Source organism: Taudactylus pleione, unplaced genomic scaffold (assembly GCF_031769625.1).
Source record: "Taudactylus pleione unplaced genomic scaffold, aTauple2 ptg000032l, whole genome shotgun sequence".
NCBI lineage: Eukaryota > Metazoa > Chordata > Amphibia > Anura > Myobatrachidae > Taudactylus > Taudactylus pleione.
The window spans coordinates 3,320,533-3,392,621 of NW_028284434.1; positions in this window are offsets into that span (position 1 = coordinate 3,320,533).

Below are 72,089 nucleotides of genomic sequence, written 5' to 3' on the forward strand. Positions count from 1 at the left end.
TGAGGAGACAAACTGAAGTCATGGGATTTCAGCAATCCTAGCATTATATCTATTTACTGTTTAACTGTTTGATATTTTGCCCTAAATAACTAGTTAAGGGGAACTAATACCTTTTAAATTTGCACTTATGTTTTTTTACTTAACTTGACATTTTTGTATACAATGTCAGTGATATTTGTTTGGTAGCAATCTGTATATTATTCAAACCAATTGTTGGTTGTATGATTACTGTTATACAGAGTGCATGTATTTACAAGAAATAGTGTGTACAGTAACTTTTTAAACTCATATTTATTAAATAATTTTTGCCTATTTTGATAGAGTAATATTTTAATAATTATACATTAAAAGTTAATTTTTAATACAATCATATTACATTCTTCAGAGTGCTCACCCAACAGAGTTCTTTTCTTTCTATCCTTATCTTGACACATCAAGGATGGTCATGGAGTGCACAACACAGTCACACAGGCATGTTTTCTTTGTTAATGCATTGTGTGTTAGAGACTACACTGTGTTAATAAGAATAGTATGTATGATATTTTTTTGTTGTTAAAGTAGTGTATAGAACAGGTGCATTTACTTTTCATAAATACAAAAGGAATGAAAAAAGTACTCCTGGTCATCGGGACACACTTCAAATAATTTCATAAAATGTAACCTTTATTTAATACATTAAAAAGTGGAAATAAGCAAAATAGATGCACATGAAATAAGCAAAATACATCATATATAATAAATAATATATCATATATTGATCAAAAAAGAAGAAGACAAAGTATGCATCAAATACAAAGGTGTAAATGGAAAACAAAGTGATGAAAACAGCAATAAATAGAAGTGCTAATTTTTTTTTATATGTGATAATATAATGTGAAAAACACACAGGTTAAAACAGGTATGCAGTCGTGAAGCCGGCAGACCTAATCTCAACAGCCGGCTTCCTGACTGCTTTATCCCGGCGAGGGTTAAATGACAGGCATCTAAATCTAGACGCCTGTCATTTTACAGATGCTGGGAGACCAGCACCCGGCATCCTGATCGAAGTGATGCTGGGCACCGAGCGTGGACAGTCGCGGGGGGGAGGGTTAGGTATAGGGCTCCCAGGGGGGACTTAGGGTTAGGCACCCCCCCAGTAGGTTAGGGTTAGGCTAGGGGGAGGGAGGGTTAGGGTTAGGCACCCCCAGGGGGGACTTAGGGTTAGGCACCCCCGGGGGACTTAGGTTTAGGTGGCGGGGAAGGGGGGGTTAGGTTTAGGCAGTTAGAGGGAGGATTAGGGTTAGGCACTTGGGGGGGAGGTTAGGGTTAGGCACCCCTAAGGGAGGGTTAGGGGGTTAGAAATATGTTAATGAATACTTACCTTCAACGATCGGGATTTCCTCCTCTGCCGGGATGCTGCTGTCGGGATTCCAACTGCTGGGCAGGGGTCCAGCGGTAAATCATACCAATTCCATTAAAACAGGAGCTTATTCCATTGCAGAGCATATACTTTCTGGACTTCAGGTTATTCTCCCTTTTTTTTTCAGCAGTGTGTTTTTGCTGCATTTCATATAAATGAATAATGTAATTACCACCATGAATGATCAGGGATCTATCTTATTTATTTTCTAAAATAAAGAATAGCTTGCAAAATTATGAATATACATGTAGTAATGTCATTAAATGTACTACTGATTAAATAAATAGTTTTAATGAAACATATTAAATCTATTCTTTCAAAGGTCTTCATTTTTGGTGCCTACCCATGTGGCAGTACATCTGATTACGATTTTCAGGTTTACAATGATATTGCTTCTCGTAGCTATGGACATGTTTTTCAAAATGTATACTCAAGCACTAAAGTAAGTAACATTTGTTTATAATATATTAGTTAGCTGGCAGACAAATGTACCCCATCATTTCCTCTCCCCACCATCAGCATAAGTGCACAGATACAACATTAAAAATTATTATTAAAAGAAATGATACATTGAGAGTGTTTCTGTGTTGAATCCCACTCAACTGGTTTTCTACAGTTTTATTGAACAAAGATTATATGGCAAAAATATAGGTTAAAAATCTTTAACGGCACTACTTGTATCCTAGATTTTTGTATATTGTTCACTCAGATCTGGGGTAGACCTATTAATTGTCTTTTAGGCTGCTTTCTTTTTTTTGCGCTGATTCATTCCATATATATATATATATATATATATATATATATATATAACCTTTGCTAAAAGATTATATGGCAACCACAGGTTCCAGGTGGCTGGGTCAAGAGTAAGTATATTCATATAATGTTTTTACAATCCTAATAAAACATTAGGAAGGGAAGATAAAGGGGTTCTCCCATTCTCCTTTGCCTCACAGTAATTGATGTAAAATTTGTTGCCTTTCTAATGCTGGGCATACACTATACAATTATTTGTCAGATATCTGTCCAATCTGGCTGGTTGCAATGAAAACCTGGTAAATGTATGGGAGCAAATGACAGTTGAGCATATGATCTTAAAACCTGGAAAATGGGGAAAAACGATTGTTCAAACTGGTTAAATTCGTGTGTTTTAACCAATTTGTCTGAACAACATTTTTGTCTGTTTTCCAGTGTGTGTGAGTAAATTGTCGATTTTCATTTGCTCCCATACATTACCAGATTTTCATTCAAACCAGCCAGATTGGACAGATATCTGACAGATAATTGTATAGTGTATGCCCAGCATAACTAATGGCAAGGAAAACCTCAGAACCATGGTGAGAAGAACATAACTCATATGGCATCCAATTGTCTATGAAAAATTTAAAATATTGTCCCACAATAATCCAAAATAAAAATTCCAAAGTGCTGGCATTAAACATATCAAAAACAACATTTTTTGGGTGAATTTAAAACCCTTGATTTTTATATATAGATGTATTTGGAGAGGCTGCAATCACTCACTCATCCATATGGCAGAATGCACGGCACACAAAAGTGTATTTCTATGTGCAAAGAAAGCCATCACATCCTATTGTATTTTATAGATGTAATGTTTATAAAAAGTTTTAAAAAACATTGTGTAAAACATAAATCCACTGATAAGTGGTAATTACAGGAATGACAGTTGTAGTTGTAAGCATATATGATCAAATAATTATTAATCACAATTACTGTATAAGCTTGGTCATAGTGGTAGGCATAAAAGCGTGTCACAACACAAATAAACCCCAGCGCTTATCCGTACCTAGTGTTAGTAAGAAGAAATGTAACAGCAGCCAGAGAACAACAAGTGAGATATGCCAGTCCTCACAATTAGAAAGGTATAGAGCAAAGCACACTTAGAACATTATACAAGCACTACACATTTTGTAAAAATATAAATGTTTATTCATTAAAAATAATATATACTTAAGAAATTAATTACTCCCAGGAGGATACAATACAAAAATTTTAAACAATTATGTGTACCTAGTGACACTCTCACAGGAAATCAATAAAAGCAGTATCACATTAAAATGTTGCACTACAATCTATAAACATTGTGTAAACTTCAGTCAACAAAAGACACATTGTTAATAAAAATCCATACAGTATTGTAAGTTCTCCAGCATTTAAATAACAGAAACAATAAGCAATAATTTGCTAATAAATAATCAACCGTATTCAACTTGCTTATGTAGATAATTCAGAATCCAATAGTAGTGTTAGAGAACTTGAAATAACAGCTATATCTAACCATGTTGGCCACAAAAAGACAGTATAAGTGCACCCGCTCTGTTATAGAGATGTTTAGTGGCTGCTCCTTTAAAGCCTTACTCACGCAAGAGAGTCCTCCGGTTCCAGCCATATCCAATGTTATATAGGCAGATAGTAGCCATAGGAATGTATCAGCATCAGATGGGGGCCCTTTCCACTGCATAAAAATTAGGCAGCAGCCAGCTGGTAGAGCCCTGGTGTGTATGACAGTCACACTGCAGAGTCATATCAGTGTCAGGGTAGGAGTATACTACAACATAATGAAGCAGGCAAAAGGGGAGAGGGTAGGATCACCAGGTCGAGTGACCCAGCAATCCAACACAGGTAAATAGCAGGGTTTAACACGGGTGTAGCCCGTGAAACCCTGCTGTGAGAACAGCGCACTCTTGGTCACGATGACCTGGAGTGCACTGCAAGCCGGCCGATTGGTCCGGCTTCAGTGGCACTTGGAGATGACGTCATCTACAAGCGTCCACTTTCACGCCGGGAAAGCCAGGTCTATGCAGACCCGACTCTGGTGTGAGCAGCGCCGACTCGGGAATATCGTGAGTCGGCGCCAGCTAAATTCCAGGTCTGATCCGCATAGGAACTCTGTTCCAACTCTGGGTCAGACCCAGAATTTTGGTGGAAAAGGGGTATTAGTCAGTACAGAGAGGTAGAGAGGAAAAGTGTAATCCAGCAGTCAATAGCAATGGTTGAATAGGGAGGCATAAAGTCAGCAACAAATTGCAATGATGGCCTTTTCAAGAAGCAGGTGTAAAAAGTCATCATAGGTATGGTAAAACGCATTCAAGATAATCCCAAACTAGGAAGGAAGAAACATGATGACCGCTTTAAAAAAATCTGAGAGAAAATGGATCTACATCCTAAAAACTCTAAAAGCACATGGTCTGAATATAGAAAGTGAATTAAATGCATTTCTAACATATCAGTTGTATATTATACAAGCAACATAACAAGGCACTTAAAAGAATAAATAAAAAACAAGGCATGAAAGAAACACCTTTTAATATTTTTATTCCATCATATACTAATGGGCAATCTGACATGAGCTACCTGCAGATATATTTTTTATATTTTTTATTTTGTATTTCTTTAAGCGCTGACCTTATTTTATTTCTTTTTTGTGTATTAGATAGAATGTTCATTTAGGAAATAAACCAATTTAGATATGAGTACATTTTTTGTGAGTCTTATTACATATATTTCTATATCAATGATCACTAATATGCTAACACTAATGTAAATACATTGTTTTTTAAACTAATTTTACATATTTCTTTTATTTTAGGTAGCAAATCCCTTAACTTTTTCCTCCAGATTCCAATTAACAGCACAACACAATTGTTCTCCATTGATCAAGAAATTTACTATTATAGTACTTTTAATTTCTTTGTATCGATTAATTTTAATTCACTAATAGTATCTACATCTTGTTCAAGCTGTTCATTCACCATTTACACACCTACTGGTAAGATTTCATTGTCTAGTTAAGTTTCAATGCTATAGTTTTAATACTAAAGTTATGTGCTGTACAGTGACTAAGGGGGAGATGTACAGTAAGTAGAGATGGTAAGTGCCAAATGTGGTATAACTAGCGCTATTTGATTCTCACAACACACCTCAGTATGTATGAAAGCAGTTAACGTAGAGAAGAATTACTTTTCTCTAGATTATCTGTAAAACCTCTGATGATTTTGCCATCACCAAATTGTATAAAGACAGAAAATCATCCAGACGTTATTAAAAATTATAACCGCACTTTTGTGGTTTATCGTTTTTTCACATTACCTGCTGGCATCCCCGGGATCTCAGGCTGCGCACAAAATCTTGCAATGTTTGCAAGATCTCACATGTGCACAGTGGGGCCGGTCAGGTGAGACATAGCACTTTAGCTCTAGGTAGATGTACTGTGGGTCTTGCATGGATCACCAGAGGGGGTAGTTAATACATCTCTGCTTCCTGTTTTGCCTCGATAGCGGCATGATAAGTGGAGTTATAGTAAATTTCCCCCTAAGTGACAATAGTTGGATAATGCTGCATGTTTCATCTACCACATAAGGTCAGCACCAAGATTTCTTACAAATTCCTATAAAGGACCAGTCTCTACTGCAAATAAATCAAGCAAATAATTCCACAGAGCATCTATACATAGGAATGTACTGCACTCATATTTAATATTACTTGTTGATACAAATGAATTCATAAAACCACAAGTTGATTCTACACTTGGCATTGAGTGAATAGACCAGTTTGCCTTGCCTGCCCTATGAACAATCTCAGTATTTATGCAAGACCAAGCATCAGAATAGAAAAAAAACAAATAGGGGCAAATGTAATAGGGTGAGAGTTTAGAAAATGTGAGAGTTTAGCAGTAATCTCTCACACTATTACATTGTGCATGTTGTATTTTCAAAATGGGAAAACATCTGGATGGGAGTTTAAATCTCAAGAGTTTTTTGAGTCTGAAAAACATGTGAATTTGCATGTTCTCGGACTCTATTACAGTTTGTGAGTTTAGGAAATGTGAGAGTAAAGTCTCACACTTTTTTTGTTCCATGAACATTGGTGCTCTAGGCACATGCTGTGACACTTTGTACTTGTGTGACCAGCATGTGCCTAGAGCACCAGGGCTGGTATAGGTTTCACGTGTTCTGCTAGTGCTTAGCACTCTAATTTCATGAAGGTTTAATGCCTTGAATGGATTAGTTCCCACCTGATCCCAATAACTGCTGCCTGTTGTTCACCTGTGGGTTGCAAGAGTATCAGGTCTTTTCTTGATGCCAGTCATTTGGCTCAGCAGATACTGTACAGGCTCCATCTCTGGTAATCATCTGTGTATCTGTGTATTCCCTCTGCTGCCTCAGACTCTGTTCCTGTATTCTTCACCTGGTGATTCTTGATCTTGGCCATTTAAGGACTCTTCCTGGCTGCCTCTGGTGATTGCTGATCTGGTCCATTGCCTGGCCCTACTCATTTGCCTCTCATATTTGCTCTCTTGGCTGTGACCTTGACCTCTCTTGTGCCAGTATGGCTGTATACTGCCTCAGCATTCCTTAGATATACCTTCTATTCTGTTATTTGACTTTGTAGTGCTGATTACTCTGCCTAGAGTCTCCATAAACTACTGGACATTACAGCATTTCTGTGTGTTTAGTTTTATAGTCTTAGGGGTCTATTTACTAAGCCTTGGAGGGAGATAAGGTGAACGGAGATAAAGTTCCAACCAATCAGCTCCTAACTGCCATGTCACAGGTGTTTGAAAAATTGCAGTTAGGAGCTGATTTATCTCCATTCATTTTATCTCCACCCAAGGCTTAGTAAATAGACGCATAGTTTCACATTCCTTGTTACATTTGTTTTTTGGCTAATGCAATAGTATACTATGATTTTGCAAGTACTGTATACTATTGTTAGTCAGCATTGTTGTTCTTGTTATTTTTGTTATAACTCCGTAGATGCCTCACACCTGCAGTGCCTCTTACTGCATTATGGTTTTGTCAATTGCTTAGAATAGTTTTGCTTTAGTCTTAGAATAGTTTATATTTGGTTAGGCAAGTTAGCTCAGGTAGATATGGTAAGTCCAAGATAAGTTTAGCTTTGGTTAAGTAGTTTAGCCAAGGTAGAAAGTCTTAGATCAGTTTAGCTCTCCGTTAGGCAGTTTAGCCTAGGTAAATACGTTTTAGATCAGTTTAGCTTTGGTTAGGCAGATTAGAGCAGGTAGATACATTTAAGTTAGATCAGTTTAGCTTTGGATAGGAAGATTAGAGCAGGTAGATAAGTCTTAAATTAGATGAGTTTAGCTTTGGTTAGGCAGATTAGAGCAGATAGATAAGTCTTACTGTAGATCAGTTTAGCTTTGGTTAGGCTGATTAGAGCAGATAGATACATCTTAGATCAGTTTAGCTTTGTTTAAGCAGATTAGAGCAGATAGATAAGTCTTACTGTAGATCAGTTTAGCTTTAGTTAGGCAGATAAAAGCTGGTAGATACATCTTAGATCAGTTTAGCTTTGGTTAGGCAGACTAGAGCAGATATATAACTCTTACTGTAGATCAGTTTAGCTTTAGTTAGGCAGATAAGAGCTGGTAGATGTCTTATAATAATTTAACTTCTGGTTGACAGTTTAGATAGGGTTATTTGTATGCACTGCTGTGTCATTCTGCATTGTGTATTGTAGCGCATTCAACGATTTGAAATATTTATGTTACTCCTTACCAATAACCTAATAAAGGAGCTGTGACGTGGTCAATAAAGCAGCCAAGTACATTCTGCCTCTTGTCGGGCTCTTGTGGATACATTCCCTGGCTTATTATCCACATCCTATAGTAGGAGGTTGTTCGCTATTATAAATAAACATATTGTTTTAGTGTAAAACATCTCTGGTTGTGACACACACCTTCAATAAATACAGCCATGACTTGGACAACAACCATTTATGTACCTCTATGTATGTTTTATCACTGCACCCATGGGACCCATTGTACAGCTCTTACCATTATGTATATGTATTGTTACAGCACTTACATTGGGGGTCATTCAGACCCGGTCACAAGCACTGATGTGCTCGCAACCGGGTCAATGGGTAGCCCTGCGTGTCCGCAGCGGAAACACTGTGCATGCGCAAGCCCCAAAGCAAGAGAGAAACTCTCTCGCTCCGGAGCTCGCTACAATAGGGGCGGCTGTCGATGTTGATCGACAGCTTGCCCTATTTTGTAGGTGAAAAGGGGGGTGGTTTCCAAAATGGAAGCGTTCCTTAAGGAATGCCTACCGTTTTGTGGGCAGCCGCATGACATCATCAGTGATGTCAGTGGGGAGCTTCCTGCTCCATCAGAGCAGAAAGCTCCCTGGGGTTTGCAGTTGCCGAGACCCAACCTTAGGGTCTAAACGCAAGCCCCGATGGTCGCGATGGTGATCACCATTGCGACCATCAACTTGGTCGGTCGTTAAGCTGTGGGTGGTAACCCACAGCTTAACTAATGATCAGGAGGCCGCACTTTAAAAATGAAGCAGCCGCCCTCATTCAGAGAGAGCGATCGCTTCTTGTGACCGCCTCTGAATGAGGTACATAGTTTTAAAATAAAACCTGATGTTTCCTGAGCTATATAACTAATGTATATCGCTCTATGTTAGGTAGACCTAGTCTAATTGATAATCAATTTAACTTACATAATTTATTTTGTACAATTGATCATATTATGATTATTATTAAATATTTTTTATGAAAGTGACCAATCCATTCACTTTTACATATTTTTATGCTAACAATTAATATTTTCCTGAGTTCAAACCTCCAAACATTGAAAACTTCAACTAAAGACATATAAATTCAAATATACAGTAGTTTTGAATCTTGACATAATGTAGAAGCAATGCTAATTTATAACTACTATCAGCTGAAGGAATCATAGCACAAACAGCCAAAAGCAGCCAATCAGATGCTACTAGACCATGCTTATGGTGTCATCATCATCATCATCATCATCATCATGTATCCTTATACCAGGCTTCTAATACCCACAACAAATACATTGAATAAGTAATGTATCTGTAGATACACCAGGTTGCATCTACAGGGGGCATATTATGCTAACATAAACTGTTCTCAATTTACACTTGCACTCTCATATACAAACTGTTCAAACCTTCTGTGTTTATAGGTGTCCAAGCAGATGGCAATACTATTTTGTCAGAATACTGGGGTTCATTATTGTAAGTGGAAAATCCTAGCATTGGACTTTGGACAATCAGTGTATATGCAGGAGGTTCTTATTCTTTACGTGTTTTGGGATTCACAGGTACTTTACAAAAACAGATTAATTAAGTTAAGTATCAATTGTGAAAGTCACAGAATAACTATGATTTTTTTATTATTGAAATCCAGGAACCTGCTAATTTCTTTTTGAGATAAATAATAGATTTAGATAATATTTTTTTTCAGTTTGACATAAAATTAGAAATAAACTGCACAGTATGCATAGTTTTTTAAGTATTATTATTATTATTAATATTATTAATACTATTTCCCTTAATAAATGATGATTTTCCCAAATTGGTTCTGTACAGGGTTCTGTCTGAAATAGTCAAATGGAAGGGAAAGGGAAAATGGAAAATTGACGCACTGACCTGTAGTAATATAGGTATAACTGATCACACATATGACCACTGTTCCCTATTCATATAAAGAATATAATATATCGGGTAGTGGAGGTGCTCACTTGAGTAAAAACTGGGTTTGAAAAAAGAAGAAGAAAATAAACTCTATTTTGTGAGCACTCTTACGGAATATGAATTAATTAAAACATAACTTTTAATAATGCACACTAATATATCTATGACAAAAAACAAAAGATAGACATACAACATTTAACATGAAAGCACCCAAAAATTAGGTTAGTAGGGAGGTCTGTAGGTATATGCTAATTAAGAAAAGCATCCTGTCTCATAAACGACCTCTTTAATTGATATTTAATGCATTGGGTGGTAAATAAGAAACATAGTCATACACTTCAAATATATTATTCATCAAACAAGCGGCGAACATCTAAAGCAACATAATAAACATATAATACTTCAATGGTATTAATGAAATCACACCAGTATGTATAGCATATTACCTAAAAAAATGAAGTAACAGGACGGTCAGGGTCAAGATTAATCCACCTGTAATTCTACTTCCCCTCACTTAGCAGAGGCTATCAATGAGGGGTGAGAGATCATCTGGTGGCAATGTAATCCCTGGAAACAACAGCGTAACCGCAACATTACTCACTATTTCGCTTCTGCTGTCAAGGGTCTTACATAATGCATATGACCCTTAATGAGAGAGTTACTCTAAATGAGATTGTCATCAGTTAATAGAGTAGATAGTCAGAAGAGTGAGTAACCTATCATAGTTGAATACTATTGAAACATAACCTCAATTGTTTAAACAAAATGACATAAAAATTCCCGTCCAGTACTCACTAGTATCATATGGTCTTGTGTATTTTTAAGGATAATGAGTTGGTATATAGAGTCCTTTAATAATAAGGCCTTACACAAACAAAATATATTGGAAGTATAGGTAAAAAAATTATGATAAGCCTTGTTGTTAATTTTACACCCGGACTGATAATCTATACATAAGGATAGTTGATACCGAAAAAGATGCTGACATTCAGATATACAAAAGTTAACTGTTTTTAGTACACTTGGACTCATAACAATAGTACAGAAAGTTTTTTTATCATATGTGGATGTCAATTATGTAATATTCACACATGCAATGCTACAACGGAGTAGCATTTACTGCCTTCTGATTAAAGAATTGGTTATTTACAGTGTTTGACCCTTATTAGGACAATCAAGTAAAAAAAATAAAAATAAATAATAATGCCACATGAAATACAAAAAATGAAATGAAAATGCCTTAAATAGGGCAGTTTCCCATTGATTGGGTGCCCTGACACTGCTCCATTTATGATTCCACCACCTTCTACAGGTGGGATGTGTGTCACACTGTATACGCGAACATATGTACACTGGAATAATTATATTCTCTACAATTTACTGCTATAAGTGATGCAATATTGGCTTAGTGCATTGGCTTATCTATTTAGTTGGTTATAATGTGTCAGGGCACCCAAGTATTATTTTAATTATATTTCACAAGTCAAGGTTTTAATATATACCAATAAAGGTTATATTTTATTTTTTATTTGTATTTGTGCGCCTACAAAGGACATTCTGCTTTCTCATCTCTTTTGAGATATTGACTTGCTTTTCTTAATTAGCATATACCTACAGACCTCCCTACTAACCTAATTTTTTGGGTGCTTTCATGTTAAATGTTGTATGTCTATCTTTCATTCTTTGTCATAGATATATTAGTGTGTATTATTAAAAGTTATGTTTTAATTAATTCATATTCCATAAGAGTGCTCACAAAATAGAGTTTTTTTTCTTCTTCTTTTTTCTGTCTGAAATACTCTTTTGGAATGCCCATAGCTGTCAGAAGGGCAGCCCGCTACTAACCTTACATATTGATTCCACCTTTAATTCTACACTTTGAAAAGTATTCTCCTCCTTTTCCCATTACTAGAACTATGGGTTATATTTACTAAAGTGCTGGTTTTTAGAAGTGGACATGTTGCCCATAGCAACCAGATTCTGTTTTTTATCGAAGGTGCTAGATAAATGATAAGTAGAATCTGATTGGTTGCTATGGGCAACACTTCCACTTCTAAAACTCACACTTTAGTAAATATACCCCTATGAGAAGCTTACATGTAAATCCCACTTTTTTTCTAGTCTCTATAACTAAAATTATTGAACTACAGTATAGTGCAAAATAAATAAAATTTTCAATTCCTCCCAGATTAATTCAATTTATCATATATGAGAATAATAGGAACAGCACTTTGCAGATCACATCTGTACCTATAAACTAATGCCATGTCGAACCATTGGTGAATGTTTTGCAGAAAACTTCTTTATACAGTATAGTTTTCATTTTTTATAGATATACAATATAAGATATTATTCCTTATTACTTGACTAACTGGAACATGCAATAACAACAAAGCAATTTATATCTAGAGAAAGACAATGGGGACTATTTATCATAGGTGGCAGTGAGGCTATGTAAACTATTATTTCTTATAATCACATATTGTGGTAAAAAGACATTATGTTTAGTGCCTATTTATCATAAAACTTCATGCTGTCAAAAAGGTTTGCAATAAAGTGATGGCCAGAGGGGAGGACTATGGAGTCTGTTGGAGAGGGATCTTTGCATCCCTCTCTGGAAATGTCCTCTTCATAGGACAACAATGCTAATACCATCTTTTGATGACCTTAGCTTATTTGGCTAATTTATGTTAAGCTTAGCTTTTCAGGCCTTGATAAATTGACCAGACCGCAGTTTGTCTAACCAGGGGCAGATCCGGTGGGGAGTCTCTGCTCTCCCTGCTGGATATGTCACTGCACTGCTAGAAATCAGCCAGTGGTAGTGGGTAGGAGAAAAGTATTACTGGGGGGGCAATCATCCTGATACCCCCCTCCCCCATGAATCTACCACTATGCCTAACACAGGAGATATTTCAGAATTTTCAGCATTATCCATTTCTTGGATTGCATTACTTAAACCAAGTATAAACAGTCATTCCTTTATGGTTTTAGCTTTAAAAAATAGTCTCCAATGACATTTTTAAAAAAGTAATTTTTTGTACATTTTGGAGAGTGAGAAATGATAGATGTTTTTAAAACCAGCAACATAAAAATAACTAATTTTCCGTGAATACATTCTTTACAGGGAGTCAGAGCAGAGCTGGTAATGACCAGTGTATTGCCCTAGGCAAGTTTCAGTTAGTTCCCATTAAATTATATTGTGCATGGAATGGCGTGATGACTGGTTCCCTCTTGAGGCAATGGCACCGTATTTATTTGTCTATATGACTTAAGCTCAGTGCTGGCTCTGAGGCAGAGCTCTTCCAGTGGTGGATGGGAAGGATGAGGGTCACCATTATTGCTCTTGAAATTACTTTTTTTCTGTTCTCTCTTCTTTTTTCTTTAGACAACAACAACATTACATCAAGTAAGTTTTTGACATTACATCTTTTACAGTTGAACAAATAAAAACAAAAAATATGTAATTTAAGATAAATTAATACAGATTAGTATTATTTTACATCTTCTGTGGGGCTCCATTCAATGGATGCATGTACACATTTCATACTCTATTAAAACTCTGGTAGTAATTGGGTTGCTAATCATTTGACTGCAGAAATAATTTTATTTCATTATAAAATTATATTTGACTCCTTAAAAATACTACTTACATTTGTTTTGGATTACTGGTAACTGACACTTTGCTTGAGATGTATCTGTATTCCTAAATTACCTCTGTTATTCAGTCTTGTTTTATGGTTGTATTGCTTCTCTGTATCTTAAGATTGTAATCTTAATTAATATTGTGGCATATAGCACCACTATTGTTTCGTCTGGAAAATAAATAAAACAGAATAAAAAAATAAATAAATATATATATATATATATATATATATATATATACTGTATATTTAACAAATAAATACTAAAAATATTTTTTTTTTATCCTTATAAGTTTAATACATGTGCATTAACAAGCTCCCCAGCCCACTTTTCAACAGCTATCAGAACTATGGGGTACAATGACAGTGACCTCTGTAGTTCTAGAGTATTCACCTCCAATGATGCTGCACTATATCCTCTCTCTACTGTACTTTGACAGCAATGGTAAGAGGAGATGGAAAAGCATTGTGTTAGTCTCTAATACAGGTTCGAATTGTCCAGAGCTTTGGCTCTATCCAATCAGCACCTGTAATAGAAATATTTCAAACACAGAGCAGGTGCTTTGTTAAGCCTCCCGAGTTGTAGATATGGAAGCAGACCAAGAGCCATCTTAATTACAATGGGACCCCACATGTCTGCTAAATTGCAGGAGAGGGTCTGGTGACTATAAATTCTTTATTTGTGACCAAATAAATAATTTAAATTGTGGTGTGATTGTTTCCCAAAACAATATAACTTGCCTTTACATAGCATTACATCCATATAACATACAGTAGATGACACTGAAGGGCAGTATGACGTGACATGTACTAATAAAGAACTACTGTATATAAAGGGCTGAGAACACCCTCTAGATGGATAAAAATGGCCATTGACACATTGTAAGGTACAGACAGTAAATTTCAGCTACAGTACTGTAGCTATGGGATATTTAATCAAGGAACCTATTATCTGGAAATGTACTAAAAATATAAAACAACACATAAATAATTTGCTGCTCTGATTATAACAAACACACAGAAACTGATCTTCACATGTTTCCTCTTAAAATCACTGTGAAGAGCACTACTATACAATGCAATGTGGAAGCTAAAGTCAGTGGTTGTGTTGTGAAAAACAGTCAACAACCCACATATTCATAATTTTATATTAGGAAAATGGACCTGTCATATGCAGGGTCACTTCAGCTCAACCCCACTCCACCACATCATCCCATACCCCCCAACCCTGTTGCTGTACTTTCCAGTCCTCCTGTCCTTTCCTGGTGGTCTGTCCTATCTCCATAGCTGTAGTGGGAGCCATTGGGGAAGGGGACTCTCCACAGGATCTTACCATGCATGACTGAGATGGGTCAAATAACCCTTGATTATTAGAACTGCTTTCTGATTCATTCAATGATATAGACTAAAAAATAATCACATTAATCTGACTTTATATTTCTAATTATCATTATACTTCATTTGTCATTTGTAACAGATATTTGCTCAAAGTGTGACATCAATGCTTCTTGTAGAAAAAACCTGCTTTCCCATACATGTGTCTGCAATGAGGGCTTCAGTGGTGAAGGACATGTGTGTTATGACATTAATGAATGTAACTACTACTATTACTACTGGATGAGTCCTTTCAGCCCTGGTTATTGCATCAATACTTACGGCTCATATGACTGTGTCTGCCCATCTGGCTATATATCAGTAAATAAAACATGTGTCGATGTAGATGAGTGTTCAAGACCAGAATTAAATGGCTGCCATGCGTTAGCCATTTGTTCCAATTACTATGCATCTTATTCATGCTTTTGCCCAGCTGGATATTTTGGAGATGGATATTATTGTGAGATAGATGAATGCACAAGAGATGTATGTGGGTTTGCCAGAGAATGCACTAAATCCAAAGGGTCCCATACCTGCCGTGATCCGTGTGACAGCTATACTACACTAAACGAGCCTTCCAGGAGCACATCTTATTATAACTACTACTTTTACTACTATTATTATTGGTACTATGGACGATCAGACTATTACCTTAATGGATGGTACTGTTTTGAAGGCAGTGAAGGAATCCGTATGCCAGAGTTCTGTCCCTCTCCAAATAGTTGCAACACCAGGAGCCCCATATGGTTAAACGGAACACATCCTGATCAATCTGATGGCATTGTAAATCAAACAGCTTGTATTATGAACACTGATCTTTGCTGCTATTGGACATCAAATGTACAGATTAAAGCCTGTCCAGGAAATTATTATATATATAAACTCAGTGGAATTCCAAGCTATTATGCCAGATATTGTACAGGTAAGTAAAGTCAGCTATGTTTACAATGGATATGTGCTATTAGTACTTATTTAAAGTGACAGAGATAAAAATAATTTAATTTACCGGTAGGTGTTGATTGTTGGACATCAATGCTAGAAACTGTAACTCTACTATCTCAGTGACTGCAGCCATAGATTACCATCCACAATAAATTAAGGGTAGTCTTTAAGTATTATTCTGGCCCCCATTATTGACCCTACCAAAGCTCCAGCCCCCATGTCAGAGAAAGCTACAAAGTTATATCACAAATCAATTACATCTATTCTTTCCTTCCTTAAAATTGATGTATTAATAAACAAAAGGTATACCAAAACATAATTTAAAAACATTGTAATAAAAATATTTTTTTTGTTGTTATTAGGACTACTCCTCATGTGCTATAAGGAGTATTGAAAAACATGAGTTTTCATATGCAAAAAACTATTTACCTCTTTGGGGGTCTATTTATCAAGCGTCTGAATATTGTTAGTGTGATTTCTGTCTCATACTTGCACAGCATTGATGAAAGTGTATTTATTGGGCAGTTCACACATGCCCAATATGGAGACCAAGTACAGCTATTTATTGCTCATATGTGGGCTCTCCTGCTAACACGAGCACTGTAAACTCTATGATTGGAGAAAAGCCTTACACTGGAAAATTATGTTTCCCTCAAGGGCTCATTAGAACTTTGCAGGGGGATCTGGTTTGCTAACAGTACATTGAAAGACATCTCAAGGTGGGTGTCTGGTAATACAGGTTGAGTCTCCCATATCCAAAATGCTTGGGACCAGGGGTATTTTGGATATCGGAATATTCCGTATTTTGGATATTTGCATATCATAATGAAATATCTTGGGAATGGGACCCAAATCTAAACAAAGAATTCATTTATGTGTTATATACATCTTCTACACACAGCCTGCAGGTAATTTTATACAATAATTTTAATAATTTTGTGGCTCAAACAAAGTTTGTGTACATACATTAATTTAATTTATGTTTCATATACACTTTATACACACTGCCTGAAGGTTTTTTTATACTATATTTTTAATAATTTGGTGCCTTAAACAAAGTTTGTGTACATTGAACCATCAATAAGCAAAGATTTCACTATCTCAGTCATGCTAAAAATATTCTGTATTTCGGAATATTTGGATATGGGAGACTCAACCTGTAATTTGCTGTGATACTTATTTCTGTATCACAGTGATACATACTGTAATAAATTGTACCACTGAAAGAGAGCTATACTAGCAATAGACAACGTTTCTATTAAGACACCTACTTGGTTCTGTAAAACCCTGGTCCAAAGCAGTCGTAGACTAAAGTAAGCAGTCAGGAGGATTTAGCTAGAGCAGTGGTTCTCAAACTCGGTCCTCAGGACCCCACACAGTTCACTTTTTCCAGGTCTCCTGGCAGGTGCACAGGTGTATTCATTACTCACTGACACGTTTTAAAAGATCAACAGGTGCAGCTAATAATTTCACTTGCAATTATATGAGGAGACCTGCAAAACATGCACTGTTTGGAGTCCTGTGGACCGAGTTTGAGAACCTGTGAGCTAGAGTGACCAGCAATAAGGTACTGTAGCAGCTACACATTACACAGAATACTAAGCAGCTCCAGGTGAAGAAGAAGGCATCTGGTGGTGGCAGAGATTCTTCTCCAACAACTGTGGGTACCGCAATGAAGCAATTGACACTTAGGAGTAAATTTACTAAAGTGAGAGTTTTTAGAAGTGAGTTTTAGAAGAGATATTGCCCAAAGCAACCAATCAGATTCTAGCTATTATCTTCTAGAAGGTGCTAGTTAAATGTTAAGTAGAATCTGATTGGTTGCTATGGGCAATATCTCTACTAATACTCACTTCAAAAACTCTCACTTTAGTAAATTAACCCCTTAGAGAGGAATTACATTTGCAGCGATAAAGCGATAACTTTTTGTGTGTTAATGGAGAAATATGTCTGTACACCCAAAAAAGACAAAGTGACTTAGGATAACAGTATAGAAGTGTATTAGTGGCCGCAATAAACATTTTGGGAGTTTTTATATTGTGTCAAATGGCTGTTATATGCATTTTCTAAATCAGTCAAATAATGATAGAAAGCAAGAGTGTTTTAGCAAAATAAATGTTTACTTAAATTGGTGGTGCATACAAATGCCTATACCTATATATTTGTGTCATTGAAAGACACTTTTAAAAAGCCTTAAAATTACACTTCTAACACCCACCTGCATCTTAAATACACCTATTCCATTCTTTGAAGGACCCCTATATACCTGTCCCACAACAATGAACCCATTTTCCTGCATCTTACACTTTATCACTCCAAAAATGATTTAATTACTTGCCAAATTAAGCTAATTAACAAATATTTTTTACCTAATTAGTCATTAAGGAGGGTGTCCAAGTGGTTTTTACCTTAAAATACAGATTTTCCCTAACTTATCACCTGCTCAGGAGGTGGTGATAACTAATTAGTGATAAATGCTATGGAGAATTTGCACCAGCGAAAACGGCAGCTAATAGGATTGTGTGATAAGTATTTCATCGCACAATAAGATTGTTTTGCGAAAAGCAGGATATCGCGGCTAATTGAATTCCCCTTTAGTGGGAAATTCAATTAAATGTGAAATTGGTAATGTGCCCTTGGTATGGCTTGCAATGGTAGCACGTCACATTCACATTGCAAACGCTTTACTTTCAGTTTTGGACCTGGCAGAGTTACTCAGCATATGTTGCCATTGGGCCATGCATCTGCAAGTGGCCATTACTTGACAAAGATCTAAAGGCTCCTTTCGTTAAAAAAAAATATATTCTAGTCTATAGACTGCAATGGCTAATGCCATCAAAATATGGCATTAGCTATCGTGAGGAAGATCTGAAAATCTAAGCTTTGCAGAGCTTGATAGATTTTGCCCTATTGCAGTCCCCCAAGATATCTATGGGGACTTCTGTGGAAATGAAAAATAGACCATAGCAGATTTCTCAGCTATCTACTGCTGTACCCTGTTAATACATACAGGGGAAACTTAGAGGCTGACTTAGACACAGACGCAGTTGGTTGCTATTGACCATGTGTTTAAAGCTACAGTGTCCATGTGCTGTGATGCTGCTGTGGCTATGATGACAGTTTCAGGGTGGGATGGGTGCGTGCTTAAGAAAATGGTGGCATGTTACCTCCATTTCTGGTGCATGCTGAAGCCAGCGACTGACTCATCAGACTTCTCTGGACTTGGCAAGTGGGCATTCTGAGCAACCTTAGAGTTGTGCAAATAATTGATGGTCTTACTGATTTGATCCAAAGCTACGTCTTTGGACACAGGTAGCGGATCTGAGAAGCCAGCAGTGGGCACCATTTTACAAAAGATGCCTCCTGCTGCATTAACATAACTTTCTCAGATCCACTACACCCGATGTCAAACAATAGCACTGATCACTTCTGGGTCAATCTCTGAATCAGGACCTTAAGGCCTGATTCAAAGATGGACGCAGTGCTTATGTTTATGAAGTCGAACAAATATCAGTGGCACTACACATGCATCAAGTTAATTTACCGTTAGCTGTTTCAGCAACTATTTTCCCATAGTGTGATTGACAGATAGGGAGCATTTGGGGGAGGAAATGGGGGAGTGTTGGCAAAAACATAGGCATGTTGATACCATTTTAGGAGCATGACGGATATAGCAACTGTGAATCCAAACACAGTAAAAATTAGCCATGGGGTAAACCCTGTGGCTAATTGAAATCCTGCCTTAGATTACATTTGTATGGTATATGGTATCAATGATTTTATGAGACCATGCTGCGCCTGTAGTGGCACAAATTTAAAAGGTCATTTGTTATTTTTACACTTTTGTTTCATTTACTTCTTACTTTAATGTTCTGTTTGATGTATGCCAGCTGACCAAACTAAATAGTCAAAAATAAATTAAGTTTTCTATATTATTCAGATTTGTGTCTATATAATTATTTTTAAATTAATTTTAACAATAATGTTTTCAAATTAATTAAGCTTAATAAAACATGTTCCTCTTCAGATACAGCCACAGTGGCAGATTCTTGCTCATGTGCTGATAACGAAGAATGTAAACTAGTTGGTGGGTGATACAGTTGCTACTGCAAACATAGTGCTGATGAATATGGTAAGCATAGAAAAAAACTATCTGTAAAGAACTTAAAACATAGCAATATGTCTTTCAATGTATTCCCAGAAGTGGTGTTGTAGTACAATTGGTAAAAGAAAAAGTGGAAACTCAAGGTGCTGTCACGAATCACTTAGGATGGGGATAGTAATGAGATATATGCATACTTGCTGACCTTTTGGCTGTCTCCTTCGAGATACTGCGGGGGTGAGCTTGGTGGAGGTGGGAAGGTGTGAGTACGATGGTGGGCAGGGCTTGGCTGATGTTGGCGGGTCTGAGGGCATGATGACCCAATACCATCAGCATAGCCCCGCCCCACTATGCAATGCAGAAATTACTGGAATGATTGAGTGGGGGCAGAGGAACAATGATGCAATTCAACTTGAAGTGCAGGACTGTGCTGCCCATTTCACTGGGGAAGTGGGAGGCTGTGGCCAGGTGTCCCCAAACTCGGGAGACTTGTCCACCCCTCCAGGTGGCTGGGATTGCCACTTGATTTACAGGAGCCTCCAGGCCATTCCGTATGGTTATAGGGTAGTCACCCAAATCACATCAGAGAGCAATCAATATGTAGCAAAAGGTAACAGTGCAATATTGTGCAAAGACAAAAAAAACAATGAAAAGACAATGAAAAAGAACCATGTGAGCTAAGCACTCATTGGTGCATATTTAATAAATGTCTAAGACATATTCTTTAAAAGCAATAATAAAACATTCATATACATAGTAAATATATAGGGAATTAATTTTAAAGTAATATGTGCCAGATATGTATTGATGACTTATTCTAGAGTCCACAAAAAGAGTTTGAAAATTGGTGTTTATAGTGTAAATTTGTGTAAATTTAGCTATATAATGTAATGGAACTTTTGTGGCACCTTATAAATAAAAACATTATAAAACTTAAGATAATATACTGTATAATGATGGCATTATAAGGTTTTCTATAGAATGGAGATCAGAGTTTTCTCAGTGACTACAGAGGACTACTCTTCCCTACAGTATGTGTCACTCACTGGCCAGTCGCACATGCTTCCTCAGGATCTGGTGGGTGGAGTGGTGGCTCTGGGTTATGAGGTGTCACTTTCTGGCTGTGGGGTGAAGCCTCCAGGTCTGAAATGTGCTTTGTTAGCATTTAGCTGTGCTGCTTGCAGGAGGGTCTGATTCTGCTTTAGAGGTCTGAGAGCCACCATGTTTCCGGAGCTTACATTCAGCAGTTTTGGAGGTTTGCTGGTCAAGTGACAGCTGCAACCTATAATATTCTCTTCTAGCTAAGGCAGCCTATTTAAATCTGCTTTTTCTACAGCACATTGTCAGACCCTTGTCTGCCACTTTGGGGTATATTTACTAAAGTGCAAGTTTTTTTAAAAGTGGAATTGTTGCCCATAGCAACCAATCAGATTCTACTTATCATTTATCTATCACCTTTTAAAAGATAAAAGCTAGAATCTGATTGGTTGGTATGGGCAACAACTCCACTTCTAAAAACCCACACTTTAGTAAACATACCCCTTTGTGTCAAGAGGTTCTGATTACCATGCTCCTATTCTGTTGCATTGGTTTTTCCTTCCTTGTTCCTGTGATTCCTCCAGAGTTCTCAGCTTTCCCTGGTCACTCTATTTTATATTCATAACAAACAGGCGCAAAAAAAGGAAAGAGCGCTGACCATCGACAATATCACAGTTTAATAATAACAATTCACTATACTAAAAATACCAATGTTAATTGCTAATTGCACAGACCTAATCACAATAGTACAAACATAAATACATAAAACTAAAAGAAAAGATTGGAAAAAAAAAATAAATAATACCGATAAAAAATATATACGTGTATAAGATCACATGTATAATCGCTGCTCAAATAATGACCCAATGGAATAATAACCACTAAAAGGTAGTGGTGTTACGCAGCACATATATAATGAATACACATCAATAGAAAAACAGCCTCAGGTGCCTGGAGACCTATAAAAATACCCTTCTGGTGAAGAGTTAAAAGAATGTTCCACAGACAACAATCATGAATTTCTTGGCATAATGTCATAAAAAATGTTGATAAGAGATAGGTATTCCTTAGTTCTCTCTTGTTCTCAATGAATTTAGTCACCAGGTAGAGTACTTATATAGCGGATTAGCAGCAAACAATTATCAATGTTGCAAACTAACAACAATCATAAGCCAGCTGGCTATGTGTAGTATAAACTTGGGTTGGAATGATATGCCGCATTTAATGAGTGATATTAATTCAGCTGATAGTCTGAAAGGAATTCCATACTCTTTAAATCATTCAGAGTAATTCAACATAACCAGCAGGCAAATACTTCCCAAGGTAGTGATTTATATTACCCTCCGTATAGGGCTCACTTCCACTTGTAGCATGGAAGAGACTTTAGACTGTACTTTGTCAAATCAGTGCAGCTTACCGCTACCGCATAGGGAAACTCCAGAGGTATAGTGCTTGCTTTGGGTACTCAAACTGGAGTAATGCGTAAGCCTTCGACTGCTGTGCTGCGGTGTACACCATATTGGGGAGCACACTGATCGGCTGCCACACTTGCCGGATCTCAGTGGCTGTAGTCCGGTCTGTGGAGCAGTTAAATCAGGTCACGTCCTTGGCTGCAATATTGAAGAGGGTGGAGCTTGACGCGTTTCTCAGCCACGGAAAAAGGGTCTGTTTCCTCAGAAGTACTCCCCCTCAAAAGCTCCTGCCTTTTTATACACTCCTTATATCAATCAAGGAGATTATTCCAACCTGTTATTCACCAAATTCTTTCATTAACCCATTCGTGTGAAAAGTTTCTCAATTGAAATGGTCTTATGGTTACAAAGATATTTTTCATCAGCTCATATTTTCAAATATTCTTATTTCCAAAAAGTGGGTATCAGAATCAAGGCAAGTTTATAATTTACATACAGAAATCTAAAAATAATAATTATATTAATAATAATCATGTAGATTGCATAAAACTTAAAAAACAATGCTGTATGCTACATAATGTTACTCCTTAATCATAAAATAAAATCCAAATAAAATGGTGCTGAATGACTATTGGAGACCTCTAGCTTGATAAAACATACGTATTTTGTAACAGACTGCTTACAAAGTACCTATAATCAATAAATCTATACATTTTTGTTTATTATAGATCATTAAAAATTCTCAGATCCGAGTGAAAACATATATAAAGAATTATTAATAAATATATCAAGCTTTTTATTCTCACACTCCCTTGAGCGACATAACTAGGAGAACGGTGAAGGAGAGTATAGATTTCAAAACTAAAGGAGAGAGAGAGCATAAACTTATTAGTATCAAATACTGTTAACTTTAATCGGTACCATACATAAATCCATACTATCAATATGCCCATATATCGCATGCATAAGGGGTGTAAAACTGCATATCTTGATTGATATAAGGAGTGTATAAAAAGGCAGGAGCTTTTGAGGGGGAGTACTTCTGAGGAAACAGACCCTTTTTCCGTGGCTGAGAAATGCGTCAAGCTCCACCCTCTTCAATATTGCAGCCAAGGACGTGACCTGATTTAACTGCTCCACAGACCGGACTACAGCCGTTGAGATCCGGCAAGTGTGGCAGCCGATCACCGTACACCGCGGCGCTGCAGTCGAAGGCTTACGTTTTACTCCAGTTTGAGTCCCCGAAGCAAGCACATAGTTTCCCTATGCGGTAGCGGTAAGCTGCTCTGATTTGACAAAGTACAGTCTAAAGTCTCTTCCACACTACAAGTGGAAGTGAGCCCAATACGGAGGGTAATATAAATCACTACCTTGTGAAGTATTTGCCTGCTGGTTATGTTGAATTACTCTGATTAATTTAAAGAGAATGGAATTCCTTTCAGACTATCAGCTGAATTAATGTCACTCATTAAATGCGGCATATCATTCCAACCCAAGTTTATACTACACATAGGCAGCTGGCTTATGGTCGTTGTTAGTTTGCAACATTGATAATTGTTTGCTGCTAATCCGCTATATAAGTACTCTACCTGGTGACTAAGGCCCTCATTCAGAGCCACTCGCAAACAGCAGTACGCTCGTTGCGTTCCGATGTTGACTAACCACGCATGCGTCGGTGTTACACTGCGCATGTGCGTACGGCAGTTTGCGAGCTTTTTATCTGTCGTTCCTAAAATAGCGTACAGGAAGTGACATGTCAAATGTGATTGACAGAACAGGGCGTTTTTGGGTGTTGACGGGGGTGGAGATGGAAAAACGCAGGCGTGGCGAGGCGTTTTTGGGGCGTACATACATTAGCAGATGCGAACGTCAAATGTGTTCGGACCGTCACATACGTCACTGGAACATCCTCTTTCCCTTCAAAATGCTCGCACAGTTTAGGGTCTGGATTACTCGACCACATTGGCGATGGCCTTCTCCTCCGTCCCGGGACTCCACGATGTTGCAGCGATTAATCGCGGGTGGTCACAAAAGCAATTAGTGTTGTATTGAAAACCGGCTTGGTATGTGTTTGGAAAGCAGTTTATTGGGATAGCACAAAACCGTACGCAGGTGGAAATCATACCTGCTAATGTCAGGATTACACAATCAATTGGCGTACATTTTGGGGGGGTTTTTTTGGCCTCAATTTGTTGTTTATGGCCTATTGTGACAATAATGTCATCATGTTTTAATTAGCTCCCCTTTTTTTTTTAATGTGCAATTTGCATCGTTATGTGTTTTTATAAACGTTCCTTCAAGAGGCCTTTTTTTATACAAATGAAATGGTTTTTGGTGTCCTTTTTTGCCTTTAGGGCAAGGATTAAATGTAACCCATTTGTCCAATAATGTCACAATACAATGTCAGATTTTTTTCATAAATTTATTGTTTAAACACAAACCAATTGGCATAATATTTTTTTTTTGTTTTTCTGCCAAAGATACTTTTTATCAAAAAAAAAAAAACAATAACTGATAACATAAACGTACAAAAATAACTTAAAAACATTTCACAAGAAAGGAGAGGGAAGTTTTGACCAGAAAGGAATATGAGCCAAGCACAGAAGGAGTGTGGGAAAAGTCGCCATAGCTGTCACCGTTTTTTCGCCCGTTTGGATGGGGGAGGGTGGGCGCCAGACCGGGTCCGGGATGCCATCGGGCTGGCCTGTCCAGAGGCAGATGTTGTGGCCTCTGGACTAGGCACAGGGCTAGGCACATTTGGAGGATTGGCTGATGTTGTGCCAGAGGTGGAGGATGCAGATGCTCCGGCAGGAAGGGAGGTCGGCTCCACCATGTGCTGGCGAACGAGCTGCTCCAGGGCATCGGCGATGCTGATGTTGGCCCTGGTATTATCCGCCAGGGCCTGACCAATGGTCACGTTGGCCGCAGCATTTTGCTCCAGGGCCTCAGCCACCCGTAGCAGACTGGCGTCCATCCACTGCAGAATCTCCGTATGGAAATCCGATTTGAAATTGAGTTCTGTGAGGAGGCCCACTGCCTGCGAGGGGGCACGCCCTGGACTGGCTTCTGCAGGGTCCTCAGCCGGATGTACTGGTTCCTCCCCTGCAGAGCCAGCAGAAATTCTGCGGCCAAGGCTTCCCTCTGGAGCAGACTCATCCGCCTGTGTCTCTGTTGGAAAAATGAGAAAAGACTCACATTAGAATCTACATATTGGCACAAAAGCATTTCAGAGTTGGTGACATCACAATACTTACCTGGGCCAACATGAGGAGCCGCAAAGTCTGGCATGTCCGTATCCATGTTGGACACGCCAAACACCTCCACAGGCTGCACACACCCCTGTGCCAGCTCTTCTAAATCCATCAACTCCAATGACACAGGGGTGGGACCCCCACCTGTCCCCCTTGCATGCCTAGCCCTGTCCGCGAGTTTTTGCTTTAGGCGATATTTGAAGTCGCCCCATCTGTGGGGAAAAATGGAAGCCATTATCCTTTGGTTTAAAATGGGGTTTGTTTTGAGGGGGGGCAAGGGTTTACTTACCGCCGTTTGACATCCCGGGCTAGACGGACATAATCACCCACCGTATTGACAGCAACGGCTACCTCTTCCCACATTCTCCACTTCTGGCTTAGACTCATATTCCTGTCTGCCTGTGGCAGGATGTCCACACACTTCTGGATCAAAACCTCCATCTCCTTTCTTGTGAAATGTGGCTGCCTTTTTTTTTTGGCCGCTTTGGCCGGAATACTGGGCCCAGCAGCCTCTTCCATGTCATCCTCCTCACCTATTTGTGTAAATTTACAGAATTCACAAAATCACAACTTGCCTCATCTTATGTTTCAAATTAATCGTTGTTAGAAAATGCATGAAAGACTTACAGCCTGACTCTTGGGCATTTTTTCCCTGGTCTGTCGCCATGTCTGCGGTCCAAACAAGAAATACACCAGAATTTGAATGTGTTTTCGTGACGTATTTATACATGCGTCCTTATTTTGCGGCCGCATCATTGATTGTGCGGCCCTATGATCCCTCCTTAATTTGTGCGGGAAACGAAACACTATTTATGGCTTGGTGTGTCTCAAGTCGAGGTGGCGTTTTTGGATTGTTGGAGGTTATCTTGGCTGGAGTTTATTGATTGTGTAGAAAGGAGTTGGAGGTTGGAGAATCGTTTGTTGGTTAGATTTGCATTTTTTTTTCTGTTATCTTTGTTGGTTTATATTTTTGGGTCCTCGTTTGTTGATTTGGTAAGTTTTGTGAAGTCTAACTTTTGTTCAATTGTTGTTTCATTGTGTTTCGTATATTTTGTAATTTTTGGATACCTAATTTATTCTATTTTAGATTTTGTTTATTTTTGACCCCAAAGACCTTTTGATTTTGCATCTTAGATATTTGCTCTTGGTAAGTCCATTTTTTATCTTGTATTAGCGAACTAATTAGCGCATTTTTAGTAGTTACTCTTGTGACTTGTATTAGCGAACTAATTAGCGCATTTTTAGTAGTTACTCTTGTGACTTGTATTAGCAAACTAATTAGCGCATTTTAAACAGCTTAATAATCATTCTAACTTTTAGATGGTTTAGCTTTCGCTTTTTGAGCCAACATTTCGACCCGTTTTGATGTACTGTGTTAAATGTCGCTTTGCGGTTTTGCTAAATGGGTGTTTTTCATATTTGAACTTTGGTCTAGCACAAAATGTATCCACAAAAATGCACAGAGTGAAATGTGTCAAGTAATTTTGTTGTTTATTTTCAGTTTGGACGTATCATGACAATACCCCGGCATGTAAGCAGCAATGGATGGTATCATCAAGCTAAGTTGTTTTAATATAGTTTGGGGGTGGGTCAAAAGCCTTACTTTTAAATTTTGGAATTTCAGGTTGATCTGGGGAGGATTGTTCTGGCCATGCTCCCGGAAGCCGACCAACCTCAATCTCATCCCAGGCGTAGGCATCGTAGGCATACAAGGCCCCAGATATTTCGAACACGTGTCACCCTTTTTGGAATGCCCGATGATGAGGTTTTAAGACGCTACCGTCTACCTCCCAAAATCATCATAGACACTCTCTCATTAATAGAAAGTGATCTTGAGCGGCAAATTGACAGTCCAACAGCAATACCACCACTGACGCAATTTATGGCGGTGTTACATTTCTGTGCCTCAGGATCGTTTCAAACAACGGTGGGAATAGTGGCGGGCATCTCCCAATCCTCCTTTTCCCGGATCCTGAGGGCAGTGATGGAGGCACTTTTCAAGCACCTCCATCATTTTATTCAAATGCCTTTGGATATGGGTGCCCTTAGTGTGGCCAAGGCCAATTTTTACCAAATAGCTGGCTTCCCACTCATCATAGGGGTTGTGGATGGTACTCACATACCACTTCAGCCTCCAGCACGGCTGGAGGCAATATTTAGAAACAGGAAACACTATCACTCCCTGAATGTAATGGTGGTATGTGATGCCTCCCTCCAGATCCTGTCCCTGAATGCTAAGTTACGAGGAGGTGCACATGACTCCTTCGTCATCCGGCAATCAGGGATATGGCAGAATTTAACCAACCTTCAAGCTGGTGATGCGTGGCTTCTGGGTAAGTGGAGACCTTTAGTACATAACAATGTTAAGCTTGATACACAGTGTTCCTGATGTTGTCTCTTATTTTTCACAGGAGACAGTGGATACCCTTGCATGTCCTGGCTGCTCACTCCTTATTTGGCTCCCACACCAGGCCCACAAAGTGAGTATAATTCCGCACTTACAGCCACCAGGCAAGTGGTGGAGCGCTGTATCGGCCTTTTAAAAGGCCGATTCAGATGCCTCCACCGCTCTGGTGGCGAGCTCATGTATTTGCCGGATATGGTGTCGAAAATTGTGGTCCTGTGTGGGATATATCACAACATCGCCATAAGGAGTGGTGTCCCAATGCAGCCAGAGGATGCCTTACCTGAGGATGGCCCCCCCGAGGTTGGTCGGAGGTCAGTATGTGGGGGGGCCATACGCAATGATATGGTGGCCAGATTTTTTAGGTAAGTTTGACCCAAACTACAGTGTTTATACCTAATGTGTTTGTGTTTGTTTGCGAACATCTAATTTATTTTTATTTTTTCACCATCTTCTGTTTGTTCACATAATCTTTGCCACTCCAACGCTCACTACTTCCTGCTACCCTTACCAAACCTGGATCTGGTGATTTTGTCCATATATTCTGGAACCCATATCGCAACGCCATGTTTGTGGAATCATGTTGGCATGGTCCTTCGTCAACCAGTTCTTGATTGTTTTTTTTTATTAAATATTTTATTTGTATGTGTTGTATTTGAGATTATCACTGTTTTTTTGTTTTGGGACTGACCACTTTGATTTCTCATTTATGTTGTGAATAAATGTTTGGAGAGTGAAATGGTCTTCCTTTTTTTGGACGTTAACAGCAAGTGGAACCAGGTTAACACACCTTACAATTGATTAAGGGGTAATCCAGTACTGACACCAGTTGATGTAAACTGAAATATGTTTGCAGGTTCCCAACCCACACCAAAAGGAAGCCTGTCCAAACCTTTGGATTTTGAAGATTGGCCTAAGCAGCTTGCACACCAACTAGGAACCAGTAAAATGGCGAAATATCTAATTGACACTACACCCAAAAAGGGAAATTACATTGTTACTGTTATTTGTTTCTTGTGGCTGTTTAACATACAAATACAAAATACAATCTAACTTTTAAAAAATGGAAATCCTTGCAGGAACAGTCTACTTATGTCAGGGAAAACTATTTGTGTTTTAGAAAAAAAGAATGAGCCAGAACGTATATTAGAACTACAAAATGTATTTACAAAATGAAAAAAAACAAAAAAAACTACTGGCGAAGGATGCCAGACAGCCGGTCAAGGGCCACAAGAAGGCCAATTACATGTTGCCGCATCTGGCCAACACAATCCTCCACCTCTTGACGACGCCTCTGTTCCTCTGTGGGTGAGAAAAGTGTGTGGATTAATAAAACAATAGGGAATCCACATTAAAAAATCAAAAACACAACGAAATCACTCCTAAACCGAAAAAAACAAAAAAAAAAAAAAAGGGGGTGCTGGCAAAAATACAAGGCCTATGTACAAATTCACACAGGTGTGATATGTGTATGTTGAAATCAGCAGGAAGAGGTAAAGGCAAACTGCTAAATCACCAAAAGTAAACCAAACAAGCACGAATAATGGCACGACACATGATTACATACAAACAGTTTGTGGTTAAAAAAAATGAGAAATAAAAACATACCGGGAGCCAAAACGGGAGCTCCGGAAGTCCCTCCATGTTCCTCCTCGGAGGAGCCTTCATTCCCCAAAGAACGGGGAGGGGTAATGATGGACTCCGGGGAGGGGGTAATTGGAAGAGGGGTGGGTGGAGGAGAGGGGGAAGTGGGACGGAGGGGAAGGAGGCCCGACAGTTCCGGGAGAGCATCTGGGAAGGCTGGGGAGGAGTGGGGTATAGGGGAAATTTTTGGGGTGGAGTGTTGGCTGGGGGTTGGGGATAGTGGCCGGGAACGCCGTCTGGCCGGACGGTGACGGCGTAGTCTTGGCTGTCCTCCTAAAATATGTCAAACAAATTGAGGTTAGTTTTTGGGCAAATCCGGGGCCCAAATTAAAAAAAAAAAACCAGCAACAAAAAACATGCAAAAAGGAGTAGAATGAAAAAAACAGAAATAGAGGGAAAACAAGCACACGCTGATATGAGGACAAATAATTAATAGGACAGACAGGAAAACATGCACACGCAGATATGAGGACAAATAATTAATAGGACAGACAGGAAAACATGCACACGCAGATATGAGGACAAATAATTAATAGGACAGACAGGAAAACATGCACACGCAGATATGAGGACAAATAATTAATAGGACAGACAGGAAAACATGCACACGCAGATATGAGGACAAATAATTAATAGGACAGACAGGAAAACATGCACACGCAGATATGAGGACAAATAATTAATAGGACAGACAGGAAAACATGCACACGCAGTTTGCCCCACAAACACAAACATGAAAACCACAATACATAACACTTACTTTCAACGATCTGCATGCGAAAGCATGCCAGCAAGCGGGGCGTTCGCCGTTGCAGGTCTGACCACCTGCGCTCAAGCTGCCCAATGTTGCGGCGTGAACCCATCGACCGCAGGCGGGACCGTGCCTCCGCATACGTGGAGCGCTTCTGCCGGTTGGTGATGGGTGGAGGCTGGCTGGTGATCCGCCTATCCATCACCTCCGTAAGCACCAGCAGCTCGCGCCTGGTGAATGCGGAGGCTCTCATGATGGCAATGGAGTTTTTCATGCAAAACATTTTTGATAAAGTGTGGCCAAAATTTCTGATTGGCTAATGTATTTTGGAAATTAACAGGAGCAATTTTATTGGTTAGTGTATGAGTCATGTGTTCAACAGGGCCACAAATCTCTGGAGAGTTATGATAGGCTTGATGCAGTGACATGCGTTTGCAAATTTAAATAAAGAAATGAACCCCGGAAAATATGCGGGGATCCACAGCAATAGAACAATTGTTTAATTGTGGTTCACATGTTTTTTGAACAATAAAAGCGAATGTTCCATCCGTACGTATTCTGCGGGTAAACACAAACACGGACAAGAGTAAAGTTTCTTGCATTGTGTTGAAAAAAAAAAAACAATTAAGCTAATTGATACATTGATTGGCATGATACGATTGAGGGAGGTAGGCAGAATAAAGGAGCAGGTAATCGACATCTGACAAGGCCACTTCCGGTTTCTCTTGTGCGTGCGTTCCCTTCAAGCCATTTCGGGGATGTACGCTCGCTATTTCGCATGCTCGTTAGTTAGAGGAGTGGTCGCCGGAGTTTAGGGAGGAATTTTAGATGCGAACGAAAATACGAGCGAGCCATTGAATTTAAATATTTTTGTACGTACGCCTAACGTACGTGCGCCCGCTTGCGAGTTGGTCTGAATGAGGGCCTAAATTCATTGAGAACAAGAGAGAACTAAGGAATACCTATCTCTTATCAAAATTTTTTATGACATTATGCCAAGAAATTCATAATAGTTGTCTGTGGAGCACACTCTTTTAACTCTTCACCAGAAGGGTATTTTTATAGGTCTCCAGGCGCCCAAGGCTGTTTTTCTATTGATGTGTATTCATTATATATAAGCTGTGTAACACCACTACCTTTTAGTGGTTATTATTCCATTGGGTCATTATATGTGCAGCGATTATACAAGTGATCTTATACACGTATCTATTTTTTATAGGTATTATTTTTTGTTTATATTCCAATCTTTTCTTTTAGTTTCATGTATTTATGTTTGTACTATTGTCATTAGGTCCGTGCAATTAGCAATTAACATTGGTATATTTAGTATAGTGATTTGTTATTATTAAACTGTGATATTGTCGATGGTCAGCGCTCTTTCCTTTTGTTGCACCTTTTTGTTATAAATATAATTGATGAGGCCAAGCTCCTTATCTGATAGCAGCTGCTACTAATTACAGTAATCACATGTTATGATCTAAGTGGGAATCATTTTATATTAATTGTTTGCGTAGAACCGTATCATTTATCAGTCACACTAACGCCTTTGTGAGGATTTTTTTCTCAGTGTGTGTTTTTTCTATTTTATATTCAGCTGTCTGCACCATTGTATACACATTCTTCAGTGGTTCCCTCTGTTGCTTCCTGTGAGCAATGAAATTCATCCTGACACTGAGCCTGATTCAGAGGTGGTCTCAATGTCGATGTCAAATGGGGGTAATGGGGAGTGGCTGTTGGGATAATTTTCTGGCAGCACCCTAATGAGCCTCTGCAAATTTGTTCGCAGATGGAGAGTCCCTTGCGTCTCAGTTGAGATGGACATTCTGAGACAGCATAGGACAGCTCAATAGCTTGGTGTCATCCAATGTTTCTTCCTCTTTTGTACATAAGCAGCAGATACTGTGTGAGACATCTGAGGTGGACATCTCTGTGCAAAAGACATTAAATGCTAGGCAGATACTAGTTCCCGGAGACTTGTGCCAGCACTGTCGACACCTCCTCTGTGACAGGAGCCGAGTGCTGCAGGAGAATATGACACTGCAGCACTCAGCTCCAGTCACTGTGGAATAGCTGGCATTTCGGAGTTATCGGCCCGCACCCCCATTGTGACGCCACTGAGCTTGATTACAATGGTCCTGATCAGGGGCTGTCTGGCAACTTTTAGCCTGGGGGCAAATGCATGCAGGTGGCCCTGGCAGAGGAGTAGCATGTAGCCAGGGTGCCCGGAGCATGTGCGTGCTATGGCGCCCCCCCTCAAGTGTTCCAGAGAGGAGGCAGGTCCATATGGAATTAATGTAAAATAAAAATAAAGATATGGGGCAGCCCCCTGTAGTGGTGCCCATATGCAGTGCCCCCTGTGCCCCAGGAGAGGAGCCCCTTATGCAGGCTTCCAGAAGTGCCCCCAGTAGTGATCCTCCTATGCATTGCCCCTTATACAGTGCCCCCAGTAGTGGTCCCCCATGTGCAGTCCCCCTTGTGCCCCCAGTAGTAAGCACCTTATGCAGTGCCCCCAGTAGTGGTCTCCCCCTTGTAGTGCTCCCAGTAGTTGTTTCCCCCTTGTAGTTCCCCCAGTAGTGCTCTCCCCCTTGTAGTGCCCCCAGTAGTGCTCTCCCCCTTGTAGTGCCCCCAGTAGTAGCCCCCCCTTGTAGTGCCCCCTCATAGAAATCCCCCCTTGTAGTTCCCCCAGTAGTGTTCCCCCTTGTAGTGCCCCAGTAGTGCTTCCCCCTGTAGTGCCCCCAGTAGTGGTCTCCCCCTTGTAGTGCCCCCAGTAGTGCTCTCCCCCTTGTAGTGCCCCCAGTAGTAGCCCCCCCTTGTAGTGCCCCCTCATAGAAATCCCCCCTTGTTGTTCCCTCAGTAGTAATCCCCCTTGTAGTGCCCCCAGTAGTGCTTTCCCCTTTGTAGTGCCCCCAGTAGTAAGCTCATCATATATTGCACCCAGTATTGGTCCCCCCTGTGCAGTGCCCCTTGTGCCCCCAGTAGTAAGCCCCTTATATAGTGCCCCCAGTAGTGGTACCCACTATGCAGTGCCCCCAGTAGTAGTCCCCCCTTTGTAGTGCTCCCATTAGTGGTCTCCCCCTTGTAGTGCCCCCAGTAGTTATCGCCCCTTGTTGTGCCCTCAGTAGTGTTCCCCCTTGTAGTGCCCCCAGTAGTGCTCCCCCTTGTAGTGCCCCCAGAAATGCTCTCCCCTTGTAGTGTCCAGAGTAGTAGTCCCCCCCTTGTAGTGCCCCCAGTAGTGCTTTCCCATTTGTAGTGCCACCAGTAGTAAGCTCATTATATAGTGCACCCAGTAGTGGTCCCCCCTGTGCAGTGCCCCTTGTGCCCCCAGTAGTAAGCCCCTTATATAGTGCCTCAAGTAGTGGTTCCCCCTATGCAGTGCCCCCAGTAGTGGTCTCCACCTTGTAGTGCCCCCAGTAGTAGCCCTCCTTGTTGTGCCCCCAGTAGTAGCCCCCCCTTGTAGTGCCCCCCATAGTAATCCCCCCATGTAGTTCCCCCAGTAGTAATGCCCCCTTGTTGTGCCCCCAGTAGTGTCCCCCCTTGTTGTGCCCCCAGTAGTGCTCCCTTTGTAGTGCCCCCAGTAGTGGTCTCCCCCTTGTAGTGCCTCCAGTAGTGCTCTCCCCCTTGTTTTGCCCCCAGTAGTAGTCCCCCCCTTGTAGTGCCCCCAGGACTGCTCTCCCCCTTGCAGTGCCCCCAGTGGTAGTCCCTCCCTTGTAGTGCTCCCAGTAGTGGTCTTCCCCTTGTAGTGCCCCAAGTAGTGCTCTCCCTTGTAGTGCCCCCAGTAGTGGTCTCCCCCTTGTAGTGCCCCCTGTAGTGCTCTCCACCTTGTAGTGCCCCCAGTAGTAGTCCCCCCTTGTAGTGCCCACAGTAGTGCTTTCCCCTTTGTAGTGCCCCCAGTAGTAAGCTCATTATATAGTGCACCCAGTAGTGTTCCCCCCTGTGCAGTGCCCCTTGTGCCCCCAGTAGTAAGCCCCTTATATAGTACCCCTAGTAATGGTACCCCCTATGCAGTGTCCCCGGTAGTAGTCCCCCCTTGTAGTGCCCCCAGTAGTGGACTCCCCCTTGTAGTGCCCCCAGTAGTAGTCCCGCCACTTGTAGTGCCCCCAGTAGTAGTCTCCCCCTTGTAGTGCCCCCCATAGTAATCCTCCCTTCTATTTCCCCCAGTAGTAGCCCCCCCTTTTGCCTCCAGTAGTGTTCCCCCTTGTAGTGCCCCCAGTAGTGCTCCCCCGTGTAGTGCCCCCAGTAGTGGTCTCCCCCTTGTAGTGCCCCCAGTAGTGCTGTCCCTCTTGTATTGCCCCCAGTAGTAGTCCCCCCCTTGTAGTGCCCCCAGTAGTGCTCTCCTCCTTGTAGTGCCCCCAGTAGTAGTCCCCCCTTGTAGTGCCCCCAGTAGTGGTCTCCCCCTTGTAGTGGTCTCCCTTGTAGTGCCCCCAGTAGTGTTCTCTCCCTTGTATTGCACCCAGTAGTGCTCTCCCCCTTGTAGTGCCCCCAGTAGAAGTCCCCCCCTTGTAGTGCTACCAGTAGTGTTCTCCCCCTTGTAGTGCCCCCAGTAGTAGTCCCCCCCTTATAGTGCCCCCCAGTAGTGGTCTCCCCCTTGTAGTGTCCCCAGTAGTGCTCTCACCCTTGTAGTGCTCCCAGTAGTAGTCCCACCCCTTTTAGTTCCCCCAGTATTGCTCCCCCTTTTAGTGCCCCCAGTACTGACAGACTCTCATTGGCTGCCACTCAAAACAAACACACAGTGGCCGGGGCCGGCAGCTGTGTGTTAGTCACTGTGTAGCACTGACCGAACTCCGTCCGGTCAGTGCTGCATGCGCTGTGCAGCCTGTGTCACAGAGACATGGCGCTGCAGCCTTGGGGGCACATGGCACCCTGCCCACCGGCCCAGCCCGCCACTGGTCCTGATTCAGAGCTGCACATAATGCCAATGTTAGCACAGCTGAGCAATTATTTGCTACTGTGCATGAACAAAGGTTTAGCAAACTCCTATGGCAATGTATTCCACTGAGTGTACACTGTTTCCTATGGGAGCACTGGCATTTGGAACAGTGAAGCAAAATCATTGGGAATTCCTAGGTGGTGACTGGGAGGTGGCCTGAAATGCATGCAAAACAAGACTGTCTCATGGGTGTGTTATGGGAGAGTCACGGGCTTGTCAATGAAAGCGGATATGTTTTCAAACGCAGAGCCACAGCCACTGAGGCCATGTTTATATGAATTTAAGAAGGAGACATTGTGTCTGCCATAGGATGGTGCAAGGTTCGATGTTGCATGTGATCGTTTGCTGATGTTGAAGTGTTCAGAACCACTGGTGGAGCTGCACCCTTCATGGTCTTTGAAAGTGGGTGTCCCAGGTGTCTGGTGTATGCTATCACAAAAGAGAAAGACTAAAACTCACATTTGCAGATTATTGCTGCACAATCGTGGCTGCATTAGCTTCCAGCTCTGAATCAGGCTTAATATGTTTACTTATTGAAACAGTCTAGCTGATACCAGTGCCCAATTAGTATGGCTGGGGCTTCCTAGGGAAATTGTGTTGCTATTTAGACTTATCTGGGAAGGGAGGGGTTACTGGGAGATGAATATGTCTCCTTCATTTACAGTCAGCATTGCCTGAGTCGTCCAAGTTGGGCAAACAGTTCCAGTCATGAACACACATGGTGGGCTGTGCTTTGGTAGCACCTGGTAGTGGTAGTTGGGGTTGTGTGTGTGTGTGTGGGGGGGGGGCTTTGGCCATTGCTGGAAAACTATGATTTCATCTACATGGGAATCAGAAGCCCCCTTTGCGGCTGTTCCCCTTAATGACACTCATCAGAGCTGCAGCACAAGAATGGATTCCACTGCATCTACGTATTAAGTACAGGGCCAGATTAAAGGGGGGGTGACAGGGGCAATCATTCCTGGGTCCCCACACTTAAAGGGCCACCACACCCAGCCATCGGGGTTAAAGTGAACCGGAGCAGACGGAACCAGTTCCACCTCCTACGGACACCTTACCCCGGCACCGCAGGGAGACACCATTTGCCAGGTGCCCGCTGAGATTGTAACCAGCGGGCACCCGGCTCCCTCCCCACAGTGGCAGCCAAAGCCGAAGGCTAGAGCTCACTCGTGGGCTCCGGCTTCTGGCTCAGGCAGTGCACTATGGGAGAGATGTCATGACATCTCTCCCATAGTGCAGAGGAGCAGCCGGGCAGACCAGACGGCAATGGCAGAGGGACTTAAGGTAAGTATGACTTTTTTTCTTTTTAGCGGAAGCAGCTTTTCCACTGAGGGCATTGCTAAGGGGGCATTACTACTGGGGGCATTACTCAGGGGGGCATTACTACAGGGGGCATTACTTGGGGGGCATTATTACAGGGGGCATTACTTGGGGGGCATTACTCAGCATTACTACAGGGGGCATTACTCAGGAAGGGGCATTACTAGAGGGGACATTACTACTATGGGCACAATTTCTGGGTGCATTATTATTGGGGGCTACTTGAAGGTAGGGCATTACTACTGGGGCACTAGTACAGAGGGAGAATTACTATTAGGGGCAATAATACAGGGTTATTACTTTTGGGCCATTTATACAGAGGGTACTACTACAGGGGGCATTACTACTGGGGCATAACTACAGGGGTATTACTACTGGGGTTATTTATACAGGGGGCATTACTATTGGGGACACTACTACTGGGTGCATAGCTACCGGGGGCATTGCATAGCGGGTACTGCATAAGGGGCAACACTACTGGGGAAACTACTACTGGCTGCACTGCATAAAGGACACCACTACTGTGGGCTCCGTGTATGGGGAACTACCACAGTGGTCACTGACACTACTGGGGACCCCATTGTGCATACCCCTAGTTCGTCACATTTAATATGGGCCCCCACATGTTTGTTGCCCAAGGGTCCCACAGACCTTAATCCGGCCCTGATTAAATAAGTAGATATGATTTAAGTAAGGGATGGAGAGAGGAGTAAATAGGGAGTAAAACTATTTCTTAAAGGGGTACCAATGTAAAATATTTTATTAATGTAATTATTATTGGTTGAGCTTCACATTACATTAATTTGACAGTCAGCACGTTCTCTTTATTTAGATTCAGTTATTTATTCTTCCTGTGCTTTGGAAGCTGTCAGGCATTAAATAAAGTGCCATCCAACATTACTCTCTGTCTGCAGTCTTACAGAAGCATTACTTTTTAATTATTTTTTTACCTGTGCACATATTGGGCCATATCGGAAGCAAGTTCTTTCTGACGATTATCAGCAGACTGCGCATGTACCTCAAACAGCAATTGCTAGCTGGTAATGCCCTGCATCATGCACCTTGAGAGAGAACAGTCCTCTACGTTTGTGCCCAGATCACTCAGTTCATGAACAGGCATTTCTTGGAGCCAACTGGGCTACTCAAAATACATAAAAAAGATCCATCTTGGAGAGTGTAATAAGAATGTTATGGATGTGTAGCCAGACTTCAGGGCTTGTTTGAGGCATGTGTACAGAGAAAGGATGTCTGTTTATGGCAGATCTTTTGCATTCAGCATGGGCTAGAGGGTGTGGCATGTTAGGACAACATTTATCATGTCGATGTGCATCAGGTCAACATAATAATGTCAACATGGTTGAAATGTCAACTTGGTTATCATGTTTACAGTGACCATGTTGACATTATTCATGTCTACACGAATAACATATTGACATTATAGAATGCTGAGCTAACATCCCTGGTGTCCCAGCAGTCACATACCTAGTTTTGTTTACTGCAGTGGCTTCAGCGCATTTCTGGTGGATATGTCTGCAGTATTTCAGATACAGACCTCTGAGGAGTGGCAGTTCTAGTAAGTATTATTCCCCTATCATTAATCCTATTCCCTAACTTTACCCCTAGTGTCTATCCCTAACCCCCATTTTTCCCCACAGCGTAAGCCTAACCTCCACCTGCAGCCTAACCCTAACCCTCCTGGTGGTACCAAACACTAAATGTTGCCATTCTGAGAATGTTTACATTTCACATGGCAACTTTTCACATGCTAACATTGTGAACATGTCGGCATGTTGAACCATGTTGACATTGTGGTGTCGACATAATCACTGTTACCAGATTCTAGGCTAGATGTAAGTGCCTATACTAATGATGATGGTTGCAGCTGTGGGCAGGAAAAATGTGGGTGGGGTCACCATATGCAAGGAGAAGATTGAATACTCCTATAGACAGATGGATACTTGTACTAACATAAAGCAGTATATTAGACTGCCACAGTTGTTCACATTTGTGGCACTTTCAATTCAACACAGGCCAATGCTAAGCATATTCTAAGTTTTGATTGCAAACAAAACCTTACAGAAAAATAAAATGGATTTTTTTTTCAGTATACTGAGTGTTAGATAGAAATAATGCCAATTGTTGATTAAAATATGTCAAGAACACCATATTAACATAGTCTCACAATGTTGTGCTTTCTTTTTCTAGCCTTACAAGACTTGCGTCCTGAGCTGACATGTGGGAATCAGGAAATAAAAGCTACTCTCCAGAAGTGTCACCTGCAAAAGTTCAATTTGAACACCAAAAACGTGCACCTGAGAGACAGGAGCTGCACAGGATTTTCAGATTTTCACGTGAAAAATACCATAACAGTAGTATCTGTCTTAAAACATGGAGTGTGTGGAAATGAGTTGATGGTAAGTGTTTCCAGGGCTGGATTATAGGCGGGGTGGACATGGTGACACACATTGGGGGCCCCCACACTGCCGCAAACATTCTGGGCCACTGCAGACATCACTGCAGTGACAGCACACTCCATCACTGATAGACAGCGGCTGACAATGGCAGTGTATTGGAAGGGGGCCGTGCCTAATGCAGTGAAGTGCCTGCCCCCATTAGAAGCCTACCCTGCTGCCTGATGATGTACATAGAGGTAGGAAAGTGTGTTTGCACTTTCATCCGACTGTCCCTTCCTCCCTCCCTCCCTCTCTCTCCGTCTGTCTCTCTCCCTTTCTCTCTCTCCCTCCCTTTCTCTCCCCATTAGGGGTAGAACTATGGGAAACAATGGAGGCGCCTGCCACCGGGCTCCAGCACTGAAGGGGCACCTCCTCCATTGTCCACAACATATTCACCCCATATAGGGCTCTAACTATGTACCCTCCCAGCTGCCCAATACTTGGCACACCTTCTGGGCACCTGAGAAGCCACCATACACTAGTGGAGAACTCCATGTCAGATCATCAGCTGCTGCCTTCGTCTATCTATAGCCTGTCTGCATGCGAATTGCTACATTACAGTATCAGTGGCTCTGACGGGGGGCAGGGGGTTACCAAATTATAACTTGCCTCCGGGCATCTGGATGAACTTACGCCATGCTCTCCCCTCCCTCTTTCTCTAACTCTCTCATGACTTCACTCTCTATCTTCCTCCCTGTCTCTATCTATCTATCTATTTATCTCTTTCTCTCTCTCTCCCTCTCTCTCTATCTATCCTGTTCTCTCTCTCCCTCCCCCTCCCTTCCTCTCTCTCTCTTCCTCTATCCCATGCTTTCTCCTCTCTCCCTCTCTATGGGCAACATGTACTAAAGGGGAAAATGCGAAAAAAAAAAACATTTTCGGAGGTTTTACCACATTCCCTATATATACAATGCATCAGAATGTGATGCATTCCGGTGCTTCATCCTGATGGGTAATGGCATTTTCAGGTGGCATTAAACCATAGAAACCTATTGGCTTCTAATCAACTGCGGTATGTACCCAAAGATAGGTGGGATGTACCGCATCATTGTTGTGATGCTTAGTACATCCCACCTTATGTCTCACTCCATCCCCTCTCTGTCTCCCTCCCTGTCCCTCTCTCTACCCCCCTTTCAAAATCCTGCATTTGCCCCTAGCAATGTACTAGATCATGTCCACTAAACTGATGGGAGTTGGTTCCCAGTAGTGTTGTGGACATAATGTAGTTTACTGCAATCTTTGCTGGTCAGTGGAGAGTCTAGAGACAAGGTAAGGGGCATAGTAGTCATTGTGTTTGGCCATAGCAAATTTATTGATGGGTCCCCCTCAACTTAGTTGCCCCAGAGCCCCACAAGCCTAAATTAGGCCATGAATGTTTCCCATAAGTTAAATAATCTAAAAGTATTTGGCATGCATAAAAGCTACAACATTATGGACCAGATTACTTTTTTTCACAAAAAGTCCCTTGATTTGTGACAACCCAAACTAATTTGCTGCTTTATTGTTTCACACTATAACCCAAACAGTAACTGTAACAGTACTTTACAACTCTTTGGATCTTCCCTCTGGGAAATCCTGGAGAGGCGTTCCAAGGGCCAAGTGCAGGGAGTGTGGTGACACAAATCATGTCATCATGGCCCTGCCTCCATGATATAATGCAGCAAATCACAACATCATGCCAGTGGAAGTGGAGCCATGATGCAGCATATCACACAATTGATGTAAATGGCCAGGTTTTAGGAGGGTTCCCAGCTCTCCAATAGTCATTGAGCCTAGACACCTGGTTTGGCCTTTTGCCTGTTTATCACATTTGTCCACTACTTGCTGATTTGTTACTGTTTAACTGATCTTAAAAGGTTGACTGTTTGATTGCATTTGCCTCGTGTTTCCCATTTGCTGATGCTGCAATGGTCAGTGACTACAATGGTATGTACAAGACATAGGGGCAGTGGAGCACCTACTTAAACATCAAGTTCTAAGGGAAAGAGAACACTATAGGCTAAGACAATGACTAATCTGACTATAATTGTGTGAGTACCAGCAGTCATGTATACAGCTGGCCTGCCTCCAACAGGCCACTGATTTCTGGCCTTACCAGTTAGAATCCTTAACAGGACCCAGCTGGTCCCAGCCTCAGGTTAGAGATGATATAACACACCTCTGAGGTGTTACCAGTAACCTCCAGCATCAATGCCTCATGCGGGGAATCACCTATCATCCAGCTATGACAAGAACCAGCTGAGTCCACTCCTCCAGTGCCTGAGTATCAATTGTGTTCTACATAGGTGCTCCTGCTCCAGATCTATACTCTCCAGTAATGTTTGCTTCCAGTGTTGTTTAAACTCCAGTGTAACATTTCTTTGACAGCAGCACATCCATACCCGCCTTTCCATCTGCAGTGTTTCCTCATACCAGCTAAAGCTGGGTACATTTTAAATGATATGTGTACCCAGCAATGTGATGGGTGACTGCATGGGTGACAGGCTAACATACAGATGTGTCCTCTTACATCCTTTCTGATCACACTACAAACATGCACATGCATAATGCCATGCAATTACCCACAGAGGCATCTGCTATGGTACGCTATGGCACACTGCAATCGTACCATGCAATCCTATGGAGTCACAGGGAGCTTATCTGCTCATGGGTGCATGCTTCGTGCCATGCGTGGCACAGTTTGCCACATACGCAGTCAAGATGCAAGAGCACAGATCTGTATAGGGATGCCAGTACACATCAGGTGAACTGGTGCCTGACTATCTGATATGTCGGAACCAGCCGCATCCCGCTGCATTGGGTCATCAGTTGCATTGTCAGATTAAGCTGCATGTAGGGCTGACCTGATGATGCGACTGATGACCAAATGGGAGTGCACATGGCCCAACATAGTGGGTACACATTAGGAGATTTTGACAATATATCAGACCAATCCATTGTATCAGCCTAAATATCATCTAATGTGTACCCACCTTAAGTACTGTTGCTTTCATGGTGGGAACCAACTACACTGGACTGATACCTGGGCCCTTATTGAATGAAATCCATATCCTCTTGCAGGGATTCTTGGTGAAGTCCAGTAGGGGAATTCACACCAGGGTATTTGGTTGTGCTAATTCCAATTATCATCTGTATGTGTGTGTATACTTATAAAGATTTATACTTTTAAGTCATTTTGATTCTAGTACACCCCAAGGAATGCTCTTCCTTTTCTAGCTGTAAATGTGAATTGTTTCTTGTTTGCACTAAGGGTAGCACCTCATACGATATAAATAACAGAAATATTGTTAAGTGGAATTGTATATGGAAATATAGGAATATAGGATCAGGAGGACAGAAAATATTGATATAGGAAGACTGGTGTGGGTTGTGTCTTTTTGGGGTGTTGAATAATCAGTCTAATTGCATGCAATTATTTGTAATATTCTTGGTAATAGTCTCATTAGTAATAGTCCTTTCATTATACAGAACAACAAAACACATATTATCTACAAAAACACAATTTACCTATCCAAGGACTCATTAGTTGGTGGAGAGGATATTGCCAGTATAGAGTATTCTTGTGTATACCCTCTGGACATACAGCTCTCTCTGGAAACAGCTATTCGGCCCTTTTCAAGGTACTGTAAATATGTAATAGTGTGTATAAACTATTATTAACAAGTAATATTATGACATATCTATTAAATGCAAAGTTCTTCTGAGAATTGTCTTCATGCTATTTGTCTCAAATAGTGTTATTTTATTGTAGCTAATACATGCTTGTCTTACCTCCCCATTATACAGTACTGCAGAGTACAAATTAACTTTAAAATAAGAATAAATAAATTAAGCCATATGCAGTGGAGTCACTAGGGGTTGCAGGGAGTTAGGACCACACCGTGTGTCACAATCTGAGGGGGTGACACCAAAATCCTGGCTCCTCAGTGAACAGGAGCCTGGCACTGCACTGTGACAGTTATTGTGCAGCACCTGGCTATCAGTCACTGAGGAGGAGTCTGCAGTGGGGGGAGAGTATCTGGGGACAGCCAGGCATCTCCTGGAGTGCTGGGCATGACCCAAGTGTGATGAAACTGCCCCACCCCTTTTTTGGAGAGGGGAGCTTGAGAGTTCCCCTCTCAGCACATGCACATGGCATCTATTCAGTGCAGAGAGGGACAAGGGGCATGTTAGCAGCTCCCAAGGTGCTTCACATGCCCCTAGCATGATAAAAACAAGGCATGGCTCACTGACATGGCTTTTCCCATGAGGGCATACCCTTCTTTTGTATGCACACGCAAAAGCCTCCAATCTCTGTTTACCAAAAGTTGTGATGTTTGTGATATATTACATCTCGTGAATACCTCCCAACATTGGAGGTCTCATCAAAAGGATGGAGGTTGGGGGGGGGTGACAGGTTGGATTAGCTATGCCTCTGATAAGCATGCCTATCCTCTCTTGGTGGGCATTTTTATCTATTTTTGAGATGTCATTTTTATGCAGCATCTGCCTACACAGTGTGTTATAGTGCAAATCAGGTCTAGATGAAACAGAGGTGGTTGTCTAGGCTACCAGTGTTTAGAGGATACCTAGATTACTGAATGAGTATAATACTATCAATCATTCATTGTCTTTATTGTGACATTGAGGGGCAACAAACAACAGATTCTAACCAGTGAAGCTGACTATTCTGCGTCCCCATGTTGGAAATGTTCTGGGAGTGCAATGCAAAACTCTCCTGTCACAACCTGGAGAATTCTTAAAACTGTTGCTATAGCCTATTAACAGGGATGACAAACAAATGAACTGCATGCTACTGTATACTAACAGCCTGATTATAAACAAGGTCATTTCTAAGCTTTACAATTAATAACTCTATGACTTATGGATATTTTGTACAGCTGTACAATCATTATAAGTTTTTGTGAATAGGACATTAAATTCTTGTTTAAAGTTATACTGTTTGCACAATAGGATGAATTTGTGATATTTAAGCTACATATCTTATTTTGAGGTAATTATTTATTATATTGTAATTTCTTTACACCAGCGCTGTGCTATATGTATATTATTTTTAACTATATTAAATTGAATTAATCTGACAACCAGCACTTCTTTATTTCTTTGTTCATTTCTAATGAATGCAGGTAGTCAGATCTATATAATTAAATAAGATTTGTGCCAAGATTTGTTAGTTTTAGTTGTACAATAGTACTGTATGTGACATTAATAGCACTCCCACACTTATATACAGTACACATATAAAATCACCTTCTAAAATTAATGACTTTAGATGGTGATTTTCCTCTTTGTGAATTGACTTTAAAGCTGCATACGCACATAAAGATTTTCCGTCCAACCATCCAACTAGTTGATTGGTTGGAATGAAAATCTGGTAAGGTATGATAGCAAATGACAATCAGCAATTTGCTCCCAAATGCAGGAAAATGGACAAAAACTGTTGTTTGAACAAATAGATGAAAATGGTCATCAGACAAGTTTGTTAAATGTTTGATATAAACATTTTTCTGGCATTTAGGAGCTAATTGCTGATCATCAGTTACTCCCATACATTACCAGATTTTCATTCCAACCAATCAACTAGTTGGATGGTTGGAGAAAAAATCTTTCAAAAGCTTAACTTTTTTCTATAATTTCACCATTCAGTGATCTATTACCAAAGAACAATGATATTATTCACACAGCACTAAGAAATGTTTGATTATGACATAGCCTAACAAAGACTTTATTTATTACTACAGCTCAGTTGATTTTAGTGTGGAAGGCACAGGACAGTTATTGGCAACTATTGCTCTCTATGAAGACTCAAGTTACAAGATACCCTATGAGGGCTCAGAGGTTCTTCTGACATCCAAATCCATATTGTACATTGGAATAATTCTAAAATCAGCTGATAATGCTTACTATTCCCTACTGATGAAAAACTGCTATGCTACACCTTCAAAAGACTCATCTACCTCTGCAAAATACTATTTTATTAGAAATAGGTAAGTCACAGAAAAGTCTGAATTATTTAATGGGGTCTAAGAAGTACATTTAATGTTCTAATGAGTTTTATCCAAATTACAGTACTATCTCTTTACTTTTTACATTTTCCATTATTGCACAAGGGTGGTTCAATGAATAAGGTAATAAGACCTCTCATTGTGTAAATTTATTCAACTTGTACATACATGTATAATCAATAGCATGGCATTAGTACAAATTATTTTGCCACATAGTCCTCATACTTGTCCAAGCATTTGTTCCAATGGTACACCAAGGCATCTATCCTGGCATAGAAGAAAACAGTGTCAAGCATCAGAAGCCAGGAAATGACAGTTTGCTGACCACTGTTGGTTGCGAATTGCCTTCCACCCAGGTGGTTCTTCAATTATCCAAAGAGATGGATATCACTCAATGCTAGGTTATGGCTGTAGGGAGGATGGTCCAGTACCTCCCAATAGTAGCAATGTAGCAACTCATGCATGTGGTTGGCATTATTATGCAGCAATATGATGCCTGTTTGCAGCTACCCAGGCCATTTTCAACAAGTTGCCCTCCACAACCAGCTCAATGTGTCACAATAGCGGACAGCATTCACAGTATCTCACTTGGTGAGGAAATCAAGAGGAAGCACACCCTTGTGGTCCCAAAACTCAGTTGCCATGACCTTCTTTGCTGGTGGAGTTGTTTAGAATTCATTTGAAGGTGGGGAAGATGCATGTTTCTATGTCATGGAGGCTTGCTTCATCTCCAGTGTCAGACGATGCACTCACATTTCATCATCTGTAAAATTTTGCTGCAGGAACTGCACTCGCCCCTCATGGTACCATGTCATGACATTCCCATCCTATTGGAATTGTGAACTAAAGTGAGCTGCTTTGGTACCCAGCATGAACACTTTTTCCTGTACACCTGTTGCTCATAAATGATGATGTGCACAGTATGCACTGAGATGTTCAGTTTGTCAGCCATATAACTAATTCAAATGCCTCTGTCATACTGAATGAGACCTTCAATGAGTTACAAATTGTCATTTGTGTCATCCAGAAGAACATCATTACATTACATGGCAGACATGATGTAATAATGTTTCAGTGCTGCCAGTCAGAGACTGGAGGAGCTGCTAACATCAGCACTGCAGAGGACTGGAGGTAGTCGCAGAGCTGAGGCAGACAGGTCTGGAAGATGACTTGCATGAGATAAGTTACAGATGTGTCCTCATACACTGTTGCTTAAGTCGTCTTATATAGCCCCTCTTGGCTCACCATGTCTCAGGCGTCTCGGTAACGCCAAGTGTCTTGCTCACTCAAAATGTGCATCTTATTTGCATAAACAAGACAAAAGGAAGTGAGAAAACTACTCTGCAAGATTACACTGGTCAATTTATGTGCAACGTTTGTATATCTGTGTGTAACTGAGTCTGAATCTGTGTAAGAAGTGCTCCAATGCGAGCGGTTTCAGCTTTTTCTCATGCCAAGTTCCATTGTGCTTCATCTGCAACTTTGTACGAGTCATGTGCTGTTAAAGTCACAGTCCAGTGTCTCTAGAACCCTGTGAGTGGCTTTTCATTGAGTCTGCGATGTGAACAAGATACCATTTAAAAAAAAAACTATGGTACATTACTCCTCTTGCAGTGTCTATGTCACACTGGTCATCCTGCACCGTATGGCATATAGATGCTATGTGTATGAGGACATCTGTAACGTGTGTGTGTGTGTGTAGGAGAGCACTGTACAAACATAGAGACTGGAGTGGGGAAGAGTGGACAATGAAAAACATACATTTGGGGTGGTGGCATAGTACAGAACATACAGATGAGGGTGTGGGGGCAGAATCCAAAATATAGAAGCGGAGGTGGGAAAACAGAACATAATACACATCAAACAGTTTAGATAGGGAGGAACACAATACAGGATATACAGGTGGGGGAGCACAATACAGATGGGAACACATTTCACATGAAGGGACAAAACAGATCTTACAGACTGGGGGGCAAATGGGGAGTCTGATAGGCTTTTTTAAGAGACATGTGGGAAATAGTTAGACTTAGAGGAGATATTTTTCCATGTTCGCTCCACCTCATGTCAAAAGCTGGTTACGCCACTGCTTTTAGTGACTATTTTCAGTATCAAGTCTAATCATATTCAAATTCTGAATCAAGCTAATTACCTCATTATTGTTGGACAATTATGTTTTACAGCTGTCCCGGCAAGCAGGACTCTACAATTAAAGTGATTGAAAATGGAAACTCTCAATATGGACGCTTTTCAGTTCAGCTCTTTGGATATGTTAAGGATTCAAACGTTGCCTATTTGCACTGTGACATTCATATTTGTGATAAGTCCAATGAGACATGCATGCCTGTGAGTACAAGCCAAATCAAATAAATGTACTGTTACTTTGTAACAACAATGGAAATTATATCCAAACTATCTTTCAATTTAGAGACGTGGGGTACACTGGACAAGACAATTATTGAAATAACAATTGTATTGTAGCTGTTGGTGAAGATACTTTGTTTTGCTCTTCAACAAAGAGGTCTTCTGGCCTCACAGACTTCCCTTACATATGGGGGGATTTACAAAGTAGCGGCTTCTGCAAGCTGCTGCTTCCCAGTGGGTTGAAGCTTCTTATTTAAAATGGCACCCAGAGTCAGTGTAAAGTGCCGCATGCTATACACCGACGTTGGGTGCCATTTTAAAAAAGGAGCTCCAACCCGTCAGGAAGCAGCGGCTTGCAGAAGCCGCTGCTTCGTAAATCCTCCCCAATGTGTCCCTGTTTTGGATAGTCTTCTGTAAAGTGTCTGGAAATTTCACTGAACTTATCATGCAGGTGTCACCCTCAGTTGAAAAGCCTAATGGAGCATGCTATATAACCCCTCAAGCAAGTTCTGTGATTCTTTTTCTCAGATGTTTTTGATGATTGGCCCAATTGCTATTTATGTAGAACCATCATGGTTCAGGACTCAGCAGTGTTCTATCCATTGTCCCGTAACCAGGGTTCCACCCAGTAGTCATCCTATCTTCCCCTGTCCCCTCTAGGGTGTCTTCTGCAGTTAACCAGTTACAGAACTTTAGGCACAGTGGCAAATGCTGCTTGAGAAGATTCTTCCTTCATAATTCTACATTCTCCAACTCATCCACTTTGGATTCATTCTACATCATTGTACCTACAGTACTCCAACCCATTAACTTCAATTTTGTTCCTCATGATCCATCCTCTCACACTTAAGGGGATATGTATTAAGCCTTGGAGAGAGATAAAGTGGAGAGGTTGCACAAATCAACTAATCAGCATCTAATTGTATTTCCTAGACCGTGTTAGATAAAAGACAGTTAGAAACTGATTGGTTATTTCGGCCAACTTCTACACTTTATCTCTCTCCAAGGCTTGATTCAAGTTGGTCAGTTATGGTTTATCTCTAATAACTAACCTAAACATGTGGTTCTCTCTTTGGCAATACTATAATTATGACACATATCAATAACAATTATGTGCATGGCTTATGATCATCACAATTCATCCTACCAACATTGCTATTAAGAACCCCATACATTTGTATTTCCTAATAATGATGAGGGGGGTCCCCAGTAGAATTAACTGTTTTCAACAGAGTCTGATACCAACTTCTCTCCATAACCCTCTATAAATAAAGGATGTCAATTTAGGATTTTGTTTTCCTCATTTTTAATAAAGAAGGAGCACAATTATTTTACATGAACAGTGTATTTAAGAATCTGTAACTTACACATAGATTTGTGAGCAAGTTTATATAGAGCAGTCTGGTATATTCATGTTCCAGCTTTGTGTTCTCTTGCCTGTGGGGAGATTTTAGCTATGGCTTCAAAAGACCTTTCATGTGAAGTACAATATTTCATGCCATACTGTGTGCAGAACAAAGAAAATAGTTAATAGTATAGTTTTTAAAATGTTGCACATATCTATAATATACCTGTGGGATATGGAAACAAATATATAACTTATTCTCTTCTGCTAGGCACTCTAAAATATTTTACACTTTAAATGAAACATTAAACTGAACCCCAAACTAGGATATTTAAATGGTGTTATAATATATATATATATATATATATATATATATATAAATGTGTTTTCCTGAATTCACAATCATTCTGACTTCTTCTTTTAGTCCTGCACTGGAATGAGGGCTCTCAGTGCTAACAATGCAGCTGCAGATAAAACTTTGTCTTTGGGGCCTATAGTTAAACAAGGTATGTTTACTTGTTGTTATACCAAATCATAACATAATGAAATAACAAAAAGAAATCTGTATCCAGGTACAATTTATTGCTGAATTTAAACAAGTAACATGTGGTACTATCTATCTGACATTACAATCTCCTTTACTTTATGTATTTTATTAGTATAAGTATTCTCTCAACCTATATTAAAAACCAACCAACTAAATAAATAAATAAGACAACCTCAATTACAAATACTGCCAATTACTAGATTCATAGAACACATGAACATGAGATTACCCTTTAAATAATGCATATTAATTTGTAATCCAAAGGGTATAAGAAAAAAAATGTAAAAATTGTATTTGATGTATTGAATTAGAGGAATTGTATAGCACATCATGTTAACATTGACAAATAGTAATCTTGCCAGGGATTAAAATTTCTAGGGATCAGTCATTAAAGATGGGACTTTCCCTGGAAATGACAGAGAATTGATAACTATGCAAACATATTTTAGAGCTTTTTTATTTATTGAAAAAAAGAACATGCCCATGTCCTTAACTATGCTTTACACAAAATGAGAAAATATTTCTTTACAACATTTTTTATAAAGAATTCAAGCAATGTCATTTTAATAAATTACATTATTAACTTATAATTTATTAGCAATGACAGGTTATAAAAATATGCATTATAATTAAATGTATAGCTCGGAAAAACATCTCTTGTAAAGTTCTAGAATCTTTTAAATTGTATTTTATTTAACCTGATAGCATTATTTACCTATCTACCTTCCAGCATTACCAAATTCATCCAGGGCATAATGATTGCAGTATAGTATCACTTAAAATCTTGATTGCATTAAACTTAACAGTATATACTGTATAGTACACAAAACTGTAAAAAAAAATGCTTAAAACACTTTTTCATATTTTAATGCCAAAATTGATATGAATGGTTAGAAAAATAATCTTGAATGAAATAGATGTGGCATGGTGGAACTGGAGGTAGTTTTAGTGGGTTAAGGGGAGCCTAGTGTGTACTGATTTTTTAATGCCATGAGTTATATACAGTAAAATACTGAGTTATGTACAGTATGATACAGTATAACATGCAGTACAAGTAGTTAGGCCATGTTTTCTACAGTAATTACATTTTTATTCTATCTGTAGATGAAGCTCCCACAATCACAGAGAAACCAATCTATAATGGTGAGTATTTATTGTTTAATTACTGTACTGTAGTCACAATGAAAGTGAGTATATAACTTTAACACTCATATATGGAACTGGTTTTATTTTACTACTGGTGTCCACTAGGCTCAAAGGGGTTTACTACCCAAAATCCACTGTTTCATGGCACCTTCATACATTTTCCTGAGCTGCTCTGAAATGCCCTTCTCAGTGTCCTATTATCCTGTATGTTCTACATTTTAATCCCAAATGTAGTTTTACTGTTCAGCAATCTTCAGAGCTGTAACTAGACTTTTTGGTGCTCTGTGCCATAAAGCATTATCCCCCCCCCTATATTTCAAATAGGGACATAACACACCCAAAAAAGGGGGCATGGCCTCATGGTGAAAGGCCAGGGAAGAGATAGGGGAGAAAATAAGAGGAAGATACTGTACAAGTGAGAATGAAAGTAAACAGGAAAATTGACAGGGCCAAACAGCGCCCCCTGCCCTGCTGTGCCCTGTGCCATGGCACTGGTCGCACTACACTAGTTACGGCACTGGTACACAATAACTTCACCTTTTTTTAGTATAGATTTAAATTCTTATATCTAGTTCTGAAACAAAGTCATTTCACAAATGAACAAGATAAGCATTTGAAGACCTGTCCAGAGTAGAGAAGTTGCTATATACAGTATCTTGTAACATCCTGTAACTCTAAGGGGCATACCCCTTATCTACAAGTGAGAATGATAATAAATAGAAAATTCACAGGCCCAAACAGCGCCCCCTCCCTGCGGTGCCCTGTGCCATGGCACAGGTCGCACCACCCTAGTTACGGCCCTTGCAATTTTATACCACATTTACCTGTATTCTGATTTGCAAAATGAGCTTTGTATTTATGCTGTGGTAAAATCCAGCATTGCACCAGGAGATAAAATAGCCCATAACTGAATAATAGTATTTGTTTTCTCCTATGTTACTTGCGCTTGTCTATTTACTAGATTTTCTCATGGAAGTCCTGTCCTATTCTAATCTATTATTCTCTAATACTGTATCTTCCCCTCTAATGTGTTTATAATTTGGTTTAGCAAATGTATATTCTCATACTGTTTGTTTCCTACCTCCTTTGACAAATACATCTTCCAGACAGTGGTATATCTCTGAATGTCCATGGAATGTCAATGACATACTGTAAATACTTAATAAATCCATGTATCATATTAGATAAAAGGGAATGGAAATTTAGTTGGTTGTAGGTAGGTGCTAGGTATGCCCTCCATAGTGCTAGCTACTCCCCAAAGCACAGGCCACACCTCATGCACCGACCATCCCCCTACATCACAAGTCACATCCCCACAGCACTGGTCACACACCCTTCATGATTTTCAGACCCAGGCTTATGTGGACCTTGGTCCGGCACTGTCTATCTGTAATCCCACATCAGCAGGAGAGCTACAAGTAACCTAAACCTGCACATCTGGCAATAGACAGGCAGACGGAATAAACCCTGGACATGGCATTTAATACAATCTATGCATTTAAAATCACTTTCTCCACGTAGTTCTAAACATGAGGCTCTAGCTACTCATCCCAAACCTTCACTTGGCATAAGGGGTAGATAGGACACCCAACATTGCATCACTGCTGGTGAGTAGGGTCAGGAATAAACCTCCAGGTACTGTAGTTGTGTTGCTATTTTAACAAATATCTAAACACTGCATTGGGGTAATTATTAAATAGATTACATTGTGCACCTAATGTGATGGAGGCCAGGTAAAACTTATTTGCAGGGAGAATGCTGAGATTGCTACTGAAATGGTCTCAATATAACTGCAAAGCAATAGACCTAGCAACAGTACTATAGGGGACACTGAAAGCACTTGACCAAGAGGCGAGTGAGTTCTATCTAAAAATGGGTTCCCCACCTTCTGAATCCACTGCAGCTCGTATAGTACCACTTCTAAATGAGCATCGATTCAGCATGCTTAGAAGAGGCTCATTAAAAGCCCAGAATGCTGTACAAAATGTAAAGCAGTAATTTTGCTTTATTATGAGGTGCAATGATTGAAGTAAATGTACAGTATCCAGGTAACTATCTATATGATTTTGTCCAACCTCTGTACTTCTATCAAAACAAGACATTCCTGCTGAACACTGACATCATTTTATGTCATTGAAGAGCTGGTACAAGAGTGTGTTGATTATTTAGATGTAGAGAGCAGACTAAACAATTTATAGGTGAGATAAAAAAAAAATTATCACCAATATCTGACAATATCTACCGCCTTCCCTGTTCCACTCACTAATACTGTATCTCCATTACTGAATTCAAAGTCTTCAGTTTTGGTCAGAAACAGAAGAGCATGCATTTATATTGAAATAAAAATTGTAAATACATAAATATTAATGTAAGATACCCCAATTCTGCATGTAGAATTGGTAGTGCATAATTACAGTATGTTTTTCTTTCTCGATCTCTTTTAGGAGCAACCTCCCTGATGGCTAACATGGCAGCTGTAGATGTATTCCTAACAGGGAACATGCTATTTTATATTTTCAGTTAGTAATGGTCCTGCAGAGCAACATATAAAGTAATGCAGTTATAGTGATTTATAATTTATGTGTCTATGTATACTGTACAACCCTTCTCTTGAAATGACTAAGTATTTAGTTCAAATTCCAGTGATAAATATATATTATCTTTAATATAATTATTTAATCTTTATGGGTCCTGCTGAAGTTGTTTAACAGCATTTGAAAGTTTGCATGTAAGTTAAAAACTGATAATCAACTTAAAACAAATATATAAAACCAGATTGAAAACATAATTTTTGTTGTTTTTGTTTTTAAAGATATATGACATGAATTGTGGTGTCAACAAAAGGCACCAGCGGAAATGGGAAATGGAGTTTACACCAGACAGATTTTCCTTAATCAGGCTTGGACATTTTTTAAAGAAAACAGGGGTAACAGATGTAACAGCGGTGTCAGCAGTAACAGCAGTAATACACAGAGTAAGTGGTATATGTAAGAAGAGACAGCAGTGTAACAGTGGGAGTAACAGCAGTGCACAGACCCCAGTGGAACATATGCTACATGTCTGTGCAGTAATCATCACACACTCTAGATGGAGCAATGACATGTCCTGGTGGCCACCTTGGCTGATTGGCTTCAGTGAAGCATAGGAGATAATGATGGAGCACACTCCCCTTAACATATCTCTGTGTCCTGACAATGGAATACCATATGAAAGAGTCTGGAAGACCTACATTAGATATAATTAGATACAATGTACAGCCTGTAACTGTACTTTGAGTGTACTAAGGATATAGTCCTGTGGAATTGGTAAGAATCTCTTAGGTTCACAGTCAAAACTCACCACACACATGTAGAAGGAACATCTATATAATAAAAGTAACTTGTGATAAAAATGAGGTCTTCCCTCTGTCACTGCCACTGAGATAATTAACAAATTTCCCTAATATCAGGGCCTTGTGAACACTCTCATGCACTTTCACCTTAGTGAGAGCTGTCCTGCACACCCACAGAAATTATGTGGTCTAATGTCAAGAATCTCAAGAGACTAGGGATAACCATTGATCATTGATGGTTAGCCACAATGGTTAATGGTTTTGCCATTGATGGAAAAGATCCAATGGTTCCACATAATTGAAATTGATGGCTGCCTACCCACCCCTACATCATTAAGGCCCACCCAGCACCTGATTTGCCCACACCCTACCATTCCAACAGCAGGGATGACCATCAATGGTTGCAAACCATTAGTACTGAGAAAATTAAAGCTTTGGTTTAATATTTGTGCTCAATTTTGTCCAACAAGGTCAATTTAAGTTATTTCATAATGTGATATACAGTATATAAAATTCCAACATTGTAACAACAACTGGCTCACATGATCATCAGGGTCCTAATCTCTGTAAGTGAGGATTGTGGTGCCAGATACTATGTGGATCTCTTTCTACATGCAAAAGAAGTCAAAACACTTTGCGCAATACTGCACAGCACTTTACTACATATCAGTTGATGCTAAAATAATGAGCAAAGGGTGTGTAAACACCCGTTTTCATGTTAGTTTATTAAAAAACAATATTGATAAATATGCCCCTTAAAACTGTTTTATAAATTTTGGTCAATCCTACTGTAGATCTAATTACATAAATAAGGCTCTTTGTCATGATTAGATAAAGAGGATGATAGCCATTCCATAGTTATATGTGTTTAACTCATATCTACAAGGTCACTGGCTTGGTTTAAGGTAAAACTTGTTACATGCAATTTGTCATTCTCTATACTGGACATTCAACACCATAGGCAAACGCAGGGGTTTCCAGTTGCCTGGAAACTCCCTCCCCAGGCCACACCATGTCCACTATAGAAATAGTAATATAGAATTTTATTAGTGCTGCTTGTTCTTCTTAGTATCACAAATGAAATAATTAGCACCACCTGTGCATTTTTGGTGTCTGCCAGTAATAAATAAATCTGTGAACCAACTAGGAGATCTGGAACACATGCATAGTTAGGTGCGCACTGCTATAGACCATCAATCGAGTTAATTAGTAATACCATAAAATAATACACTATCTAGCTCATGATGAGACCAATATGTACATACATGTCCAGGGCAGTGCTAGGTTCTTCTGCCCGGACTAGCTCCAATGCTCTAGAATGGTGCCCACATCTGAAATAAAAACATTAATCTCAGGCAGTATGGTCCTACTGCTACATTTAATGGCTTACTGTGATCACTGGTCCTCTATATATGCTGGAATTATGACACACATTGCACTTTGTATGATACATATTAAAGCTGGTTACGTGATAATTAGACCCTCTTCAAGTACTGGCCACACTCGCTCCAAAATCAAGCACTTGGAAACCCGCTCTAGAAATCCTGCGTTTGCCACTGAATACAATATATTTAATATTAGAGTCCCCACTAAAAGAGCCACTCAATAAAAGAGATGGGCTGACTATGATAGTGACGAGCAAAGATTTTATTTCTAAGCTAATCAGTGCATTGTAAAAAATACACCAAGTAAAACTACAGTGTATAGTCATGTGACATGTACATCCCGATGTTTTGGTTTTGCCAAAATCACCCTATAGGTTTTAGGGGTGCCAAAACCACCATCAAGTGTTTTGGTTTTGGATCTGGATTTCTACCAAAATTGATAAAAACAGCTTAAATCATGTAATTTGGGCATATGTTTGTTCCTACAGTATTACTAACATCAATAACTTTAATTTCCAGTCACTTTTAACCACCTCACAGCTCACAATATTGTTTTCAGTCTTCACCCATATTGGCCAAAGGTTGCAGTGAGCTGACTGGCTAAACTAAGTGACAGAGCAGTTTTAAAAAAGAATATAACATCTAGGAAACATAGTGGCACTGGAATGGTAGAAAGGATGGCAATTTAATATATACTAAACAATGCCATAGAATGTTTTAATTAATAAATAACTAGATCAGAGGCCAGAGGTCACCACAGGCAAATGGAGGTGGAGTACTATTTAGTGGAATCCAGGTAAAGCATTTATTTATTGATTGATTGACTAATTGATTGATTAGTGTTAATAATTTAACTATAAAAAAGTAAATCAGAGAAATGGATAGCACTGTTAAAAAACCAGCATCCAAAATCCCAATGAGGTTGTTTGACTGATAAATTGATTGATGACTACTGACTATAACTATAAATGAAAAATAATTTTATATTTAGAACAATCCTTAAAAAAGTTAAGAAACCAAATGAGATTGATTGATTGATTAATTGATTGATTACTGTTAATAAATTAACTATAAAAAAGTAAATTGAAATGGAAAATAAAACACTACCAAAAAACAAGCATCCAACAAGCCCAGTGAGGTTGACTGATTGATTGATTGGTTGATTAATTGATTGATTATGGAATATAACTATACATTAAAAATAATTTGATAAATGGAACAAATCATTAAAAAACAAGAATCCAAATGAGATTGACTGATTGTTTGATTCATTGATTGATTAGTGTTAATTATTTAACTATAAATAAATAAATCAGAGAAAAGGAAAAGTTAACACTACCAAAAATCATCCAAAAGCCCAATGACGTCGATTGACTGACTGATTGTTTGATTAGTTAATATAGAACTTTCCATTAAAAAGTTAAGAATCCAAAATATATAGATTAATTGATTGATTAGTGTTAAGAAATTAACTATAAAAAAGTAAATTGTAATGGAAAAGAAAACACTACCAAAATACAAGCACTCAAAAGCACAGTGATTTTGATTGATTGATTGATTACAGAATATAACTATAAATTTAAAATAATTTGATAAATTGAACAAATCATCAAAAACAAGAATCCAAATGAGATTGACTGATTGTTTGATTAATTGAGTGACTAGGGTTAATTATTTAACTATAAAAAAAGGAAATCTGAGAAATGGAAAAGTTAAAACTACCAAAAAACAAGCATCCAAAAGCCCATTGAGTATAAGCTCTGTGGCGCTGCAGGCCATACCCCAGGATATGTTTCTGTACCCCCGTGTATCCATATAAGCACTGTGCATTTGTGCCATTGCTCTGATGCTTACTTTTTGTTTTTATTTCATACTATATTTATTTAAACTAAAATCACAAATAGGTATACAAAATTCTCTTATGCCATTTTTTAACCTTGATTTTTAGATACCAACCTGGTTGGCTTGGCTTTCCTTGATCATAACAGCCATGTTTGGTAAGATGCAACCCAAGCACCACATGGAAAGGCTATTTTGTGATGGTATCTGGAGATGTTCTCCCTCCTCCCCTCCCAGACTTCCCATACATAATCCCAGAAGCACAATGATAAGAGATGTTTAGTACCAGACTTTAAATTCCTCTGCCCCCTTCCTGTTCAGAGCCTCTATTTTGTGTGCTGCCACATTAATAGTTCATCCACCCATTGAAGAATCGAAATGGGCAGACATGACACCAGCATTATTCCTGCCTGTGGGAGGGCCCAAAGACAATTCCATCTTGCACCGCTTTTCATTGCAATATGCGCTGTTTGGGGCATTGCTGACTGTTTTTTTGTGTAGATGACAAACATTATTGTTATAGTTTATTAAACTGCCATCCTGTCTGCCACTGTAGTGCCATTATCTTTCCGAGATGTGCCATGTTGGTAATTGAACAGCCACAGCCACTGAAGTCTTTGATATGCGGTTGCTGATTGGCAAAAATTTCCAAAATTTTTTATGGCCACAGACAGCATCTTCTGCTTGCCTTTTTCATTTTTTAGAAACAAAGATGTGTTGTGCACTAATTGATAATATATATATAAAAGATATAAAAATATAAAAGTATAAAATAGGGATATGGTAGAACCCACACAAAGATCAAGACACCATTTTTAATATCATATAGTGTTTATATATGTATTCTGCATAAAAGTACCAATACTATAACAATAAAAATACAACAATACACCCACATTAATAATCTAGTAAAAGCAGCATGAATATTAGCAGCATCCCACTGGAATCTAATGCACTATAATAAGAAATCCTTAGATTCCAGTCCTGAACCATCAATAGTCAGCTTTGAAAAGTACAATTCTGTATATATAAGTGCAAATTTAGTGTCCGCATGGGAACCTCACCACATCCAACCGGAAATGGACAAAGGAGTCCATCTCGTGCTGATAATAACACTGTTTGTGCAGTGGCGGCTGGGTGTCCCAATAATTTCATGGGCAGAAGTCAAGTCAGTATGTGATGGCCCCAATTGTACTGGTGATTCGTTCCCTTAAATCGCAGACCTCCAATCTGTCCATGTATATATTCCACAATGGAAGCAAATGATAGTAACCATCAAAGGCCACTTTTCAAATGGAATATCCAGTGGTAGTACAATTCCTCTGACCGTTTTTGCTCCCCTGCTGGAAGCTTTATCAAAGAGCATATTTTTTTAAAAAAATTCAGAACCACTAAAGAGCTCAACTGGGGCTGCTGTGTATGATTAAAATATTTTTTTGGAAATGCCTCCCCTCCTCCCTCAAAAATTTGCATTAGAATCCAAAACTTAAATTAAATTTACGACAAATCAACCCTTCCTTTCCCTGCCTTCAACTACATATATACTCCATCTCCCTTATGCCTCTTGATTAATGGAACCATTTGTTTCCTGATGTGCCATGTTGGAAGTTGAACTGCCACGTGTTTGTGCTGCCCAGCGATGCCACTTAGCTTAGTCAGCCAGCTAGCTTGGTGCAACCTTTTTGGCCAATACTGGATGAAATCAATATTGTGAGCTGTGAGGTGGTCATAATTAACTGGAAATGAGTGGAAATGAATGTTGTTGAGGTTAATAATATTGTAGGAATAAAAAAGCCCACATTATGTGATTTTAGCATTTTTTTTATCAATTTTTGAAAAAAATACAGATCCAAAACCAAAACACATGAGGGTGGTTTTGTAAAACCACAACACTAAAGTTAATGCATATCCAGAAACAAAACATGGGGCTCAGCACACAACTCTAGTTCCAGCCTGTCCTGGAGACAATGATTGCTAGCAAGATTGCTTAGACCTTGTTAACTATTGAATGCTAGTCTGCAAAGTATATAACCCTTTGTGTGCTAGTATGAGAATTTTATCCTTTGACTACCAGATATCATAGAGCATCTCACCAGGTATTGTGAATCTATAAGTCCCAGCATGCTCTACCAGCTGATTGGTGGGAGGGTTTGCTGGGACTTGTAGTTTCACAAGAGCTGGAGACTTCATTTCATTTCCCCAAGGGGGACATCTGTGTGCAACACCCTTTCATTTATACTAAGGACGAAAACTTAAAGATACCTTTTGATATATGCATCTCACCTAGAGTAGGTGAGTTAATCACCAGTTTATTTCAACACCATCCACATTATATTGGATTAATATACAGACTTTGTTCTTGTTTCTATTCTCTTTTTTGAGAGGAAAACCCTACATTACATCTTGGATTTAAACATAAGGACAGCGCCCATTGGACCATTCATAAGTTTTATTTGTATGTATTAAGGGGTAGTGCGCCATAGAGTGGACCAGGGCTGCAGTCCTGAGCACAGGCTGTTGTGGTAGTATCTTTTCTGTATCATACATTCACACGTTAGACCAAAGTGACCTTAAGGGGACTAAATCATCAGATTATGTTCCTCATAATTTATCTAGGGAAGAGTTTTTTGTCTTCAACAATGTAAGCAATACACCATGCTGACAAGTGTGGGGCAATTGTATTGCAAAATATGAAACCATGATTAAATCTATTACCAGTTGGACAATATATCCATCTATAGGTGCTTATCTGAATAGCCCTCAAAATTATTTATGGCTGAATTGGACAATCTACTTACTATGGATGTTGAACAAGCAATTATTTCCAAGAATACTCAGAAAGCTCTAGTCCAAGACTATCCAATTATACCAGAGTGCCCTCCTGGAAGACCCATCATCTTGGCCCACAATTCTCTATAGCATCTAGTATTGGAATATTTGGACTATTACCTCCAACAAGTCATCCAGGCTGAACCAACATTCTTAAAATACACCACAAACTTACTTTTGAAACTCAATGCCTTGAACTCTTTAGCTGAAAATGGTATCCTTTGTTCCACTGATATCATAAGCCTTGCCACAAATATACCGCAAGAGAAAAGTTTAGGACCAATAGCCCTTCTGCTGAAAGGAAACCCACATTATAATGGGCCCAATATTGCATTTTCCTCTCACCTCTAACATACAATTACTTTTATTTTGATAGGGCGCTTTATCTACAGTTTAAAGCTTGCACTATGGGTTCCAATGTGGCCCCTTCCTTTGCAAATGTATATACTGTATGTTTCTAGTTGAACAACAACTGTTGCTTGATTTTGTACCGATTTCAAAACATCTTATTTTTACCAGGTATAGAGATGATATCTTTGTCATTTCGTTGACTAGAATCCAATATATACAGCAAGCCAACAGACCATAGTTGAATACAGTATAAGAAATATATATTAGAAATATATCAGAGGTCTGCACTGGTGAAATATAAGGGGTTATTTCAGCTGCCTGATGACAACCAGTTTATAACCACAAAGAACCAGAAAGAAATACAATAATGTGAAAAGTAGGTAGTGTACATTATTTATTTATTAACAGTTTCTTATATAGCGCAGCATATTCCGTTGCACTTAACAATTGATAGGCACTATAACCTATGTTGGGGACCCAGTAGGTATCTCTGAGCTTGCACTCTCACTATTACTGCATAACCTTGACTGGTAGTACACTAGTATCAGGATTGTGATCGCATAGATTTTCAACTCCTGATGTTGTAAGGGCAGAGCTAAATATAATATTTACAATGAATATTCTATCACTCTGCCTGTTAAACCATACACCTCTCTCCTGCCACCACCCATGGTAAATAAAGGAACCACAGGCCCCCTAACACTCTATCATAGTTGCAAAGGTTCGGCAATATAGACTACCATGCAGATAGATGGCCTCCCCTCACTTCTAGCAATAAATAATAGATATAACATAAACATAGTGATCTAATAGCCTCCTCAAAGTATGGATTCTGGAGCATTAATGAAAATAGACTAATAAAGCAACCTTTATTTACAAAATAAAGTACAATGCTTAGTTGCAGAAATTATATACGGAAAACTTGTTACTGATTACATAGACAAACATGAGACATTACACTCGGCTTATTCTGAGGTTGGGGGGAACAAAAGGAAAATTAAGTTCAAGGCTTCAACTCAGATGTGATCCCTAAAAGTCTGACAAAATGCAACATGGTCCCAAACCTTTTTCATCATCTGTTCCCCCTCCCATAGTGAGGTCATGAGCACATCTCTAACTGGCTAAGCACCATGATCCACATAACTTTTAACCAAAGTACAAAATGTACATAATTATCTGTGTGTATTAGCTAAATCAAATATTGTATATTTAAAGTAATCTATTATTTAGCTTTAATATAAGTGTAAACAAGACCATTCTGTGTAATTGGTTAGATAACTCATGTCTCCCAAACCATACATTCTAGTGACTCCCAGATTAAATTTAGACCCACATACAGACTTCCAGTATATTCCTATGATTTTGGAAAATCACAGCTGTTATAGAAATACCAAATTTACATACAGTGCAGAGCCCATATGATTTCTTTTTAAACAATGTGGTCACATACCATGTTGCACCCCAAATCTAGGCATAGTGAGTGTCGTGGATTAGTGCTTTCTGTTTATTTGATTTTTTTAAATTAATCATTTTGTGATCACATTTTCTCATGCACCCTTTTAACCTGTTTAATCTAGCTTGTGTCAACTGTTTTCCTAGGTGCATTACAAAAGGTGTGCTTGTTAACTGCCTCACCTTTAAAAGCAAACTTTCTGTGAGCTGTAAACCAGATATCATACCTTACGTTTAACACTAGATATTTGACTGTCACAAAGCAGTCACACTTTGTCCATAAATTATATTCCTCCAAATTTTCAAAGAATAAAATTAACTGCATAGTATGTTATCCTTGTAAGCGATATTTAATGACACACATAAAATTAATTAAAAAATTAAGAACATAAATGGCAATACATTAAAAGTCTTGCTCAAAGTCAGCATTGAAATATTACCAAAGCAGGAAGTTCAAGGAAGTGATAGCATAAAATAAAGTTTGGGGGTTTTGGATCCTCCTTTCTTAAATCCTTGGATAGTTCTGCAAGAGCTGGTTAGGAATCCTCCAGCTTAACAGTCATGGAGAATGTAGGCCAATACTGCCAAGGAGTTTTGAGTAATAAACTCTTTTCCAGGCAATATGACTTCATGCTCATGTGGTGCTCCTTATATACCCTTATTCATAAGCAGAGGCACTGAGAGGGGGGACAGGGCACTAATTACCAGGGCTTTTTGAAGGCCCCCCGGATTTGCACTGGGCTGAGGGAATCATAGCACCCCACTCCCCAGCATACAGCGCTGTGAAGCCCAATGCTGGTTGTGTAAAATATGGGGGATCCCAACATCAATTCTCCCCCATATTTTCACAACCAGGACCATATCAGGAGCCTGTTGCTGGTTATGTAAAATAGGGGGGACCCCTGCGTAATTTTTCTCTGATAGTTTCACAACCAGGACCAGCTCAAAAGTCTAGTGCTGATTGTGCAAAATACATGGGACCCCTATGTTTTTTTCCCTACATTTCACAACCAGGACTGGCTCAAAAAATCCTTGCGCTGGTTGAGCTTTGGGGGGGGCACACATTTTTCCCAAATTTTTAACCCTTTGATTACTTTTACAAACACAGAAACAGTGCATAGATCACACTGATTTGTACAGGTATCTGCAAACACGCTGTGATGTTATCAAAATTGTCTAAAAAGTACTGGAAAATAAATGTTATTGAGGTTAATAATACTGTAGGAACAAAAACTGTCCAAAATTATGTGGCCTTAGCTGTTTTTATCAATTTTTGAAAAAAATACAGATCCAAAACCAAAACATGTGAGGGCAGTTTTGACACAACCAAAACACGATGATGAATTAGAACCAAAACCAAAACACATCCCTAGATTTTTTCTAAATGAAAATGGTGTGTGTGATAACTGTATGGAAGTGTTTAAAGATTCGAGTTGAAATACAGTCAGGTGCATAAATATTGGGACATTGACAGAATTTTCATATTTTGGCCACTATTCACCACCACAATGGCTTTGAAATGAAACAAACAAGATGTGCTTTAACTGCAGACTTTCAGATTTAATTTGAGGGTAATTACATCCAAATCAGATGAATGGTGTAGGAATTGCAATAGTTTCTATATGTGCCTCCCACTTTTTAAGGGGCCAAAAGTAATGGGACTAACTAAACAATCCTAAATCTAACTTTCATTTTTTAATACTTTGTTGCAAATCCTTTGCAGGCAATTACAGCCTGAAGTCTGGAATGCATAGACATCACCAGACGCTGGATTTCATCCCTGGTGATGATCTGCCAGGCCTCTACTGCAAATGTCTTCAGTTCCTGCTTGTTCGTGGGTCATTATCCCTTCAGTTTTGTCTTCATCAAGTGAAATGCATGCTCAATTGGATTCAGGTCGGATTGACTTGGCCATTGCATAACATTCCACTTTTTACCCTTAAAAAACTCATTGGTTGCTTTTGCAGTATGCTTCGGGTCATTGTCCATCTGCACTGTGAAGCGCCGTCCAATGAGTTCTGAAGCATTTGACTGAATATGAGCATATAATATTGACCGAAACATTTCAGAATTCATTCTGATGCTTTTGTCAGCAGTCACATCATCAATAAATACAAGGGAACCAGTTCCTTTAGCAGCCATACATGCCCATGCCATGACACTACCGCCGCCATGCTTAACTGATGAGGTGGTATGTTTTGGATCATGAGCAGTTCCTTTCCTTCTCCATACTCTTCTCTTCCCATCACTCTGGTACAAGTTGATCTTTGTCTCATCTGTCCATAGGATGTTATTCCAGAATGGTAATGGCTTTTTTAGATGTTGTTTGGCAAACTCTATTCTGGTTTTCCTGTTTTTGTGGCTCACCAATGGTTTACATCTTGTGGTGAACCCTCTATATTCACTATTGTGAAGTCTTCTCTTGATTGTTGACATTGACACATATACACCTACCTCCTGGAGAGTGTTCTTGATTTGGCCAACTGTTGTGAAGGGGTTTTTCTTCACCAGGGAAATAATTCTTCTGTCATCCACCACAGTTGTTTTCCATGGTCTTCCGGGTCTTTTGGTGTTGCTGAGCTCTCCGATGCGTTCTTTCTTTTTAAGAATGTTCCAAACAGTTGATTTGGCCACACCTAATGTTTTTGCTATCTCTGATGGGTTTGTTTTGATTTTTCAACCTAATGATGGCTTGCTTCACTGATAGTGACAGTTCTTTTGATCTCATATTGAGAGACGACAGCAACTGATTCCAAATGCAAATGTCACACCTAGAATCAACTCCAGACCTTTTACCTGCTTAATTGATAATGAAATAACGAGGGAATAGCCCACACCTGTCCATGAAATAGCTTTTGAGTTGATAGTCCCATTACTTTTGGCCTCTTAAAAAGAGGGATGCACATATAGAAACCGTTGTAATTCCTACACCGTTCACCTGAATTGGATGTAATTACCCTCAAATTAAATCGGAAAGTCTGCAGTTAAAGCACATCTTGTTTGTTTCATTTCAAAGCCATTGTGGTGGTGAATAGAGGCCAAAATATGACAATTCTGTCAATGTCCCAATATTTATGCACCTGACAGTATGTCATGTGACTCCCAATTGCTTCCCATAAAGATTGGTCTTTTGTATGGAATGCGGTTAATATACCAACACCCGGGATGCCAACAGCTGGAATCCCGATCAGCATGGGAAGACTGGCGGCGGAATCCCAACATAGCTGTAGATGCCAATGCCGGAATCCCAATAGCCAGCATCCAAAACATAAGTATAGCGGGCCAGGTAGGTGTTAGCCATGTGGGGGAGGGTTAGGTTTAGGCGCTCTGGGGGGAGTTAGGGTTAGGCTACAGGAGGTGGGAGGTTAGTTAGGCTGCAGACAGGGGGGTTAGGGTTAGGGTTAGGCACCACTGGGGGGAGGTTAGGGTTGGGCACTAAGGGGGAGTGTTAGGTTTAGGCACTAAGGGGGGAGCATTAGGTTTAGGCACTTACTGGGAAGGTTAGGGTAAGTGTGTGGTGTAGGGGGGATTAGTATCAGGGTGCAGGGAGGGTTAGGGGATAAATAGGACACTACTTACCAGTCCCCTGTCTGGATTGTAAGCATCAAGATGTCGCTGTCAGTATATTGACAGTCGGCAACCCAAGTGTCGGGATATCATACCCAACCCCTTTGTATACAAAATTGTTCTTAATGAGTAAAGATTAGCATTAGTTATTTGTTGCTGTATCCGATTTGCCCATTTGTTTGGTCAGCCATTGGAGCCCTTTTTAGTTGCCATATGCCTATTTTTATATGTTGGACCTTATGCATTTAAGGCTGGAACATGGTGTATGACTACTTCCTACTACTGTTTCTGGTTATTTAGGTGTATGGGATTATTAGTTGCTTTAAATACTGTGTATCCACATATGCACACTCTGATGTGCTTCACATACTTTATGTCACACTATAAATAAAGTTTATTATTATTAATAATAATAATAATAATAATAATAATAATAATAATAATAATAATAATAATAATAATAATAATAATAATACATGTTGAGTCATGGAAAAGTCATCAAAAATCACCATTAAAGACAGATTTTTTTTTGTTATAGCAACAAACCACATCCCACAGAGAACCTTATTGGATGCACAATTTCCAAATCAGTAGTGAGGAAGATTAGAGGAAGCTTTCCCACCATTTTCATAAATTACTTACAAAGGGGCTGATTCAGCAGTGAACGCAAATACACTGCTGAACGCAGATTCCTGATTATCGTGAATCTGCGCATACGCAGGACCCATTCTGCAAATGTGCAGAATGGGTCCTGATAAGATGAACGCAATCCCTTGAATGCCTCTGCCTGATTGATAGGCAGAGGCATTTAAGGGGTGGTGCAGGGGTGGGGTCAACCTGTGTTCCTGGAAATGGGGCATGTCTGCCCCTTTTTCTAGGAGTGGCCAGCCCAGGGACTGCATGGACGTATGCAGTCTGCTGGGCTCGGAAGCCAGGTCACTCACCTGGCTGGCTGCCTCCACTATCATGACCATAGACCAGTGCTGGGATCGCAAATGCAGCAGAGGGTGTCATACACCTTCTTCTGCATTTGCATTATTGCAAGTATTGTAATTGCAGAGCTGCAGGCGTGCAGCTTTGCAATTGCAAACCTTGCTGAATCAGGCCCAAAATCCGGTATCAATGATGCAGAAACTTCTAAAACTGAGTCACCACTGCCAGATAATTCTAAAAAGAAGAGGTTCCAAATTGTAATTGCTGATGTGGGCTCTAAGTTAGAAATATGCTCTGACAGCACAACTATCAGCAGGGGCTGGCTGGCAACTTTTGGCTTGGGGGGCAAATGCATGCAGGTGGCCATGGCAGAGAGCCAGGGTGCCCAGAGCACATGCGTGCTACAGCGCCCGCCCCCCCATAAGTGTTCCAGGGAGGAGGCAGGTCCATATGGAATTAATGTAAATTAAAAATAAAGATTAGAGGCAACCCCCTGAAGTGGTACCCATATGCAGTGCCACCGGTGCCCCAGGAGAGGACCCCCTTATGCAGGCCAACAGTAGTGCCCCAGTATTGATCCCTCCATACAGTGTCCATTATACAGTGCCCCCAGTAGTGGTCCCCCCTATGCAGAACTCCTTGTGCCACTAGTAGTAAGCCCCTAATATAGTGCCCTGGTAGTGGTCCCACCTGTGCAGTGCCCCTTGTGCTCCCAGTAGTAAGCCCCTTATATAGTGCCCCCAGTAGTGGTATCCCCTATGCAGTGCCCCCAGTAGTGGTAACCCCTATGCACTGCCCCTTATATATAGTGCCCCCAGTAGCAGTCCACCCCCCATGCTGTGCCCCCAATAGTGGTAGCCCTTATGCAGTGCCCCTTAAATAGTGGCCCCAGTTGTAGTCCCCCCAATTTCAGTACCCCCAGTATTGCCCTTTATATAGATCCCCAGTAGTGGTCCCCCGATGCAGTGCCCCCAGTGGTAGTCCCCTCCCCCCCTATGAAGTGCCCCTAGTAGTCCTCTCCCCTTGTAGTGCCCCTAGTAGTAGTCCCCTAATGCAGTGCCCCCAGTGGTAGTCCCCTCCCACAATGCAGTGCCCTTAGTAGTAGTCCCCTCGAGTCTATGCAGTGCCTCTAGAAGTAGTCCCCTCCCCATATGCAGTGCCCCTAGTAGTAGTCCCCTCCCCCTATGCAGTGCCCCTAGTAGTAGTAGTCCCCTCCCCTTGTAGTGCCCCTAATAGTAGTCCCCTCCCCTTGTAGTGCTCCTAGTAGTATTCCACCCCTTGTAGTGCCCCCAGTAGTAGTAGTCTCCCCCTTGTAGTGCCCCCAGTAGTAGTAGAGCCCCATTGTAGTGCCCCCAGTAGTAGTAGCCCCCCCTTGTAGTGCCCCCAGTAGTGGTCTCCCCCTTGTAGTGCCCCCAGTAGTGGTCTCCCCCTTGAAGTGCCCCTAGTAGTTGTATCCCTGTTGTGGTCTCCAGAGCTGACCCTAGCCAATGTGGTGCCCTAGGCAAAATTTTGGCAGGTGCCCCTAGCAGATAATCCCACCACCAATTTTAAAGTGAGTACACAGCTGAAAGATATATCTGCAGATTATGGTTCTTCATACACAGTGAACAACCATCTTCTCTTGTCCTCCTGGCATTGTGACCCCCTACCTACTGGCTTCTACAGCAAGTGTATGGGTGGGCGCACACATACAAACACATTAATATATATATATATATATATATATATATATATATATATGCACACACATTAATATATCTATCACATATATAAATACATATATGTACACACATACAAACACATTAATATATAATATATATGCACACACATTAATATTATATATACACATTAATATATACATAACATATATACACACACATTAAAATATATATAATATATATATATATATATATATATATATATTATATATACATACACATACTATATGAAAAAAAATATATATATACACACACACACATATATATATATATATATATATATATATATAAACACACTCACATATTTATACATATACACACATATATATATATATATACACTGTATGTATATATAATATATACACACATATATGCATGTGAGTGCCCCAGTGCTGCCCTCCTCCCAGCCTGAGCTAACTTACTGAGAGATTCATTCTTGTTGGTTGTCTCTGGTCAGCCAGGCTGGAGTGCGAGTCGACGGGGCCATCCTGAATCCTGGGCTGTGCAGTTACTATACAGTTCTAGGTGAAGTGGTGCCTGCCATTGATGCCTGCCTGGACTGATGGGCGATAGGCAGGAAAAATGGAGACAGAACCGTGAGTTGTCACTCACAGCTATGCTTCGCAAGGGATGATGGGAGGAGTGGCTGCAGCCGGGCATGCACAGCATCCACGGCCTCCAGCAGCAGCTGCCATCTTCCTTGTCCTTTGTGGTCAGAATGAGCTTCTATGCAGAAGCTCATTCTGACCTGGTTCCTACCTGACCGCTGCCCTGCCGTATTGGAGCCGAGCTCCAATCGCGGTGGCGGCGGGGGGAGGGGGCAGCTACAGAGCTGTGGAATGTCCTTAGGCATTCCTGATGCCCTAGGCATTTGCTTAGAATGCCTATGCCTAGGGCCGGCTCTGGTGGTCTCCCCCTTGTAGTGCCCCCAGGAGTGGCCTCCCCCTTGTAGTGCAGTAGACACACGTATTAAAAAAAGAACACTTACCTGAATCCCCACTCCCGCCGCCGCCATCCGCTACTCCATCTGTCCTCCCAGGTCGGCCCGCTCTGCATTATGGGAGAGATGTCATGATGTCTCTCCCATTACCCACTGCAGGAGATGGAAGATGGAGCGGCTCCTGCAGTAGGAGCAGCAGCAGTCATTGAGAGTCTGCCAGACTCTCATTGGCTGCTAATTAAAACAAACACACAGCTGCCGGAGCCAGTGGCTGTGTGTTTGTCAGTCACTGTGTAGCGCTGACCGAACTCTATCCGGTCAGCGCTACACGCACGGTGCAGCTGTGTCACAGTGACACAGACTGCCCGCAGCACACCTCTGACTATCAGTGAAGACAATTAAATATTGAGATATAAATTTAAAGATCTACGTCTTTGGCCTCAGTTAACAGATAATCTGAGATGCAAATTAGTAAAACATGGACATTAGCAACAGAAAGATGCAAATTTCTCTCTCAACACATAGTGACAGATGGCAATTTAGCCATTATTGGCTTTTTAAAATTGTACCTGTAATGGTTAATTCTGTAGTTGATCGAACATGACTAATGTATTCAGAGATGCAAAGAGCTGTCTTTTGTTTTACCTATATTCTTTTTGGTAATAAGTCTCCATTCACTCCAAGTATTGCAAATTCTCAGAAAGGCTTTTTCTGTGCCAATATCAATTTAGCTCTTCACGTGACCTCATTGGCCAACCCAATATTCCTGTCATAATAATAATATTCAGGTCATATTAATAAAAAACCCACTAGAAATTTAGTGTTTTTTCAACAATCATCCAAATTGATTTTATTAACCTCCTTGGCAACACAGTGAGGAAAGAATTCATTAGCAGAACAAAATGAGTAGAATATTATTATTTTATCTTTGACTGTACTCCAGAGACCACACACACAAGGATCATCTGTGTGAAATAATCATATATATCGGGATTTCTGACAATATATGAAATAGACCTAAAGCTTTGCAATGATGGTTTAGATCAAAGTAATATTAATGGACAGAGGAGGGGATGTATGAAGGGGGTGGCTAATGGGCAGTAAAGTCTGGTCCTGCTTCACCCATTACTGAGTTGAAGCAAGTCCAGACACCGCCCGCATGTATTAAAATTTGTTTTACCAAGAGGGAGAGTGCTAATTCACATGTCCATCGAATTGTACTTTCCCTCTTCTGGTTGTTTGACCAGCGCTTGCATCCTTTCTGCACGTGTGCCAGTAATTTTCTACCTGCAATGCCTGGGCTTTGTTAAAAAAAAATCTTTATTGTTTTTGTATGCACATTCTCTGGCTGTCAGTTCCAAGAGCTAGGGATAGAGCTGTGTGGTGAGGCAATGACAGCTGCAGTTGTTGAAATCGATAGCTGCAGTTGTCGAAATGGTCACTGCCACTTCGGCACCCTATAAAGGGATAGTGGCACCAATAATAATAGGGGCACAAGAAGTATTCAACCTTCCATTATCACCTGTGATTGGTTTTGATACTTGATGAAAGAGCATATATCAAGAATACAAGTATGAAAAACCATGTGGCCATACTTCAAAATGTGTCTTGTGACAAATTAGTAAAATTTCCGTTCTTCTAATTATTGTGAATATTTAGTAAACCTTCTAAAGAGAACAAGTGGAGATGTTGCCATAGCAACCTGTCTCTAACTATTATTTTATAGAATGCACTAGATAAAAGATAGCTGGAATCTAATTGGTTGTTAAAGCAAGACCATCACTTGTCCTCTTTAGATGGTTTTGATAATTTTCCCCAACAGTATGTTTTTTTAATTGACTGTTGGTTTCTTATTTGTAGCTAGTCTTTTGCTATGACTACATACAGAAAGTAAGAGAGGTCCTCTCTGCTGTGCTCCTATCATTGCATATATGTAATGAAATAAACTGAACAGTCAAATATAAGAAGAATGGACAAGTATTGTCACTGTTCTATTGTTGTCCTTAAACAATAATGAACTTGTTTCTCAGCAATATGATGTGATCCAGAATACACAGAAAGGTCACAAGGTCACATTGGTGTAAAGTGTATTGTTACTTGTGAAATAATGGATTTATTACCATATCTGTCTTGTTCAGAAAACTATCCCTTATAATACATGCATTTTAAATCTGTATTAAAAGTTCTAAAATCGAGAAAGTAATACCATGCTTGACTACATGGCACTAACAAGCCATTGATAAAGCCCCAGTATTGTGGAGCGAAACGCATCAGTGGTTACCTTCCAGGACACATTGGGACATATCTTCACACAGTTGTTGTGTAGCAGCTGGGACACAGCACTTAGCGATGTTGGAGTGGAGGCTGGGATTGAGACACGGCTGGAACACCCTCATCATATCATCAGTTGAGCCGCTCATACATTGTCTCTTCGTGGAAGCAGCCTCCTCCTGCATTTACCTTTTTCTACTTACCTGGATGCTGACATCATTCCATCTGCCCTAACGGAGCTGCACAATAGATGTCTTCCAGGATTTCCAACAGTATGGAGCTGGCTGTTTGATATATGATCAGCGCTCTGGTGAGATCATTTCAGCGGGAACACACATTCAGTGTGCACCACTTTATACTATTATCCTTGTGAACTGGATGATACATTTATTTTTATTGAGAAAATACATGAGAAACATTTATAACAAAATACCATTTGTATACTTTTTGCTCTATATTTTTATTTTTATTATCATTATTTTATATTTCTGTTTGGATTCACCTCTCTCAGCAATATATTTTTGATTTTTTATCTATAATTGAAATATCATATTATTGTGATTTTTTATATTGTAATTTTGACCGGTCAATTTGATAATGTTGCATTTTCAGTAAAGATTAATATATTATATTCGCAGTGTGATTGTCAGTTCATTCATGTCAATCATTTTTTCTCACTTATTAGCGCAGTGATTCTTACTATTTTTACTAATTAGCTGTTGTTGTAAAACACTTTGGTATGTTACAACAGATTAAATTGCTAATCATGCTTTTGTTTGTCCCAACTAAACAAACTTTTCAGGAATGCAATGACTATGCTTAAAAAGTGTCTGTGTGGGTAAAAGGAGCTTGTTTTGTTGTCATTTCCATAGAGATGATTTTTCCTTGTAAGAAACTAGATGTAATATATTGTAGTTAGTAACAA